Consider the following 72,089-nt stretch of genomic DNA (forward strand, 5'->3'; position numbering starts at 1 on the left):
TTCACTGAGTCAAAGAATTTAGTGTAGTTAATGAAGAAGAAGTAGATAGTTTTCTGGAATTCCTTTGCTTTTTCTATAATCCAATGGGTATTGACTCCTTGATCTCTGGTTCCTCTGCCTTTTCTAAACCCAGCTTGTCCATCTGGAAGTTCTCAGTTCACATACTGTTGAAGCCTATCTTGAAGGATTTTGAACATTACCTTACTAGCATGGGAAATGAGCACAATTGGGCAGTAGTTTGAACATCCTTTGGCATTGCCCTTCTTTGCAATTGGAATGAAAACTGACATTTTCCAGTCCTGTGACCATTGCTGAGTTTTCCAAATTTGTTGGCACATTGAGTGTAGCATTTTAACAGTGTCATCTTTTAGGATTTGAAATAGCTCAGCTGGAATTCCATCAGTTCCACTAACTTTGTTAGTCATAATGCTTCCTCAGGCCCACTTGACTTCACACTCCAGAATGTCTGGCTCTAGGTGAGTGACCACACCATTGTGGTTATCCAGGTCATTAAGAACTTTTTTATACAATTCTTCTATGTATTCTTGCCACCTCTTCTTAATCTCTTCTGTTTCTGTTAGGTAATTATGGTAAGTGAAATAAGTCAGACAGTGAAAGACATGGGATATAGGATTTCTCTTCTCTGTGGAATGTAATATATTAAACTCATACAAGCAGAATGTATTTTCTGACATATTACCAATTGTGAACATTGCAGAAAATCATTCCATGAATATTGTAGAACACCTAGGATTACTATTCAAGTGTATACTTTCTCTTGTAATATTTATGGATTTAAAATGCCCTATATTCATTTGCTATGAGAATGTAACACGATCTAATAAGAAACCAAGTGATAGAAGTTTAACAGAACATAAACAGAAAACTAAACCACAGAAACACACACACACACACACACACACACACACACACACAAAGTAGCATGACTTTGGCTTCTTTCAAGATTCTTTGACTGTCACTTAGGTTAGCTTAAGGGGATATGCAGATATAGTATTTTAGTGATTTTTAGTAACTTTTTTGGATGATATCTCTTTCCCTAAACTAGTAACATTTATCTTTTTTCAAGTATATTCTTTCTTTTAATATCAAATTCTCTCATCAGTAGAGTTGGTTGGTGATTTTCTTAAGTGGTAAAATGGAAAGTAACTAAAGTAGGCCTGCACAGCTTTCAGCCAGCCAAGATTACTACCACAAAAACAATATGTGACATCTCAATTTGTGATGGATACCTCTTTTGCAGAATGCAATAGGAGCCCTAAGATGTAAATATTCTGACAGAGGCATGGTAATCAAGTGGGAAAGGAGGACATTAAGGCTGTATATTGTCACCCTGCTTATTTAACTTATATGCAGAGTAAATTAAGTGAAATGCCAGGCTGAATGAAGCACAAGCTGGATTCAAGATTGCCAGGAGAAGTATCAATAATCTCAGATACGCAGATGACACTACTCTTTTGGCAGAAACCGAAGAGAAACTAAAGAGCTTCTTGATGAAAGTGAAAGAGGAGAGTAAGAAAGCTGGCTTAAAGGCCAACATTCAGAAAAGTAAGACCATGGCATCTGGTCTCATCACTTCATGGCAAATAGATGGGGAAACAATGGAAACAGTGACAAACTTTATTTTCCTGGGCTACAAAATCACTGAAGATGGTGACTGAAGTCATGAAATTAAAAGACACTTGTTCCTTGGAAGAAAAGCTGTGACAAACCTAGATAGCATATTAAAAGGCAGAGACATTAAAAATACCAACATATGGAGGCTGAAAAACACGCTGCTGAATAACCAACAAATCACAGAAGAAATCAAAAAAGAAATAAAAATACGCATAGAAATGAATGAAAATTAAAACACAACAGCCCAAAACCTGTGGGACACTATAAAAGCAGTGCTAAGGGGAAAGTTCATAGCAATACAAGCATACGTCAAGAAACAAGAACAAAGTCTAATAAATAACCTAACTCTACACCTAAAGCAACTAGAAAAGGAAGAATTGGAGAACCCCAGAGTTAGTAGAAGGAAAGAAATCTTAAAAATTAGGGCAGAAGTAAATGCAAAAGAAACAAAAGAGACCATAGCAAAAATCAACAAAGCCAAAAGCTGGTTCTTTGAAAGGATAAATAAAATTGACAAACCATTAGCCAGACTCATCAAGAAGCAAAGAGAGAAAAATCAAATCAATAAAATTAGAAATGAAAATGGAGAGATCACAACAGACAACACAGAAATACAAAGGATCATAAGAGACTACTATCAGCAGTTGTATGCCAATAAAATGGACAACATGGAAGAAATGGACAAATTCTTAGAAAAGTACAATTTTCCAAAACTGAACCAGGAAGAAATAGAAAATCTTAACAGACCCATCACAAGCACAGAAATTGAAACTGTAATCAGAAATCTTCCAGCAAACAAAAGCCCAGGTCCAGACGGCTTCACAGCTGAATTCTACCAAAAATTTCGAGAAGAGCTAACACCTATCCTCCTCAAACTCTTCCAGAAAATTGCAGAGGAAGGTAAACTGCCAAACTCATTCTATGAGGCCACCATCACCCTAATACCAAAGATATTACAAAAGACAAAGATACTACAAAAAAAGAAAACTACAGGCCAATATCACTGATGAACATAGATGCAAAAATCCTCAACAAAATTCTAGCAATCAGAATCCAACAACACATTAAAAAGATCATACACCATGACCAAGTGGGCTTTATCCCAGGGATGCAAGGATTCTTCAATATCCACAAATCAATCAATGTAATTCACCACATTAACAAATTGAAAAATAAAAGCCATATGATTATCTCAATAGATGCAGAGAAGGCCTTTGACAAAATTCAACATCCATTTATGATAAAAACTCTCCAGAAAGCAGGAATAGAAGGAACATACCTCAATATAATAAAAGCTATATATGACAAACCCACAGCAAACATTATCCTCAATGGTGAAAAATTGAAAGCATTTCCCCTAAAGTCAGGAACAAGACAAGGGTGCCCACTTTCACTGTTCCTATTCAACATAGTTCTGGAAATTTTGGCCACAGCAATCAGAGCAGAAAAAAAAAATAAAAGGAATCCAAATTGGAAAGGAAGAAGTAAAACTTTCACTGTTTGCAGATGACATGATCCTCTACATAGAAAACCCTAAAGACTCCACCAGAAAATTACTAGAGCTCATCAATGAATATAGTAAAGTTGCAGGATATAAAATCAACACACAGAAATCACTTGCATTCCTATACACTAATAATGAGAAAGTAAAAAAAGAAATTAAGGAAACAATTCCATTCACCATTGCAACGAAAAGAATAAAATACTTAGGAATATATCTACCTAAAGAAACTAAAGACCTATATATAGAAAACTATAAAACACTGATGAAAGAAATCAAAGAGGACACTAATAGATGGAGAAATATACCATGTTCATGGATCAGAAGAATCAATATAGTGAAAATGAGTATACTACCCAAAGCAATTTACAAATTCAATGCAATCCCCATCAAGCTACCAGCCACATTTTTCACAGAACTAGAACAAATAATTTCAAGATTTGTATGGAAATACAAGAAACCTCAAATAGCCAAAGCAATCCTGAGAAAGAAGAATGGAACTGGAGGAATCAACTTGCCAGACTTCAGGCTCTACTACAAAGCCACAGTCATCAAAACAGTATGGTACTGGCACAAAGACAGAAATATACATCAAAGGAACAAAATAGAAAGCCCAGAGATAAATCCACACACATATGGACACCTTATCTTTGACAAAGGAGGCAAGAATATACAATGGAGTAAAGACAATCTCTTTCACAAGTGGTGCTGGGAAAACTGGTCAACCACTTGTAAAAGAATGAAACTAGATCACTTTCTAACACCACACACAAAAATAAACTCAAAATGGATTAAAGATCTAAATGTAAGATCAGAAACTATAAAACTCCTAGAGGAGAACATAGGCAAAACACTCTCAGACATAAATCACAGCAGGATCCTCTATGATCCACCTCCCAGAATTCTGGAAATAAAAGCAAAAATAAACAAATGGGATCTAATTAAAATTAAAAGCTTCTGCACAACAAAGGAAACTATAAGCAAGGTGAAAAGACAGCCTTCTGAATGGGAGAAAATAATAGCAAATGAAGCAACTGACAAACAACTAATCTCAAAAATATGCAAGCAACTTATGCAGCTCAATTCCAGAAAAATAAACGACCCAATCAAAAAATGGGCCAAAGAACTAAATAGACACTTCTCCAAAGAAGACATACGGATGGCTAACAAACACATGAAAAGATGCTCAACATCACTCATTATTAGAGAAATGCAAATCAAAACCACAATGAGGTACCACTTCACACCAGTCAGAATGGCTGCGATCCAAAAATCTGCAAGCAATAAATGCTGGAGAGGGTGTGGAGAAAAGGGAACCCTCCTACACTGTTGGTGGGAATGCAAACTAGTACAGCCACTATGGAGAACAGTGTGGAGATTCCTTTAAAAATTGCAAATAGAACTACCGTATGACCCAGCAATCCCACCGCTGGGCATACACACCAAGGAAACCAGAATTGAAAGAGACACATGTACCCCAATGTTCATCGCAGCACTATTTATAATAGCCAGGACATGGAAACAACCTAGATGTCCATCAGCAGATGAATGGATAAGAAAGCTGTGGTACATATACACAATGGAGTATTACTCAGCCATTAAAAAATTCATTTGAATCAGTTCTGATGAGATGGATGAAACTGGAGCCGATTATAGAGTGAAGTAAGCCAGAAGGAAAAACACCAATACAGTATACTAACACATATATATGGGATTTAGGAAGATGGCAATGACGACCCTGTATGCAAGACAGGAAAAAGACACAGATGTGTATAACGGACTTTTGGACTCAGAGGGAGAGGGAGAGGGTGGGATGATTTGGGAGAATGGCACTCTAACATGTATACTATCATGTAAGAATTGAATCACCAGTCTATGTCTGACGCAGGATACAGCATGCTTGGGGCTGGTGCATGGGGATGACCCAGAGAGATGTTATGGGGAGGGAGGTGGGAGGGGGGTTCATGTTTGGGAACGCATGTAAGAATTAAAGATTTTAAAATTAAAAAAATTTTAAAAAAAAGAGAGAGAGAAAAAAAAAAAAGAAAGCATTTCCCCTAAAGTCAGGAACAAGACAAGGGTGCCCACTTTCACTGTTCCTATTCAACATAGTTCTGGAAATTTTGGCCACAGCAATCAGAGCAGAAAAAAAAATAAAAGGAATCCAAATTGGAAAGGAAGAAGTAAAACTTTCACTGTTTGCAGATGACATGATCCTCTACATAGAAAACCCTAACGACTCCACCAGAAAATTACTAGAGCTAATCAATGAATATAGTAAAGTTGCAGGATATAAAATCAACACACAGAAATCACTTGCATTCCTATACACTAATAATGAGAAAGTAAAAGAAGAAATTAAGGAAACAATTCCATTCACCATTGCAACGAAAAGAATAAAATACTTAGGGATATGTCTACCTAAAGAAACTAAAGACCTATATATAGAAAACTATAAAACACTGATGAAAGAAATCAAAGAGGACACTAATAGATGGAGAAATATACCATGTTCATGGATCGGAAGAATCAATATAGTGAAAACGAGTATACTACCCAAAGCAATTTACAAATTCAATGCAATCCCCATCAAGCTACCAGCCACATTTTTCACAGAACTAGAACAAATAATTTCAAGATTTGTATGGAAATACAAGAAACCTCGAATAGCCAAAGCAATCTTGAGAAAGAAGAATGGAACTGGAGGAATCAACTTGCCAGACTTCAGGCTCTACTACAAAGCCACAGTCATCAAAACAGTATGGTACTGGCACAAAGACAGAAATATACATCAATGGAACAAAATAGAAAGCCCAGAGATAAATCCACACACATATGGACACCTTATCTTTGACAAAGGAGGCAAGAATATACAATGGAGTAAAGACAATCTCTTTCACAAGTGGTGCTGGGAAAACTGGTCAACCACTTGTAAAAGAATGAAACTAGATCACTTTCTAACACCACACACAAAAATAAACTCAAAATGGATTAAAGATCTAAATGTAAGACCAGAAACTATAAAACTCCTAGAGGAGAACATAGCCAAAACACTCTCAGACATAAATCACAGCAGGATCCTCTATGATCCACCTCCCAGAATTCTGGAAATAAAAGCAAAAATAAACAAATGGGATCTAATTAAAATTAAAAGCTTCTGCACAACAAAGGAAACTATAAGCAAGGTGAAAAGACAGCCTTCTGAATGGGAGAAAATAATAGCAAATGAAGCAACTGACAAACAACTAATCTCAAAAATATGCAAGCAACTTATGCAGCTCAATTCCAGAAAAATAAACGACCCAATCAAAAAATGGGCCAAAGAACTAAATAGACATTTCTCCAAAGAAGACATACGGATGGCTAACAAACATATGAAAAGATGCTCAACATCACTCATTATCAGAGAAATGCAAATCAAAATCACAATGAGGTACCACTTCACACCAGTCAGAATGTCTGCGATCCAAAAATCTGCAAGCAATAAACGCTGGAGAGGGTGTGGAGAAAAGAGAACCCTCCTACACTGTTGGTGGGAATGCAAACTAGTACAGCCACTTTGGAGAACAGTGTGGAGATTCCCTAAAAAATTGCAAATAGAACTACCTTATGACCCAGCAATCCCACTTCCGGGCATACACACCGAGGAAATGTCGCAGCACTGTTTATAATAGCCAGGACATGGAAACAACCTAGATGTCCATCAGCAGACGAATGGATACGAAAGCGGTGGTACATATACACAATGGAGTATTACTCAGCCATTAAAAAGAATACATTTGAATCAGTTCTGATGAGATGGATGAAACTGGAGCTGATTATACAGAGTGAAGTAAGCCAGAAAGAAAAACACCAATACAGTATACTAACACACATATATGGAATTTAGAAAGATGGCAATGACGACCTTGTATGCAAGACAGCAAAAAAGACACAGATGTGTATAACGGACTTTTGGACTCTGAGGGAGAGGGAGAGGGTGGGATGATTTGGGAGAATGGCATTGTAACCTGTATACTACCATATAAGAATCGAATCGCCAGTCTATGTCTGATGCAGGATACAGCATGCTTGGGGCTGGTGCACGGTGATGACCCAGAGAGATGTTATGGAGAGGGAGGTGGGAGGGGGGTTCATGTTTGGGAACGCATATACACCTGTGCTGGATTCATGTCAATGTATGGCAAAACCAATACAGTATTGTAAAGTAAAATACAGTAAAAATAAAAATAAAGAATATAGCCATCATAAGTGAAAGAAGAAGCTACTCTACCAAGGGCTTGAGGGGTTTAAAGGGATCACCTGAGCATTTAGGGCAAAGATATATTTAAAGATCATGTTGAAAAAATGTAAGATCAACACAAGATGCGACATAGAAGAGTGATTCTGAGCATCCCACCCCAGAGCAAAGTCCATGCATATGATGTAGATACACCATGTGAAGATTATTGGAAATAATGGGGGAAAGGCATTATTGCTTGTTACTACAGCAGAGTCTTCATACCTTCTACCCTTTGACCTCTGATCTCTTCTGGATCTTCAGCATTTGTCCATGAGCAGTTAGGACCCAAATTATAAAGGTCACTTTTAAAGGAAAATTCTGACTTACATCAGTAGTTCTCCATCTTGGCCGCACACTAGAACCACCTGAGTGCTTTGAAAAATACTCATATTTAGGCCACAACCAAGTACAGTTAAAGTATCTGGTGGTGAAACCCAAAGTCAGTATTTTTAATCTTCCCAGATATTTTTGATAAAAGCCTAGTTTGAGAAGCAGTGACATGCCTCCTCATCCATAAATGCATGTGTGGATTTAAAACATAGATACAGAATTTACTATGGAAACGATGTAACAGCTGTGCAAAACTCATAAATTTTCAATATATTGAAAGGGAAGTATTCATTCTTCAAGGATGTTTGTGCCACCAAAGATAAATTATAGAATCTCCATAGATATAAAGAAATTCAGGTAAGAAGTGATTATGACACACAAAGGATCCTCTTTCTCCCGCTGTCATGTTAAACCCGAAACAGAAACAATATTCAGGTGGAAAGCAAAGATGACAGGAAGGTCATAAGAGTTGCAAAACTGATGACATAAGAAAGGTAGAATTTTAAATCTCCAGGTTTTGTTTTGCTGCATTTTCTAGCCTACACTCAAATGGGTGGCCAGGTCCTAAGCTGAGATTGTTCTGCTGAGGAACCTCCACATAGCCTTTTTGATGTCTTTGTTCCTCAGACTATAGATGAAGGGGTTCAGCATGGGGGTGACCACAGTGTAAACCACTGAGGCTGCTACATCCTTCCTTGGAGGAAGGGAGATGGCTGAGCTGAGATATACCCCCAGGGCTGTTCCATAAAACAAGCATACCAGTGCCAGGTGAGAGCCACAGGTGGCAAAGGCTTTATACATCTCACTTGATGAGGGGACTCTCAGAATGGAGACAAGAATTTTATAGTAAGAGAAAAAGATTCCTCAGCTAGGGGGAAAACCAGAGATGGCAATGATAATATAGCTGACTACATTATTCATGAAAGTATCAGAACAGCCAAGGTTGAGCAGCTGAGAAGAGTCACAGAAGAAACTAGAAATTTCTATATCCTCGAAGCAGGTAAGTTGTAACACAGTCACATTATACATCTGGGAATCCAAAAGGCTAACAAAAAACGACACCAAAATGAAGATGCAACAGGTACGTGGGCTCATGATGATTGTATAGTGCAGTGGGTGACAGATGGCCACAAACCTGTCATAAGCCATCACAGGCAGAAGCATACTATCCATACACCCAAAAAGGATAAAAATAGACATCTGTGTCAGGCAGCCTTCATAGGAGATGACTCTGCTGTGAGTTTTGATGTCCACAATCATCTTGGGAACAGTGGTGGAGAAGAAACTGATGTCAGCCGAAGACAGGTTGGAGAGAAAGAAGTACATGGGAGTGTGGAGGTGAGGGTCGGAGGTGACGGCCAGAATGATGAGCAGGTTCCCCAGCATGGTGACCAGGTACATGGACAGAAACAGGACACAGAGCAAAGGCTGCAGTTCTGCATCATCTGAGAGGCCCAGGAGGAAGAATTCTGAGACACTTGTTAGATTTCCAGTTCTATGTAGCTTGGACACCTCTGGAAAAACAAAGAGGTCTGGAAACAAAGGAAACAAGTAAATGGGCTTTGAGAGCTGTGCCCATATTTTGGATTCAAGCAATTCATTTTAAGATTATACATCCCAGTATCTTCAGCAATATTTCTCAGTGTGGCAAATTCTACCTACCTAGAAATGTTTTCTCCTTGGTTTCTATGTTATCCATCTCTGCCTATACACTCTTACTTTATAAAACTTCATAGAAAAGTGAAAGGGAACCAGAATATTAGAGCTAAAACATCCATAATCTCAGCTAAATATAACCAACTTCTTTAGATATAATGTAGAAGGAGAAATTCCCTTCCCCTCTAATAAAATATAAAATTTGATTTAAAGTAATTAAGACATATATAGTTATATAAATCTTAATTCAATCAAAAACAATTCTAGATATTTTCCTCATTTTCAATATTGACAAATCTATGAAATGCAGAACTAGGTCCTCTTGATTCTTAATTAAAATGAATGTTCATAATGATAACACATTTTATATGATATTCAGAGTTTTATCATTCTTTGTTTTCTGCCTTCCCTTCTTCATGAAGTAAGTCATTACTCAAACATTAGAGTGGTCTTTTAAAAATTTTTAGTATATTCTTCATATCTTTGACTTTAGTGGAATTCAAATTTTGGTCAGTATGGTTTAATTAAACACAGGATCATAATGCATTGATGACTACAAAGGTGGTATTACTGTACAGAACAATGTTAATGATTAAATGGTAATAGAATTTAAGAAACTCTCTTGAAATTTTGATTCATGATGATGTATGCCAAAAACTGTCCCAACACTGTAATCATCCTCCAATTAAATTAAATTATTTTTTTGAATAGACATAATATTTTCCAGATCATTCCATGTTGTCACAAATGGCAGGATTTCCTTGTTTTTCTGGCTGAGTAATATCCCATTATTTATATAAACACACAATATTTTTTACCTATTCAACAGTCAATAAACACATTTTCACTATTTAAAATAATATGATGATAACAAGGGAATGCAAATATCTGTTAGAAGTTCTGAAGTGGATTGCTAGATCCTATGGTAGTTCTATTTCAATTAGTTGCAGCTTTTAATTTTTTTAAGGAACCTCCATTCTGTTTTCTGTAATGGCTGTATCATTATTCCTTCCCACCAACAGAGTATAAGTGTTTCTGTAACAGTGAGCAGGGAGCAGGGAGTCTCTGCCAGGACTGACAGGGAAGTGAGTGACATGATGGTTTGGGGTGGCACGGCATTGCCCACATACCTAGCATTTGGAATCAGTCTGTCCAAAATGACTGACTTCAAACATGATTTTATTGTTCTTTAATTTGTGATCTGGTTGCTGTTGTTTAGCCCCTAAGTTGTGTCTGACTCTTTGTGACACCAAGAACTGTAGCCCACTAGGCTCCTCTGTCCATGGGATTTCCCAGGCAAGAACACTGGGGTGGGTTGCCATTTCCTTCTGCAGGGGATTTTTATGACCCAGGGATCGAACTTGAGTCTCCTCCATTGGCAGGCAGATTCTTCACCACTTGAGCCACCAGGGAAGTCCCAAGAACTGGTACATGTTACATAAAGTGTTTCACTTATTTCCTCATTAAAATAATAGTAGTGTTATGTACATATAATTGGGGGAAATTACGCACATGTAATCAAGCAGGAAATACAAAATGTATACTTCAGAGCCTGACACTTAAGAGGCCTTCAATAACAGGATAGGATGGTATGGTTCATGTCATCCTCGTCATGCACGTTCTCATCCTCATCACTGATCCCATAATGAACTGAAGTGTTAGAAGGAAGGGGAACAGAGGATGAGATGTTTGGATGGCATCATTGACTCAACAGACATGAGTTTGAGCAAACTCCAGGAGATGATGAAGGACAGGGAAGCCTGGCACGCTGCAGTCCACAGGGTTGCAAAGAGTCAGACACAACTGAGTGACCAAACCACAAATGAACAAGAGGAAAGTTTACAGAGGCACATTTGCTTCTCTATTGGGAGGGATACCAGCCAGAGCCAGGCCAGTGAGGGTGAAATGAGAACTCTGAATGAAAGTCCTCACATCTCAACCAAAACTAAGAATATGATCTTTAAAGCACTCTATTCCAAACCCATGTAGATTGCTCCCAACACCTCTTCACCATCCCTGTCTCCATAGCACTTACTAGGTTGGCTGTATCTCTGCTGGAACATGACCAAGGAGCACAGACTCACTGCCTCGCTTCTGCCTGGTGTGTGATGAAGTCTCAGGGTCCCTCCTCAGGATGGACAGCTAAACAGACTCAGGCTGGACATTCTGATGTAGGTTCCTACAAAGGATGGAGACATAGGTGTGGATTCACAATGTTAGAACAGGCAAAATAATGAGCTTGGAGGCACTGGCCAATTATTTACAATGGTATGACCTTAGAGGTCAAGGCCCAAAACTCATCATTAGCCACTTGGTCCATGTTGTCCTCAACTCTGGGGACTTGTTAATATTAAAAGAACAGGAAAAGGAGAAGAGTGAATGTCCTGGGAAGGGTCTGGGTCCCTTTTCATCTCAGGAGGAAATTACACGTACTCTTGCTTCTTACTTACAAGTTGCAGATCTTAACATAACATCAGACCTTTTTTTCTCAATTTACCACTCAATGTGTGATTTTGATATGTTGAAATCCATTGTATCAATGATGAAATCTTTGCATCATGAGGTCTAGACCAACGATGTGATACACTATACATTTTCAGAGTTTTCCATTTTTCACAGGACCAGAAAAGATCAGTTTTCATTCCAACTGCAAAGAAGGGCAATGCCAAAGATTGTCCAAACCACTGTACAATTGTGCTCACTTCACACACTAGTAAAGTAATGCTCAAAATCCTTCAAGCTAAACGTCAACACTATGTGAACCAAGAATTTCCAGATGGATAAGCTGGACTTAGAAAAGGCAGAGGAACCAGAGATCAAGTAGTCATAGAAAAAGCAAGGGAATTCCAGACACTATCTACTTCTTCTTCACTGAGTATGCTAGAGTCGTTGACTATGTGGATCACAACAAACTGAAAAATTCTGAAAGAGATGGGAATACCAGACCACCTTTCCTTCCTCCTGAGAAATCTGTATGCAGGTCAAGAAGTAACAGAACTGGACATAGGGAAAATGACTGGTTCCAAATTGGGAAAGGAGTACATCAGAGCTATATATTGTCACCCTGCTTATTTAATTTATATGAAATGCCAGGCTGGATAAAGCACAAGCTGGAATCAAGATTGCAGGGAGGATTATCAATAACCTCAGATATGCAGATGACAGTGCCTTATGGCAGAAAGCAAAGAGGAACTAAAGAGCCTCTTGATGAAAGTGAAAGAGGAGAGTGAAAAAGCTGGCTTAAACTCAACATTCAAAAAACGAAGATCATGGCTTCCAGTCCCATCACTTCATGGCAAATAGATGGGGAAAGAATGGAAATAGTGAGAGACTTTATTTTCTTGGGCTCCAAAATCACTGCAGATGGTGACTGCAGCCATGAAATTTAAAGATGCTTGCTCTTTGGAAGAAGAACTTTGACAAACCTAGACATCATATTAAAAAGTAGAGACATAATTTGCTGACAAATGTCCATCTAGTCAAAGCTACGGTTTGACTTCCAGTAGTCCTGTATGGATGTGAAAGTTGGAATATAAAGAAAGCTGAGCACTGAAGAATTGATGCTTTGGAACTGTGGTGTTGGAGAAGACTCTTGAGAGTCCCTTGGACAGCAAGGATATCAAGCAAGTCAATGCTAATAGAAATCAGTCCTGAATATTCTTTGGAAGGACTAATGCTGAAGCTGAAGCTCCAATACTTTGGCCACCTGATGTGAAAAACTGACTCATTGAAAAAGACCCTGAGGCTGGGAAAGATTGAAGGCAGGAGAAGAAGGGGACAACAGAGGATGAGATGATTGGATGGCATCACTGACTCGATCAACATAAGTTTGAGCAAGCTCTGGGAATTTGTGATGGACAGGGAAGCCTGGCGTGCTGTAGTCCAAGGCATTGCAGAGTGAGACACAACTGAGCAACTGAACTAAACTAAACTGAAACTGGGAGTTGGTTTAAAAGATATTGAAAGGCTAACAGGCAAAAAATAACAAAACCGTAAGAAAAGTTATGACCAACCTAGATAGCATATTCAAAAGCAGAGACATTACTTTGCCAACAAAGGTCTGTCTAGTCAAGGCTATGGTTTTTCCTGTGGTCATGTATGGATGTGAGAGTTGGACTGTGAAGAAAGCTGAGCACTGAAGAATTGATGCTTTTGAACTGTGGTGTTGGAGAAGACTCTTGAGAGTCCCTTGGACTGCAAGGAGATCCAAACAGTCCATCCTAAAGGAGATCAGTCCTGGGTGTTGAAAGGACTGATGCTAAAGCTGAGACTCCAACACTTTGGCCACCTCATGCGAAGAGCTGACTTATTGGAAAAGACTCTGATGCTGGGAGGGATTGGGGGTGCGAGGAGAAGGGGATGACAGAGGATGAGATGGCTGGATGGCATCACCAACTCAATGGACATGGGTTTGGGTGAACTCCGGGAGTTGGTGATGGACAGGGAGGCCTGGCATGCTGCAATTCATGGGGTCACAAAGAGTCGGACTCGACTGAGCGACTGAGCTGAACTGAACTGAACATAGCACTTTTGAGTGAAGAAAGATGTTACTCCACCAAGGGCTTGAGGAGTATAAAAGGAACAGCTGATCATTTAGGGCAAAGAAAATTTACTGACCACTACTGAATGTATGTAAGATAAAAAACAGAGCAATCATTTCAAGAGCCATACCCCAAAGCAACGTATAGAAGGTATACTGTATATAATGCATACAATGTACACTGACCACTATTGAATATATGTAAGCTAGAAAATGGAACAAATATTTCAAGAGCCACACCCCAAAGCAATGTATATAAGTGTGAGTTTGGAGTAGAGACAATATATTTATAGGCTACATATAGGCTACAGAGACCAAATTCTATGGTATAGAGAGGCTATATGTGAAGAATCATTATCAGCAATAATGGGGAAAACACACTGCCTGTTGGGCTTCTCAGTAGTAAAGAAACTGCCTTCCAATTCAAGATATATGGGTTCCATCCTTGAGTCAGGAAGACTCCCTGGAGAAGGAAATGGCAACTCCAGTATTTTTGCCTGGAAAATATCATGGACAGAGGAGCCTGGCAGACTACGGTCCATGGGGTCGCTAAAGAGTCAGAAGCAACTTACTAACTGAGTATACACACAGGTACATTGCCTGTTACTACAGCAGGCTCTTCATACTTTCCCCCATGAGCTCAGATCTCTTTAGAATCTGGGACATTTGTCCATGAGCAGTTAGGACATATGACATAAAGGTCACATTTGACTGAACGATCTGACTTAGATCAGAAGTTCCAACCTTGGCCACATGCTAGAACCAGACTAAGTGTGTTTAAAAATACTCATGCTAGGACTTTCCTGGTGGTCTAGTGGATTAGAGTCCACCTTTCAATGTAGGAGGCAGGAGTTCAATCCCTGGTCTGGGACTTAAGACCCCACAAGCTGCATAGTATGACCAAAAATAAAAATAAGTAATTTTTTATAATCTTCAGTTCAGGACACCCTAAGTCTAACATTGTGAAGGAATTATCCTCCTTTAAAATAAGTAAATAAATTTAAAAATAAATAAATAAGAATAAAATAAATAAACTCTTTGGCAGTGAGACTCAGTTGTCAGTTTATTTTTTAGTTTATTTTATTGTAGTATAGTTGATTCACAATGTTGCAAAACAGTGAGTATTTTTAAGCCTCCCAGATGATTTTGGGAAAAGCCAAGGCTGAGAAGCAGTGACATGTATCCTCACACATAGACTGCATGTGTGCATGCGTACGTGCTCAGTCACTTCAGTCATGTCCAAATCTGCAACCCCATGGACCATGGCCCACCAGGCTCCTCCATCCATGGGATTCTCTGGGCAAGAATATTGGAGTGCGTTGCCATTTCTTTCTCCAGTGATAAAGTATGAAGTGAGTGAAGTGAGGGAAGTGAAGTTGCTCAGTTGTGTCCGACTCTTTGTGGCCCCCTGGACTGCAGCCCACCAGGCTCCCCTGTCCATGGGATTTTCCAGGCAAGAGTACTGGAGTGGGTTGCCATTGCCTTCTCCACATAGACTGCATACACAGATTTAAAACATAGTAATCAGCTGGAAAATAAACAACAGCTTCCCCAAAAATATACTATCTAAATCTGTAAAAATGGAGTTGTTCATCTTTCTAGCATGTGGGCCACCACAATAAATGAGAGACTCCTCCTTAGATACAATAAGATTCAGTCTCGCAGTATTTTTCACATCTATAGAATCCCAGAAGACCTTCCCAGCCCCATCAAAAACATATCTAAAGAAGCAATATTCAGGTATAAAACAAGGAGAGGTAAGTAGGCCCTAAGGGCTACAAATGATGTCATCAGAAAGATAGAATTTTCAGATCCAGATATTAATTTTGCTACATTTTCCAACCCACACTCCAAATGGAGGTTAGACTGCTTTGTTGAGGAATCTGCACAAGGCCCTTTTGATGTCTCGGTTCCTCAGGCTGTAGATGAAGGGGTTCAGCATGGGGGTGACCACAGTGTACATAACTGAGGCCAGTGAATCCTTCCTGGGAGACTGTGAGATGGCTGAGCTGAGGTACACACCAAGGCCTGTTCCATAATATAAGCAAACAACTGTCAGGTGAGAGCCACAGGTGGAGAATGCTTTATACCTCCCACCTGATGATGGGACTCTCAAAATGGAGGAAAGAATTTTGTAATAAGAGAAAAAGATCCCTGAGAAAAGGACAAAAGCAAAAATGGCACCAGTAAAATACAGGATTATATTATTGGTGAAAGTGTCAGAACAGGCAAGCTTAAGGAGCAGAGAAGGGTCACAGAAGTAATTGGAAATTTCTACATCTTTGAAGCAGGTAAGTTGTAGCACAATCAAATTGTGTACCTGGGAGTCCATAAGGCTACCAAAAAAAGACACCAAAACTAAAGAGAAACAGAGGTGTGGGTTCATGATGACCAGGTAGTGCAGTGGGTGACAGATGGCCACAAACCTGTCATAGGACATCATAGACAGAAGCATACCATCCATACATCCAAAAAGTATAAAAGAAGACATCTGTGTCAGGCAGCCCCCATAGGAGATGACTCTGCTATGAGTTAGGATGTTCACAATCATCTTGGGGACTGTGGTGGAGACAAAACCAATGTCAGCCAAGGAGAGGTTGGAGAGGAAGAAGTACATGGGGGTGTGGAGGTGGGAGTCAGAGGTGATGGCCAGGATGATGAGCAGGTTCCCCAACACGGTGACCAGGTACATGGACAGAAACAGGACACAGAGCAAAGGCTGCAGTTCTGGATCATCTGACAGGCCCAGGAGGAAGAATTCTGAGACACTGGTTAGATTCTGTGTTAGATTCTGTGGTTGTATGTACCTTGGACACCTTTGAAAAACAAACAAGATTTGGAAGAAAGAAAACAAGTAAATAACACATAGTATTGTGTCCATATTTTGGATTCAAGCAATTCATTTCTAAGATCTTACACCCTAGTTCCTTCAGCAATATTTCTCAGTGTGACAAATACTATCTGCTTAGAATTCTTTCTTCTTTGGTTTCTGTGTTATTCACATCTGTCTATGCACTCTTACTTTATAAAACTTCACTGAAAAGTAAAAGAAATAAGAATGTCAGAGGTAATATATCCATGACCTCAGTTAAATACAGCCTACTTCTTTAGAGATGATAAGAGATTCCCTTATAGAATAAGAGATTCCCTTCCCCGTCTAAGAAAATATATAATAATTCAAATATAAAAAATTTAAGTCATTTATATAAATCTTATTTTCTCAAATACAATTCTAGATATTTCTCTCACTTTTCTATTTACAAATCTCTATGAAATTCAAGACTATGTCACCTGGATTCTAAATCAAAGATGAATGTTCATAATCGGAAACATTTTGTTTGATCTTCAGAGTTTTATTCATCCTTTGTTTTTCTGTCTTTCTTCCTTCATGAAATAGAGATTACTCAAATATCAGAGCTGTCTTTTAGAAGTCATTTAGTATATATCTTTGACTTTGATGGACTTCAAATTTTAATCAACTTTGTTTAATTAAGAGTACGAGATCTAATGTGTTGGTGACTACAAAGATAGTGTTCATGTGCACAGTATTGTCAATGACTGAATGAAAATGAAATTTAAGTAACCCTCTTGAGATTTTTTATCTTATACAGGATTATTTGTTTCGAACCATCTCAGTAAAATGTCTGAAGTATGAGACTACTTTACATTGCTTGGACTCTGTCTGTCCTGTACTGACAGGATAATACTACTTCATTGTTTTTCTTTTTTTCAGTTTATTGACATGATTGACAAAATGGCATAAATTTGGGTTGTGTGAGATGAAACTGTTTAAAGATATACAAAAGGACGATTTAAATACATATACATATGGGGAATGATTACCACAGTCAAGTTAATTAACATATCCATCACCTCACACAGTTTCTTTGCATGTGTGTATGTGTATTAACAGGTAAGCCAAAGTCTCTTGGCAAATCTCAACAACACAGTGCAGAATTATTAGCCATAATCACTAGGCTGTACATTAGATACACAGAACTTACTCATTTTATAACTGAAAGTTTGTACCCTTTGACCAACATCTCCCCACTTTCTCCACCACCAATCCTCACAACTACAGTTAAAACTATGTTTCTAAGAGCTTGATATTCTTCACTTCCACACATAAGTGAGATCATACAGTATTTGACTGTCTATGTCTGGTGTATATATTTTAATATGCATAATATTCTTCAGGTCCATCCATGTTGTCACAAATGGCAAGATTTCCTTATTTTATGGCTGAATAATAGCCCATCATTTATATATACACAGCACATTTTCTTTATCTATTCATCTGTCAGCAGACACATATCCATATTACATTATTTAAAATAATATCTCAAGGACAAGGGAATGCACATATCTCTTAAAGGCTTTGAGTTCGTTTTGTTAGCATGTACTCTGAAGTGCAGTTGCTAGGTCCTGTGGTAGTTCTATTTCAGTTCACTGCAGTTTTTTCTTTTTTAGGGCACCTCCATTCTGTTTTTCTAGTGTCTATAAATATTCATTCCCACCAACCAAGTACAAAGATTCACTTACCTCTGTATCCTCACCAACATTTGTTGCTTTTTTTATATAATAGCCATCCTAACAGATTTAAGATGATATTTAATTTACATCTGGACTTGCATGTCTTCATATTAACTGATGTTGAGTGCCTTTTACCTGGTGATCTTGTTCTCCTGATCATAAACTCTCTTATTTATAGTTGAGGAGTTTCAGGGGAGGTTTCACAGTCAGGTCAGAACTCAACCTTCTTATCGTGACATAACAAATTTCCATGTCAATCCTTCCTGATACAGGGATTGCAATTCTTACACTTTTGCCTTTAAAAGGTAATTCTGGTTCATTATTTTGGCATTCAAACTATAATTTAATTGTGTAAAAGATCAAAATGGAATAATGAAAACACATCTGGGCAGTTTCCTTATCCATGAAATTATTATAGTAATTGAAACTACCTAAAGAAAAATCATTAATGTTTTAGACCAGTAGTTTTCAGGTCCAGTTGATCTAGTTTTTTATGTGCATATTTTAAAAATACTCAGTTACCCCAGCCTCAGTCTAGAACTGGTTCCAGGATGTCTACATGTGAATTTCTTGGTCTTCCTTCTGTGAAGCTGGGCTTGATAAACACCACCTTAGGATACTGCACAACACTGAGAAGAAGGTCCATGACTATTATATCTATTAATACTATCATGAATACTTCACCTGCTTTGAAAATATGGACATTAATAATATTTGCTTCAGATGTCATATTTTACAAAAATTTAAAACATTGAAGTTTTTGTGGCATCTCAGTTCAATCCCGTTCTTCTCCATGCACATCCCTAAAAGCAACATGTGTTGTGAAGTTGATGGGTTTGTTTCCTTTTAATGTTTCCATAATGTCAGTATTCGTTTATGTATCCAAAACCAGCTTTCATAAATTCTTCTCTAAACAGAATACTATCCATATTGCCCCTGAAATGCACTTCTTTACAAGACATTTTGGTTCCATCTCTCTGCGAAATACATACAACTACTTTATTTTCCTGACACACATTTTTGCATAAGGAGAGACAACATTTCATCAGTTCATAAATGTACTTTTATAGAAAGCAATATAAATTTAACAAATTTAAAATATATCTTTGACATATATTAAAGGCAATAATACATACTTTAATATAGTTTATATATTAAATGAATATTTAATTTATACTATATGTATTATATTTTTATTCATATCAGTTTCTGCTTACAACAATCCTATGAAAATTCTTGTACCTCTCTCTATATCAAACAAATGAAGATTTGTATGTAATATGTGAGTGGTAATTAGTCATTCAAGTTCTAACAATTGATTATAATCAGTTTCACTAATTAATATTAGTAATTGCTAATATTTGTTTCAATGAAAAAATAATTTTTGACAACTACACCATCTTTTAATAAGGTATCTTTTGAAAAGAACTTTGAAGTCTGTCTTGTGATAATTTCACATTAGCTGCACATTTTCATCTTATATAGGAAACCTTCTCAACCTTAGATTTCAAAACTGGACAGCAAAATGCATGGCTAATCATTGAAAACCCTAAAATCCCCCATGTTAGGGTCATTATGGCCTCTGTAAACTGCTGCGTCACTTTCATAATTCACAGATACACCCCCTGAACCAAAAGAAGCTGAGACCATTTATCTTCCCTGTCACTTCTGGGACCCAAGTAGATTTGAAAATAAACTCTTACTAGGTACAGTGGAGGTAACTGAGAATTTGTGTAAGAATGAGCAGACCAGGGTTTGAGTCCTGGGTCTTTCCACTCTGTAAGTGGAAAGAGTATGTGCAAATCTCTCCACCTCTCTGTGTTTTTGTTCCTTCCTGGAAATTCAGTCCAATATTTGCCTCTACAGTGTATATCACACCTAAAGGGAAGTTTGGAACTTAATAAACAATCAATCACTTGTGTAAAGAATTTCAATCATTATTGGGAGATCATACTCATTAATAAAATAAACTCCCCCTAGTTTAATGACCTTTCATGGGTTCTAAGGCAAAGAGATCAAAGCCTTTCCTGTCTCAGAGCTGAAGCAAAGAAAACATGAAATCCTAAAATATGTCTTGGCCCATGCATCAAGATGTGCATGTCCTCTTCTTTTCTGACTCTTTTTTCCCCCATATTCATGAAAATTTCTTCAATGACTTCTCAGAGATTGAATGCTGTAGAAGCTATTGAATAGAAAATGATAGGTCCCAAAGAAAGTCCCATGATATAGGAAAAAACAAGCAATACTTTAACTTGTCTCTGGTCCTATGGAACTTTCTGAAAAGGATGAAAACACTAGCGTGAATGGTCCACTGTGTGGAAGCTATATTGCCCACACATTGTTTCTGTGAAAAATGAAAGAGTTTATTCAACACTAAAATGGGTTTTTCATCCTTGTTGCCTCTACTGTGCTACCAAGATATAGGCTCTGAGGAATCAGAAATAAATAAACCTCAGTCATTTCTCTTCATTATGAAGAACGTACTTGTTCCAACAAAAATCACAATAAACTAAACAATAAAATAAGCAAAAATCTCCTGTCAGGGATGTGAGGAAACCGTAGCATCAGATGAAGAGATGACAGGAGAATTAGCCTTATCATTATTAGTAACAAAATATCAAAAATGTATTTTTCCCTCTCTTCATCCATCATATAGTTATTGCACAGAGGGCTACCATTATTTGTTTAGTCCTAATTCAATGGGTTTGTATCAATGAGGAATCAAGTCTGTTGACAATCCTAAGTCTTACAGATTCTAAGAAATTTCCCTATAACACACTAAGAATTAGTGGAGAATAAAAGATTCAAAATAAAGTTTTTTCTTCTCTGAGTCTCATACCCCAAATTTCACTGTTTTCAGACTTTCTGAAAGTTTTCAGCAAAAATACAGAGATATAGCAACATATACATCTGGAGTATATTATTTTAAACTGTTTTCATTTACCTGAGTAGGAATGGACCACAAGACTCTGATTTTGTATCTGCTTTCATGACTGAATCAACTGATCATCAGTGCAGAGGAGAAAGTGGGCAGAGGAAGTGAAATCCAGAAGCAATGTCAACAGAGAGATCTACCCTATAGTATCGGGTGGCAATCATTTCTCTGGTCTTTGCCTGTGATCTCATATGTTCTTCCTAAAGCTGACACAGCTAGCTACCTACTGCTCTCCACTGTGCCCTCCAGAAAACTGGAGGAAGGGCACAGTGAGCAGGCAATCTCTGCCAGGACTGAGAGGGAAGTGGCACGATAGTTTGGGGTGGCAGAGGGACTTCCCTACCTTGCATCTGCAGTCAGTCTGTCTAAAATCACTGGCTTCAAACTTGGCTTTAACATTGTCTAAGTCATGATCTAGTTGCTGTTGTTTAGTCCTTAAGTTGCATCTGACTCTTTGAGACCCCATGAATTGTAGCCTACCAGTCTCCTCTGTCCATGGGATTTCCCAGGCAAGAATACTGGAGTGGATTGCCATTTCTTTCTCTAGGGAATCTTCTTGACCCATGATTCGAACCCACATCTCCTGCATTGGCAGGCAGGTTCTTTACCACTAAGCTACCAGGAAAGTCCCTTGAACTGATACATGTTACATAAAATATTTCACTTCTCTCTTCTTATTAAAATAATAGTAATGTGTGTACATATAATTGGGGAGAAATTATGCAGATGTACTCAAGCAATAAATATAAAACAATTCCAAACCCATGTAGATTGCTCCCAAACTCCCTTCATCATTACTATCTCCCACAACACTTACTGGGCTGGGCTGCATCTCTGCTGGAACATGACCAAGGAGCACAGACTCACTGCCTCTCTCCTGCCTCTCCCTTTTCAGGACGGACAGGAAGACAGACACAGGCTGGACATTCTGATGTACGTTCCTACAAAGGATAGAGACAGAGGTGTGGATTCACAACATGAGAACAGGCAAACCAAAGAGCTGGAGGCACTGACCAATTATTTACAATGATATGACCTTAGGGCTCAATGCATAAAGCTCATCATTAGCTAGTTAGTCTATATTATTCCAATCTCTGGGGACTTGTTAATATTAATAGAACAGGAAAAGGAGAAAAGTGAATGTCCTAGGATGAGTCTGGGTCCCTCTTCTCCTCAGGAGGAAATTCCCTGTACTCTTGCTCCTTAATTCCAAGTCACAGGATCTTAACATTAAAGTCCAATTTTTTCTCATTTTGCCACTCAGTGTGTGGTTTTGAGGGCTGAAAATCCATGTATCAATCATGAAATCTATGCAGCATGAGGTCCATGCCAAGGATGTGTATGTACACTTTTCATTTTCAGAGTTAATAATTGTTTCTAAGGATAACTTGTTTTCATTTCCTTACTTTAGCTCACACTTGATGGGAGGAAACACACAATGGAATGAAAACCAAGAGTTGAGATCTGTGAGAGCATCTCAGATCCTGCCTACCACACAGGCCTCATGCTCTATAAAGACTGTGTGCTTCAAGCCATTCAAGGCTAGATCCTGCCCATCTGCTTTGTAATATGTCCCCAGATTCACTGCACCAACATGATCTCAACAAAAACTCCCTGGAAACAAACTAGAAACAGGTAGACTTTCCTCTCTACTGGGTACTGCAGACCCCACTGTACAGCTCAGGTCATGCAGTTTCAAGTAGACCCCTGGTTTGTGATACACAGGAGAGCCCCTCCATCAGCATCAAAGCAGGTGTGGAGCCACAGTATTAGAACTGGCAAACTAATGAGCTAGAGGCACTGGCCAATTATTTACAATGATATGACCTTAGGGTTCAGTGCCCGAAGCTCATCATGAGCCAGTTGGTCCATGTTGTCCCAATCTCTGGAGATTTGTTAATATTAATGGAACATGAAAAGGAGAAAAGTGAATGTCCTGGGAAGCATCTGGGTCCCTTTTCTCCTCAGGAGAAAATTTTCCTATATTCTTGCTTATTACTTCTCACTTGCAGGATCTTAACACAAAATTCAGACTTTCCCCCTCAATTTAGCCATGCAATGTGTTACTTTGATATCTATGAATCGATAGTATCAATCATGAAATCTACAAAGCATTAGGTCTATACTATGGATATGACATACTTTCCATTTTCACAGTCTCTAAGGATAGCTTCTCTTTTTTTGGCCAATTTTACTGAAACTTCACATGGGGTTAGACATGATTTAGCAACTAAATCACCAAACCAATGAATTTTGAATTCTAAGGTTTTTTTTCTTTATTGTCATTGGTGTATTAGAAAACTATTGATCTTTACTTATAATTTAATAACTGATACTTTAATTAAATATTTCAGTACATCTCCCAGAAGGTCACAATCAAGGTGTCAGCCAGGGTTCTAGGCATCTCAAGGCTAGATCAGCAAGTGTCCACTTTCAAGCACATTCATGAGGCTGTTGATAAGATTCACCTGTTCACACAATATTATCCAGAGAATTCCTTCAGTTCCTTGACACATGGCCTCCTGGTGGGGCAGGTGGGTTTTATCAATGTAAGCCATCAAGAATACCAGAGAGAGGCACCAGGAAAATAGCCAGATTATTGTACTCTGTTCCCTATTACTTCCCAACATTTCTTCCTCATTCTTATTGTTGTCAGTGGGTCTCTATGTATATCTCACACTCAGTGGCAGGGAAACACACAGGGATAGGAAAACCAGGAGTTTGGATCCATGAGAGGATCTCAGTGCCCACCACACAGAAACCTCACTGTCTATGAGAGGAAGACACTGGGTTTGGGGACATTAAAAATAATTCATCCACGCAAAATGTATTACTATGCATGTGGGCTATGCATGTGTGCTAAGTCACTTCAGTTGTCTGACTCTTTTTGACCCTTTGAACTGTAGCCCTCTAGGCTCCTCTGTCCATGAGATTCCCCAGGCAAGAGTCCTGAAGAGGGTTGCCACGCTCTCCTTCACAGGATCTTCCCAACCCAGGGATTGAACCCAAGTGCCCCTCATTGCAGGTAGATTCTTTACCAGCTGAGCTACCCGGGAAGCCCTGAGTATCCTTGAAGTGAAGTGAAGTAAAATTCACTCAGTCATGTCCAACTCTTTGTGACCCCACGAACTATAAAATTCATGGAATTCTCCAGGCCAGAATACTGGAGTGGGTAGCCTTTCCCTTCTCCAGGGGATCTTCCCAACCCGGGATCCAACCCAGGTCTCCTGCATTGCAGGCAGATTCTTTACCAGCTGAGCCACAAGGGAAGCCCAAATGGCGACTGAGTAGAGTTGATTATAGAGAGATGAGGGGAGTATTGGGGCTCTATAAAATATGTGGGCAGCGGTAAAATTGTTAAACTGAAGTAACAACATTGTGGGGAGAAGGAATCAGACATTAGAGTCAGTGCTAAGGATGAGTGTAGAATACACGATGTATATGAAAGATAGATGTTGGTCTTTATGTATTAAATTAGCGATTTGCTTTGCACTCGCCTTGGCTTTCCTTACATGATGACTATCTGTAAATAAAACAAGAATCTTCTCACTTTCAGTGTTTGATGTGTCACTGAGAAATTTCTGTCCTCACTTTTTATCCCTTTACTATGTGCAGAAATAGTCAAACCCCACTCTTTGTCCTGTGAGTCTTAATCTTGCAGTAACCAGTAGAGAAAAATAGATTCTATTGAATGTCCTGATAATAAACACAAACCATATTTTTACAATTTTAAAGCAAACCATATATATTTTCTCTCTTTTGCAAGTCTTCTTAGAGATGTCTATAGAAGTTTCAAGACAGCAGAAAAATACTGGATGTATAATTGTTACATTGACTTTACTCTTCCTTATGAGGTAGTGGGTAATTTGTTCAATGCTATACAAAGTAGTTCAGTTCAGTTCAGTTGCTCAGTCGTGTCCAACTCTTTGCGACCCCATGAATCGCAGCACGCCAGGCCTCCTGGTCCATCACCAACTCCCAGAGTTCACTCAGATTCACGTTCATCGAGTCAGTGATGCCATCCAGCCATCTCATCCTCTGTCGTCCCCTTCTCCTCCTGCCCCCAGTCCCTCCCAGCATCAAAGTCTTTTCCAATGAGTCAGCTCTTCGCATGAGGTGGCCAAAGTACTGGAGTTTCAGCTTTAGCATCATTCCTTCCAAAGAAATCCCAGGGTTGATCTCCTTCAGAATGGACTGGTTGGATCTCCTTGCAGTCCAAGGGACTCTCAAGAGTCTTCTCCAACACCACAGTTCAAAAGCATCAATTTTTCGGCACTCAGCCTTCTTCACAGTCCAACTCTCACATCCATACATGACTACTGGAGAAAACATAGCCTTGACTAGACGGACCTTAGTTGGCAAAGCAATGTCTCTGCTTTTCAATATGCTATCTAGGTTGGTCATAACTTTTCGAGCTGTGCCTAATTTCTGCCCTTGCTGTGCTACACTAGAGTACAAATAGACAAATTTAAGTTTCTATCCTCAACCTAATGAGAACCTGCTGCATAGCACAGGGAACTCTACTCAATGCTCTGAGGAGACCTAAATGGGAAAGACATCCAAAATAGAAGGGATATATGCAAACATATAACTGATTCACTCTGCTGTACAGCAGAAGCTAACACAACATTGTAAAGCAAATATACTCCAATAAAAATTAATTTACAAAAATCTTCGAGTGCTTTAAGCTCCGTGTGGTTAGCAAAGAAAAATTAGAATGAATGAGAATTTTTTAAAAAACAATTTTAAAACAGGTTGTTTTGCTGAGGAACCTCCACATGGCCCTTTTGCTATCTTGGTTCCTCAGGTTGTAGATGAAGGAGTTCAGCATGGGGGTGACCACAGTGCACACCACCGAGGCCACAATTCTTCCTGGGAGATTGTGAGATGGCTGAGCTGAGGTAGACACCAAGGCCTGTTTCATAAAATAAGTAAACAAATGCCAGGTGAGAGCCACAGGTCAAGAAAGCTTTATACCTCCCACCTGATGAGGGGACCCTTAGAAGAGAGGAAACAATTTTATAATAAGAGAAAAAGAAAAATAAATAAATAAATGAGAGGAAAAGATCCCCAATATAGGGAGAAAATGAGAGATGGCACCAACAAAAATACATGACTATGTTATTGGTGAAAAGGTCAGAACAGGCAAGGTTGAGGAGATGAGAAGGGTCGCAGAAGAAATGAGAGATGTCCACATCTTTGAAGTAGGTGAGTTTTATCACCATGGAACTGTGCATCTGGGAAACCAAGAGACTGATGAAAAGTGACACCAAAACCAATGAGCCACGGAGACATGGGTTCATAATGTCCAAGTAATGCAGAGGGTGACAGATGGCTACAAACTGGTCATAGGCCATCACAGTCAGGAGGAGACCATCCAAACACCCAAAAAGCATAAAAAAGGACATTTGTGTCAGGCAGCCTGCATAAGAGATGACCCTGCTATGAGTCTGAATGTCCAGGATCATTTTCAAGATTGTGGTGGAGGTGAAATCGATGTCAGCCAAGGATGGGTTGGAGAGGAAGAAGTACATTGGAGTGTGTAGGTGGGGGTCAAAGGTGACAGCCAGGATGATGAGTAGATTCCCCAGCACGGTGACCAGGTATGTGGACAGGAACAGGATAAAGAGCAAAGGCTGCAGTTCTGGATCATCTGAGAGTTCCATGAAAAGGAATTCTGAGTCATTTGTTAGATTCTGTGGCTCCATATAGCTTTGACACCTTTTGAAAAAGAAGAGAAGATTGAAAGAAAGGAAACAAGTAAATGGCCATGCAGCACTATGTCCACATTTTGGATTCAAGCAATGCACAAACAAAATGTTTACACTTGGTTTAAAAGTCTGTTCTTTATGTCTGTGTCTGCTTTGCTGCCCTTCTTGTAGGAGTGTTGGTACCATCTTTCTAAATTCCATATATATTCATTAATATACAGTACTTGTCTTTCTCTTTCTTTCACTGTGTATAATAGGCTCTGGGTTCATTCACATAAATAGAATTGACCCAAATATGTTCCATTTTAAAACTGAGTATTGAGGTAACATGTCCTGGTAACTCAGCAATATTTCTGAGTGTCTCAAATCCAGTTTTTTTTTTTCATTGTAACTGTTTTTTCGATGGTTTCTGTGTTATTCACCTCTTTCATTACACTGGCTTGAAGAATGTTAGGAAAGCAAGGAACTTTTATGATAACAATGTATGACCACAGCAATAAACTTCTCTGGTGGCTCAGATGGTAAAAAAAAAAAAAAAAAAATCCACCTGCAATGTGGGAGACCCAGGTTCAATTCCTGGATCAGGAAGACCCCATGGAGAAGAACATGACAACCTACTCCAGTATTCTTGCCTGGAGAATCCTCAAAAACAGATGAGCCTGATGGGCTGCAGTCTGTTGCAGGAAGGGGGACGCCTTCCAGGGCCCAAAAGTGGGCTCTTGTCTAACATTCAGAAATTAATTATCCAACGAGACACATTTACTGACAAAGCAAGAGATTTTATTGGGAAGTGGCACCCGGGCAGAGAGCAGTAGGGTAGGGAACCCAGGAGAATTACTCTGCCACATGGCTCGCAGTCTTGGGTCTTATGGTGAATGGATAAGTTTCTGGATTGTCTTTGGTCATTCATTCTGAGTCCTTCCTGGTGGCGCACGCATTGCTCAGACAAGATGGATGCCAGTGAGAAGTATTCTGGGAGGTGATTGGACACGTGGTGTCACCTTTTGACCTTTCCCAAACTCTTCCAGTTGCTGGTGGCTTATTAGTTCCATGTTCTTTACCAGGACCTCCTGTTGTAAAACAACTCATGCAAATGGTTACTATGTTGTCTGGCCAAGGTGGGCAGTTTCAGTCCGTGTGCTTCCCCTAACAGTTCATGGAGTCACAAAGAGTCAGACACGACTGAGACTAAGCACAGGTACTCTTAATGAAATATATTGAATAAGAAATAGACTTCTCCCTCTGAAATGAAAATATCTCTTGACATATCAATGAACTATAAATGGCACAGACATCAGCAATTTCTCGCCCCCAAATGTGGATGAGGGCTCCCCAAACTGCAGTACACCACCAACACCCCACAGTGATTGCTGAGGAGCTGGGAGGGGTTCTGTGCTGTGTTTAGTCGCTCAGTCTTGTCCGACTCTGCAACCCCAAGGATGGTAATTCGCCAGGCTTCTCTGCCCATGAGATTTCACAGGTAAGAATACTGGAGTGCGAGGGCAGGGAAATGCAAGAATCAGCCTTCTGCCATATTGCCACTCCTTAAGGGGAACAAAGAAACAAGATTTGGTCCCAGAGGGCTAAGGTGCATATGAAAGGAATGAATTCACTGATCCTGGAGGCTTGCATCTTCCCATAGATAGAATGCTAAATTCCTTAATTTGCTGTCTGATCTTTGATGTTCAGACTGCCTGCTCCCTTTGTTGCAGACTTGTATATAGCCTGCAAACTTGTATTTAGCCTTTCCATCACAATAAACTGTGGAAAATTCTGAAAGAGATGGGAACACCAGACCACCTGATCTGCCTCTTGAGAAATCTGTATGCAGGTCAGGAAGCAAAAGTTAGAACTGGACATGGAACAACAGACTGGTTCCAAATAGGAAAAGGAGTATGCCAAGGCTGTATATTGTCACCGCACTTATTTAACTTATGTGCATACTTCATGGCAAATAGATGGGGAAACAGTGGAAACAGTGGCTGACTTTATTTTTCTGGGTTCCAAAATTAACTGCAGATGGTGACTGCAGCCATGAAATTAAAAGACACTTACTCCTTGGAAGGAAAGTTGTGACCAACCTAGACAGCATATTAAAAAGCAGAGACATTCCTTTGCCAACAGAGATCCATCTAGTTAAGGCTATGGTTTTCCAGTGGTCATGTATGGATGTGACAGTGAGACTATAAAGAAAGCTGAGCGCTGAAGAATTGATGCTTTTGAACTGTGGTGTTGGAGAAGATGCTTGAGAGTCCCTTGGACTGCAAGGAGATCCAACCAGTCCATCCTAAAGGAGATCAGTCCTGGGTGTTCATTGGAAGAACTGATGTTGAAGCTGAAACCCCAATACTTTGGCCACCTGATGTGAAGAGCTGACTTATTTGAAAACACCCTGATCCTGGGAAAGGTTGAGGGCAGGAGGAGAAGGGGACGAGATGAGGATGAGACGGTTGGTGGCATAACCGACTCAATGGACATGAGTTTGGGTGGACTCTGGGAGTTGCTGATGGACAAGGAGGTCTGACGTGCTGTGGTTCTTGGGGTTACAAAGAGTCAGACACAACTGAGCGACTGAACTGAACTGAATTTGCCTCCTTGGAGCAGTTTTCTCAAGTTCCTGGGATGCTGTCTCCCAAGCTCAAATTCCTAAACATTCCCACCAAATAAAATAACTCTGCTTTCGGGTTGTGACTATATTTTTTAGTTTACAGCACAAACAAGTGCTATTTTAGCTTGTCTTTTGTTCTATGGGATACCCCATAGGCATGGACTGGAAAGCACAAGTGCATGCAAGCCATGTTGACTAGTCTCTGTTTCTGTGAACCAAAGAAAGGTCTGTTCAATATTTACCATATTAGGGGTTTTTTTTTGGGGGGGGGGGGCATTATTGTTGAAGGAAAGCTACATGGCTCAAAACAGCCTGGAGTTAAAACTCCCCTCCGAATAGGATGGGAAGACCACTTTCTTCCTCACAAATTCCTCAAAAGAACATTTCAACGCTGAGCAAACTCCACAAAACAACTTCTGTAGGCTGGCAGAGGACATCAGGCAACCAGAAAAGCAGACCATTGTCTTCAAAAACAGGTAGGAAAAAATATAAAAGATGAAAAAGGAAACAAAGGAGGTGGGGAGGGAGCTCCGTCCTGGGAAGGGAAGCCCGTCCCAGGAAGAGAATTTTAAGAAGAGAGGTTTCCAAACACCAGGAAACACTCTCCCTGCCAAGTCTGTGGCGAGCCTTGGAAACACAGAGGGCAACATAACAGGAAGGGAAAAATAAATAAATAATTAAAACCAACAGATTACAAGCCCAACAGTAACTCCCCCAGCGGAAAAGCAGCACAGACGCCTGCATCCGCCATTGGGAAGTGGGGGCAGGGCAGGGGCGCGCGGGAAGTGCGGGAGGCGTGGGCTGCAGTGCTTTGTAAGAACCCGGCAGGAACGCCCCACACGCAACCAGAATGATCTAACTTGGGCTAGCAAACCAGACTGTGGGATAGCTACCACGTGAAAAGCTCAAACATAAGACACCGCCAGGACCAAGCACAGAACAAAGGATGGAACGGAATAAGCCGGCTGCAGACCATCCCCCACCGGGGACAGGCAGCCAGAGCTGTAAGGACTGGAAAGGGGCAATTGCAGACCCGGAGAGACTTTACTTACCTAACTGCCAACAGGCTTCTTTGCTAAGACTTCTGGGGGTGCTGGACAGTCACCATCTGCCTCACAAGAGGCGCCAGCGGTCCACCCAGAAAACTGAGCAGCAGAGGCAGAAAAGGCAACAAGTCGCAGCAATCGCGCTCGCCAAACTCCTGAGCTACTCGGACTGGGAAGGGCACAAAATGCAGTCCCAACCGAATCTGTGTCTCTGAGGGCTACTTGAGCGCAGAACCTGAGCGGCTTAGACAGGGGAAGTGCACACAGCCTAGGGCCGGCCTCACACGGTTCCCAGCTGAGCATCCTAGAGCCGGAGCGGTTTGTATGCGGCGAGAAGGGACAGGTCCAGCGGGGCTGAGACACTGTGTGCACACGACAGCGCTATTTGTTTGCAGCATCCCCCCTCCCCACAGCGCGACTGAACTAGTGAGCCTAAAAAACCAGCATAAAGAAGAAATTAAACAGAGGGAACCGCCTTGGAAGTGACCCCACACTGCCCACAACATCAGAGAAGGGCCAGTCATATTTTTACTATTTTTAAAATCATTCCTTTTTTTTTTCTAACTTTTTTTTAATAGTTAAGTCTTCTATTTCTCCTCTAATTTTTATTTCTATAACCTATTATTACTATTCAAAAAAAAGACATTTTTTTTAAGGCAAACACCATATATAGTCTTTGGGTGGTTATTGTTTGTTTTTTTTTTTTAATAATTCTTGTGGCTTTTTTTTTCTTTTCTTTTTTTTTTCTTTTTTCCTTTTTCCTTCTGCTTCTTTTCTTTAATATTGTATTTTTGCAAATCCAACCTCTACTCTAGATTTTTAATCTTTGCTCTTTGGTTTTTGTTGTTAATTTTGTACATTTAAAAACCCAAACTTCACTACCCAAGTTTACCTGAGAGCGAGATTACTGGCTTGACCACTCTCTCCTCCTTTGGACTCTCCTTTTTCTCCACCAGGTGGCCTCTGTCTCTTTTCTCCCCCATCTCTCCTCTATCCAACTCTGTGAATCTCTGTGTGTTCCAGATGGTGGAGAACAACTAAGGAACTGGTTACTGGCAGGATTTGTCTCTCTCCTTCTCATTCCTCTCTCTTATCCTCCTAGCCACCTCTGTCTACTTCCTCCCTCTCCTCGTCCCTGTATAACTCCGTAAAAACCTCTGAGTGGTCCAGACTATGGAACGCACATAAGGAAGTGACTACTGGCTAGCTTGCTCTCTCCTCTTTTGATCTCACCGCATCTCATTCCAGTCACCTGTAACTACCCCCTCCCTCTTCTCTTCTCCTTGTAACTCAGTGAACCTCTCTGAGTGTCCCTCAATGTGGAGAAACTTTTCATCTTTAACCTAGATGTTTTATCATCGGTGCTGTATAGATAGAGAAGTCTAGAGGCTACTGTAAAAATAAAACTGAAAACCAGAAGCAGGAGGCTTAAGTCCAAAGCCTGAAAACATCAGAGAACGCCTGAATTCAGGGAACATTAAGCAATAGGAGCTCATCAAATGCCTCCATATCTACACTGAAACCAAGCTCCACCCAAGGACCAACAAGTTCCAAAACAAGACATACCACACAAATTCTCCAGCAACAAAGGAACACACCTCTGAGCTTCAATATACAGCCAGCTCAAAGTTATCCCAAAACCTTTGACGGCTCATAACCCATTACTGGTCACTCCACTGCACTCCAGAGAGAAGAAACCCAGCTCCACCCACCAGAACTCCAACACAAGCCTCCCTAACCAGGAAACCTAGACAAGCCACTGATACAACCCCACCCACAGTGAGGAAGCTCCATAATAAAGAGAACTCCACAAATTACCAGAATATTAAAAGGCCACCCCAAACGTAGCAATATAACCAAGATGAAGAGACAGAGGAATACTCAGCAGGTAAAGGAACAGGAGAGTTGCCCACCAAACCAAACAAAAGAGGAAGAGGTAGGGAATCTACCTGAGAAAGAATTCCGAATATTGATAGTGAAAATGATCCAAAATCTTGAAATAAAAATGGAATCACAGATAAATGGCCTAGAGACAAGGATTGAGAAGATGCAAGAAAGGTTTAACAAGGACCTAGAAGAAATAAAAAAGAGTCAATATATAATGAATAATGCAATAAATGAGATCAGAAACACTCTGGAGGCAATAAATAGCAGAATAACGGAGGCAGAAGGTAGGATTAGTGAAACAGAAGATAGAATGGTAGAAATAAACGAATCAGAGAGGAAATAAGAAAAACGAATTAAAAGAAATGAGGACAATCTCAGAGACCTCCAGGACAATATGAAACGCTCCAACATTCGAATTATAGGAGTCCCAGAAGAAGAAGACAAAAAGAAAGGCCATGAGAAAATCCTTGAGGAGATAATAGTTGAAAACTTCCCTAAAATGGAGAAGGAAATAATCACCCAAGTCCAAGAAACACAGAGAGTTCCAAATAGGATAAACCCAAGGCAAAACACCCCAAGACACATATTAATCAAATTAACAAAGATCAAACACAAAGAACAAATATTAAAAGCAGCAAGGGAAAAACAACAAATAACACACAAGGGGATTCCCATAAGGATAACAGCTGATCTTTCAATAGAAACTCTTCATGCCAGGAGGGAACGGCAAGACATACTTAAAGTGATGAAAGAAAATAACCTACAGCCCAGATTACTGTACCCAGCAAGGATCTCATTCAAATATGAAGGAGAAATCAAAAGCTTTACAAACAAGCAAAAGCCGAGAGAATTCAGCACCACCAAACCAGCTCCCCAACAAATTCTAAAGGATATTCTCTAGACAGGAAACACGAAAAGGGTGTATAAACCCGAACCCAAAACAATAAAGTAAATGGTAACGGGATCATACTTATCAATAATTACCTTAAACATAAATGGGTTGAATGCCCCAACCAAAAGGCAAAGACTGGCCGAATGGATAAAAAAACACGACCCCTCTATGTGCTGCTTACAAGAGACCCACCTCAAAACAAGGGACACATACAGACTGAAAGTGAAGGGCTGGAAAAAGATATACCATGCAAATAGAGACCAAAAGAAAGCAGGAGTGGCAATTCTCATATCCGATAAAATAGACTTTAAAACAAAGGCTGTGAAAAGAGACAAAGAAGGCCACTACATAATGATCAAAGGATCAATCCAAGAAGAAGATATAACAATTATAAATATATATGCACCCAATATAGGAGCACCGCAATATGTAAGACAAATGCTAACAAGTACGAAAGGGGAAATCAACAATAACACAATAATAGTGGGAGACTTTAATACCCCACTCACACCTATGGACAGATCAACTAAACAGAAAATTAACAAAGAAACACAAACTTTATTTTTTTTTTAATTTTTTTTTTTTAGTTTTTTATTTTTTAAATTTTAAAATCTTTAATTCTTACATGCATTCCCAAACATGAACCCCCCTCCCACCTCCCTCCCCATAACATCTTTCTGGGTCATCCCCATGCACCAGCCCCAAGCATGCTGCATCCTGCGTCAGACATAGACTGGCGATTCAATTCACATGATAGTATACATGTTAGAATGTCATTCTCCCAAATCATCCCACCCTCTCCCTCTCCCTCTGAGTCCAAAAGTCCGTTATACACATCTGTGTCTCTTTCCCTGTCTTGCATACAGGGTCGTCATTGCCATCTTCCTAAATTCCATATATATGTGTTAGTATACTGTATTGGTGTTTTTCTTTCTGGCTTACTTCACTCTGTATAATCGGCTCCAGTTTCATCCATCTCATCAGAACTGATTCAAATGAATTCTTTTTAACGGCTGAGTAATATTCCATTGTGTATATGTACCACAGCTTTCTTATCCATTCATCTGCTGATGGACATCTAGGTTGTTTCCATGTCCTGGCTATTATAAACAGTGCTGCGATGAACATTGGGGTACATGTGTCTCTTTCAATTCTGGTTTCCTCGGTGTGTATGCCCAGAAGTGGGATTGCTGGGTCATAAGGTAGTTCTATTTGCAATTTTTTAAGGAATCTCCACACTGTTCTCCATAGTGGCTGTACTAGTTTGCATTCCCACCAACAGTGTAGGAGGGTTCCCTTTTCTCCACACCCTCTCCAGCATTTATTGCTTGCAGATTTTTGGATCGCAGCCATTCTGACTGGTGTGAAGTGGTACCTCATTGGAAACACAAACTTTAAATGATACATTAGACCAGTTAGACCTAATTGATATCTATAGGACATTTCACCCCAAAACAATGAATTTCACCTTTTTCTCAAGTGCTCATGGAATATTCTCCAGGATAGATCACATCCTGGGCCATAAATCTAAACTTGATAAATTCAAAAAAATCAAAATCATTCCAAGCATCTGTTCTGACCATAATGCATTAAGATTAGATCTCAACTACAGGAGAAAAACTATTAAAAATTCCAACATATGGAGGTTGAACAACACACTTCTGGATAACCAACAAATCACAGAAGAAATCAAAACAGAAATCAAAATATGCATAGAAACTAATGAAAGTGAAAAGACAACAACCCAAAACCTGTGGGACACTATAAAAGCAGTGCTAAGAGGAAAGTTCATAGCAATACAGGCATACCTCAAGAAACAAGAACAAAGTCTAATAAATAACCTAACTCTACACCTAAAGCAACTAGAAAAGGAAGAATTGGAGAACCCCAGAGTTAGTAGAAGGAAAGAAATCTTAAAAATTAGGGCAGAAGTAAATGCAAAAGAAACAAAAGAGACCATAGCAAAAATCAACAAAGCCAAAAGCTGGTTCTTTGAAAGGATAAATAAAATTGACAAACCATTAGCCAGACTCATCAAGAACAAAAGGAGAAAAGTCAAATCAATAAAATTAGAAATGAAAATGGAGAGATCACAACAGACAACACAGAAATACAAAGGATCATAAGAGAATACTATCAGCAGTTATATGCCAATAAAATGGACAACATGGAAGAAATGGACAAATTCTTAGAAAAGTACAATTTTTCAAAACTGAACCAGGAAGAAATAGAAAATCTTAACAAACCCATCACAAGCACGGAAATTGAAACTGTAATCAGAAATCTTCCAGCAAACAAAAGCCCAGGTCCAGACGGCTTCACAGCTGAATTCTACCAAAAATTTCGAGAAGAGCTAATACCTATCCTACTCAAACTCTTCCAGAAAATTGCAGAGGAAGGTAAACTGCCAAACTCATTCTATGAGGCCACCATCACCCTAATACCAAAACCTGACAAAGATACTACAAAAAAAGAAAACTACAGGCCAATATCACTGATGAACATAGATGCAAAAATCCTCAACAAAATTCTAGCAATCAGAATCCAACAACACATTAAAAAGACCATACACCATGACCAAGTGGGCTTTATCCCAGGGATGCAAGGATTCTTCAATATCCGCAAATCAATCAATGTAATTCACCACATTAACAAATTGAAAAATAAAAGCCATATGATTACCTCAGTAGATGCAGAGAAGGCCTTTGACAAAATTCAACATCCATTTATGATAAAAAATCTCCAGAAAGCAGGAATAGAAGGAGCATACCTCAACATAATAAAAGCTATATATGACAAACCCACAGCAAACATTATCCTCAATGGTGAAAAATTGAAAGCATTTCCCCTAAAGTCAGGAACAAGACAAGGGTGCCCACTTTCACCGCTACTATTAAACATAGTTCTGGAAGTTTTGGCCACAGCAGTCAGAGCAGAAAAAGAAATAAAAGGAATCCAAATTGGAAAGGAAGAAGTAAAACTTTCACTGTTTGCAGATGACATGATCCTCTACATAGAGAACCCTAAGGACTCCACCAGAAAATTACTAGAGCTCATCAATGAATATAGTAAAGTTGCAGGATATAAAATCAACACACAGAAATCCCTTGCATTCCTATACACTAATAATAAGAAAGTAGAAAAAGAAATTAAGGAAAAAATTCCATTCACCATTGCAATGAAAAGAATAAAATACTTAGGAATATATCTACCTAAAGAAACTAAAGACCTATATATAGAAAACTATAAAACACTGATGAAAGAAATCAAAGAGGACACTAATAGATGGAGAAATATACCATGTTCATGGATCAGAAGAATCAATATAGTGAAAATGAGTATACCACCCAAAGCAATTTACAAATTCAATGCAACCCCCATCAAGCTACCAGCCATATTTTTCACAGAACTAGAACAAATAATTTCAAGATTTGTATGGAAATACAAAAAACCTCGAATAGCCAAAGCAATCTTGAGAAAGAAGAATGGAACTAGAGGAATCAACTTGCCTGACTTCAGGCTCTACTACAAAGCCACAGTCATCAAGACAGTATGGTGCTGACACAAAGACAGAAATATAGATCAATGGAACAAAATAGAAAGCCCAGAGACCAATCCACACACATATGGACACCTTATCTTTGACAAAGGAGGCAAGAATATACAATGGAGTAAAGACAATCTCTTTAACAAGTGGCGCTGGGAAAACTGGTCAACCACTTGTAAAAGAATGAAACTAGATCACTTTCTAACACCGCACACAAAAACAAACTCAAAATGGATTAAAGATCTAAATGTAAGACCAGAAACTATAAAACTCCTAGAGGAGAATATAGGCAAAACACTCTCCGACATAAACACAACAGGATCCTCTATGATCCACCTCCCAGAATACTGGAAATAAAAGCAAAAATAAACAAATGGGATCTAATTAAAATTAAAAGCTTCTGCACAACAAAGGGAAATATAAGCAAGGTGAAAAGACAGCCTTCTGAATGGGAGAAAATAATAGCAAATGAAGCAACTGACAAACAACTAATCTCAAAAATATACAAGCAACTTATGCAGCTCAATTCCAGAAAAATAAACGACCCAATCAAAAAATGGGTCAAAGAACTAAATAGACATTTCTCCAAAGAAGACATACGGATGGCTAACAAACACATGAAAAGATGCTCAACATCACTCATTATTAGAGAAATGCAAATCAAAACCACAATGAGGTACCACTTCACACCAGTCAGAATGTCTGCGATCCAAAAATCTGCAAGCAATAAATGCTGGAGAGGGTGTGGAGAAAAGGGAACCCTCCTACACTGTTGGTGGGAATGCAAACTAGTACAGCCACTATGGAGAACAGTGTGGAGATTCCGTACAAAATTGCAAATAGAACTACCTTATGACCCAGCAATCCCACTGCTGGGCATACACACCGAGGAAACCAGAATTGAAAGAGACACATGTACGCCAATGTTCATCACAGCACTGTTTATAATAGCCAGGACATGGAAACAACCTAGATGTCCATCAGCAGATGAATGGATAAGAAAGCTGTGGTACATATACACAATGGAGTATTATTCAGCCATTAAAAAGAATACACTTGAATCAGTTCTGATGAGATGGATGAAACTGGAGCCGATTATACAGAGTGAAGTAAGCCAGGAAGAAAAACACCAATACAGTATACTAACACATATATATGGAATTTAGAAAGATGGCAATGATGACCCTGTATGCAAGACAGCAAAAGAGACACAGATGTGTAGAGCGGACTTTTGGACTCAGAGGGAGAGGGAGAGGGTGGGATGATTTGGGAGAATGGCATTGAAACATGTACACTATCATGTAAGATTCGAATCGCCAGTCTACGTCCGACGCAGGATACAGCACGCTTGGGGCTGGTGCACGGTGATGACCCAGAGAGATGTTATGGGGAGGGAGGTGGGAGGGGGGTTCATGTTTGGGAATGCATGTACACCTGTGGTGGATTCATGTCAATGTATGGCAAAACCAATACAGTATTGTAAAGTAAAGTAAAGTAAAAATAAATTTTTTTTAAAAGACATTCCAGCAAACATTCCGAAAAAAAAAAAAAAAAACTCCCCTCCGTATCCTACCCACCATTCTATACAAGTTCTATAAAGAACTTTCTCCCCCGAAGAAAGGAATGGACAATAAGATTATGTTCAGCTCCCAGAGGATCCCAGTCTCCAACCGAACTCAAGAATTCCTTTCCCCAGTTGTTTAAAGGTAACTAATCAAAAATAATCACAGGGAAAAACAGACCCCCTCAAAACGATGTATCTCTGCATATATATGTTTTCTATATATACCTACTCTTTTCTCCATTTAGTGCAGCAGCCCACTAATCTGACTGCTGCCCCTTCTCGCCTCATTAGAGGTGATCTGTTCCTATAAAGTGTTGGTGTTGTTTTTCTTTTCTGGAATCTAGCCTTCTCTAACTCCCTTACCTTACAATTGTTGCCTACATTGTGCCAAAGACTAAACTCTGGATAATCAGAAATAAATGTGACTCAGTCATTTCCTCCAAGTACTCATTATCCACTTACATAGGGATGAAACTTAAATGTTTCAGGAATTCCCTGGCTGTCCAGTGACTAAGACAACATGCTTTAACTGCCAAGGGCCCTTGTTTGATCCTTGGCCAGGGAACTAGGATCCCACAAGACATGCGGCACAACCAAAAAAGAAAAAAGAAAAACTAACATGATTTGTCAGGTATCCATTAAAAACCAAACTGTCAGGTCACAGAATGTTTCAGTCTAATCATATGAACCTTAAATTTTGCCCTTATTGTAAGCACCCATCGCATAGTTAAATCATATAGGTAGTATTCTTTATTTAGTTCTTATTCAGTAGAATGGTATTGTAATCAGGAAGAGTTAATTTTGAATTCACACGGGATCTGATCTGTGACTTTAACCCTTATCTTGCTGCTTCTGAGTTATATGTACATAATGGCCTGCCTCAGGGAGATAACCTGACCCAACCCACCTGTGAAGGACTGTGACATATTCTTAAATTCTTTGTGTGGCAAAGGGCATGGGGCCCTTCCTCTACTGCTTACAGGAGTGGCCCAGAAATTCACATTTGGGAAGGCCAGAGTCACAGATAGATGTGACATATTTGTTGGTTGATATGACAAGAGATATTCCATTTCATACCATCCATGAAATGACTTGTAAGGAAGTTAAATTAACACTTCCCCCTGCCTGAGGCTTGCCATTCTAGGAGACATTTGCAAGGATTGAATAGTCTTTTTACTTTGTTTCTTCACCACCACCACCACCCCCCTCCACTATCTCTGATCCATTAAAAAACCTGGTTTTGAGGTCCCAGCTTTTGAGGCACTAGACCGCCATCTTCTCTGTCAGCTGGCTCATGAATGAAGTCCCCTCCTTGTCCCAACACCTTGTCTAGGTTTTATAGGCCTATCGTGTGGTGAGCAGCTTTCTTCACAGTCCAACTCTCACATCCATACATGACCACTGGAAAAACCATAGCCTTGACTAGACGGACCTTTGTTGGCAAAGTAATGTCTCTGCTTTTTAATATTCTATCTAGATCGGTCATAACTTTCCTTCCAAGGAATAAGTGTCTTTTAATTTCATTGCTGCAATCACCATCTGCAGTGATTTTGGAGCCCAAAAAAAAGTCTGATACTGTTTCCCCATCTATTTCCCATGAAGTGATGGGACCAGATGCTATGCTCTTAGTTTTCTGAATATTGAGCTTTAAGCCAACTTTTTCACTCTCCACTTTCACTTTCATCAAGAGGCTTTTTAGTTCCTCTTCACTTTCTGCCATAAGGGTGATGTCATCTGCATATCTGAGGTTATTGATATTTCTCCTGGCACTCTTGATTCCAGCTTGTGTTTCTTCCAGCCCAGCGTTTCTCATGATATACACTGCATATAAGTTAAATAAGCAAGGTGACAATATTCAACCTTGACGTACTCCTTTTCCTATTTGGAACCAGTCTGTTTTTCCATGTCCAGTTCTACCAGTCCATCCTAAAGACGATCAGTCCTGGGTGTTCATTGGAAGGACTGATACTAAAGCTGAAACTTCAATACTTTGGCTACCTCATGTGAAGAGCTGACTCATTGGAAAAGACCCTAATGCTGGGAGGGATTGGGGGCAGGAGGAGAAGGGGACGACAGAGGATGAGATGGCTGGATGGCATCACCAACTTGATGCACGTGAGTTTGGATGAACTCCAGGAGTTGGGAGTTGGTGATGGACAGGGAGGCCTGGAATGCTGCAATTCATGGGGTCGCAAAGAGTTGGACACGACTGAGTGACTGAACTGAACTGAACTGAACTGAACTGTGGTGAGCAGAGCAGGCTTGGACTTGGGAACAGTTATCAACCAGGAATCAACTCAGATAACAATATGGAGGTTCAGAGGTACTAAGCTCTTGCTCCATTTTTCTAGACAGCAAGTAGAGTAGATAGGATTTTAAATTATATTGTGCACAACTCAGCAACAAAGCAACAATAGGGAATCTTTAATAAAGGTTCATGATACCAAGTCTATAGCTTGTTGGTCAGTCACTTAGTCATGTCCAGCTCTTTTCAACCCCTTGGACTGCAGCATGCCTGGCTACCCTGTCCTTCACTATCTCCCAGAGCTTTCTCAAACTCATTTCCATTATTCAGTGAAGCCATCCAACCATCTCATCCTCTGTCACCCCCTTCTTCTTTTGTCTTCAATCCTTCCCAGCATCAGGGTCTTTTCCACGGAGTTGGCTCTTCACATCAGATGGCCAAAGTATTGGAGCTTAAGCTTCAGCATCAGTCCTTCCAATGAATATTCAGGGTTGATTCCCTTTAGGGTTGACTGGTTTGATCTCCTTGCTGTCCAAGGGACTCTCAAGAGGCTTCTACAGTACTGAAGTTCAAAATATGTGTAGCTGACATCATTCACCTGCTCATTTTCATCATCACCTTCATGATCACTGATCACTTTGAAATACTTAAGGGACAGTTGTTTGTTTTTATGTTGTTTTTTTTTTAATTTTGGCCATGCCATACAGCTTAGGGGAAACTATGAGCAGGGATTGAACCTATGCCCCTGCAGCAGAAATATGGATTCTAACCACTGGGCCCACAAGGGAATTTCCCTAAGGGGTGGTTTACAGGGACTCATTTCCTGCTCCAGTGAGATAGATGCCAATGGGCACTAGAGTCCATGTGGGAGGAAAACAGAAATCTAAATAAGAGTCCCAGAATCCCCACCAGAACCAATAGCATAAACTCCATGGGCCTCTGAGCTGACTGCCGATGGTGCCCTACCATCTTCTACTCCAACTGTGCTTCTTATCCTGATGATCAAGACACAGTCCTCCCCCAGTCCCTCCTGTATCCAGTATCTCCAATGGCACTCACTGTACTGCACCTCCTTTATGCTGGCTCATGACAAAGGACTAACAATCCACTTCCCTTCCCATTCTTGGTAAGTGATGAAGGTTTAGCCTTCATTCTCTGGACTGGCAGAAAGACAGAGTTAGGCCTGAACCCCCTGATGCATACAATGACTCTGGGAATAGAAGACACACATACAAATGCAACTGTACAAGGACTTGCAAACTGAAAGCTTGAACAGCACAGGCTGATTATTTGAATTTGTGTGGGCTTGAAGATTTGTTGCACAGAGCTCCTAATTAGCCAAATTGGTCCATGTTATCTCAGTCTCTGAGGATTTGTTGACGTTAATTGTACTGGATTATAAGAAAAGTAAATGCTCTTTGTAGGGACTAAGGATTTCCACTTCTTAGTAGAAATTTTGCCTGCACGTCTCCTTCTGACTTTCAGGTTTCATACACCTTAATGAAAACTTCAGACTTACTACATGTGTATGTATTAGTTTCAGGTATAGTGCAAAGTGATTCAGTTATATACACATATGTATGAATATTATATATATATATACCCTTTTTCAGGTTCTTTTCCATTATACGTTATTACAAGATATTGAATATAGTTCCCTGTGCTATATACAATAGGTCCTTGGATGTTTATTTAATATATAGTAGTGTGCACATGTAAATTTCAAAGTGCTAATTTATCTCTCCACCCCCACTGCTGTTATTCCCTTTGATAACCATAAGTTTGTTTTCTATGTTTATGATTCTATTTCTGTTTTGTAAATAAGTTTACTTGCATCATTTTTTGAGATTCTACATTAAGTGATATCATATGATATTTGTTTTTCTCTGTCTGACTAACTTCACTCAGTATGATTCTCTCTAGGTCCATCCATGTTCCTGCAAATGGCATCATTTTTTTTTTCCTTTTACTTATCCTTTCATCCATTAATAGACACTTGGGTTGCCTCATGTTTTGGCTATTGTGAATGATGCTGCTACGAACATAGATGTACAAAGATCACTTCAGGACACTGCTTTCAACTTGTTTGGATATTTACCCAGAAGTGGACTTGCTGGATTATACAGTAATTCTGTGTTTAAGTAACTGAGGAACTACTATACTGCTTTCCACAGTAGCTACACTATTTTACATGGTCACCAACAGTACACAAGGGTTCTAATTTCTCCACATCCTTGCTAACATGTTATTTCCTGTTCTTGTTTTTTTGTTGTTTGTGGTTTTTTTTTTTTTTTTTGTGGTGGTGGGGGATAGTAGCCATCCTAATGGGTGTGAGGTGGTATCTCATTGTGGTTTTGATCTGCATTTCCCTAATGGTTAGTGAAGTTGAACATCTTTTCACAAGCTTATTGATGGGAATGTTTATTACAAACTTTTAAATGTTAAATTTATACCCATCGATATTAAGCTTGCCTTACATATCCTTAAAGCTCATCTCAACTTTCTTTGTAATAATTTTTCCCTTCCACTAAGCAAATATTTTTAACCCAAAACAGGCTCAGGATGAGATGAATTAGGTATTCTTCTATCATCTCATGCTGAGTTTACAAATGCATTCACAGGCTTAAAATTTTTTTTACTCGTTGGTAACATATGGCACCCCACTCCAGTACTCTTGCCTGGAAAATCCCATGGACGGAGGAGCCTGGTAGGCTGCAGTCCATGGGGTCGCTAAGAGTCAGACACGACTGAGTGACTTCACTTTCACTTTTCACTTTCATGCATTGGAGAAGGAAATGGCCACCCACTCCAGTGTTCTTGCCCGGAGAGTCCCACAAATGGCATCATTTCATTCTTCTTTATGGCTGAGCAATATTCCCTTGAGTATACCACATCGTCTTTATCCATTCATCTGTCAACAGACACTTAAGTTGCTTCCATGTCTTGGTTTTGTAAATAGTGCTGCTAAGAACATTGTATCTATGTATGTAACTTTTTGAATTAAAGTTATCCCTGGATATTTTCCCAGGAGTGGGATTGTAGAATTATACAGCAAATTTATTTTTAGTTTTCTAAGGAACATTCATACTGTTCTCAGTATGGCTGCACCAACTTATATTTCCACAGACTTACTTTTTAAAATAACATACATTACTTAAATTGAAGAAGGAAATGGCAACCCGCTACAGTATTCTTGCCTGGAGAGTCCGCATGGACAGAGGAACCTGGCGGGCTACAGTCCCTGGGGTCGCAAAGAGTTGGACATGACTGATGCAACTTAACACATCACTTAAATGGGAAGAGAATCTTAAAAAAGGATATATGTATCTGTATAACTAATTCATTCTAGAATTAGTTCTAGAATTCATTCATTCATTTCACACTAGAAACTAACACAACATTGTAAAGCAGCCATACTTCAACAGCAATTAATTAACGTACTTCAAAATATCTTTTAAGTAGGCATTCAAGAAAAACCTGGAGTAACAGGCAAATTTGGCCTTGGAATGCGGAATGAAGCAGGGCAAAGACTAATCGCGTTTTGCCAAGAAAATGCACTGGTCATAGCAAACACCCTCTTCCAACAACACAAGAGAAGACTCTACACATGGACATCACCAGATGGTCAACACCGAAATCAGATTGATTATATTCTTTGCAAACAAAGATGGAGAAGCTCTATACAGTCAACAAAAACAAGACCAGGAGCTGACTGTGGCTCAGACCATGAACTCCTTATTACCAAATTCAGACTTAAATTGAAGAAAGTAGGCAAAACCACTAGACCATTCAGGTATGACCTAATCAAATCCCTTAGGATTATACAGTGGATGTGAGAAATAGATTTAAGGGACTAGATCTGATAGATAGAGTGCCTGATGAACTATGGAATGAGGATCGTGACATTGTACAGGAGACAGGGATCAAGACCATCCCCATGGAAAAGAAATGCAAAAAAGCAAAATGGCTGTCTGGGGAGGTCTTACAAATAGCTGTGAAAAGAAGAGAGGTGAAAAACAAAGGAGACAAGGAAAGATAAAAGCATCTGAATGCAGACTTCCAGAGAATAGCAAGAAGAGATAAGAAAGCCTTCCTCAGCGACCAATGCAAAGAAATAGAGGAAAACAACAGAATGGGAAAGACTAGAGATCTCCTCAAGAAAATTAGAGATACCAAGGGAACATTTCATGCAAAGGTGGGCTTGATAAAGGACAGAAATGGTATGGACCTAAAGCAGAAGTTATTAAGAAGAGGTGGCAAGAATACACAGAAGAACTGTACAAAAAATTTTCATGACCCAGATAATCATGATGATGTGATCACTCATCTAGAGCCAGACATCCTGGAATGTGAAGTCAAGTGGGCCTTAGAAAGCATCACTATGAACAAAGCTAGTGGAGGTGATGGAATTCCAGTGGAGCTATTTCAAATCCTGAAAGAAGATGCTGTGAAAGTGCTGCACTCAATATGCCAGCAAATTTGGAAAACTCAGCAGTGGCCACAAGACTGGAAAAGGTCGGTTTTCACTCCAATCCCAAAGAAAGGCAATGCCAAAGAATGCTCAAACTACCGCACAATTGCACTCATCTCACACGCTAGTAAAGTAATGCTCAAAATTCTCCAAGCGAGGCTTCAGAAATACATGAACTGTGAACTTCCTGATGTTCAGGCTGGTTTTAGTAAAGGCAGAGCAACCAGAGATCAAATTGCCAACATCCACTGGATCATGGAAAAAGCAAGAGAGTTCCAGAAAAGCATCTATTTCTGCTTTATTGACTATGCCAAAGCCTTTGACTGTCTGGATCACAATAAACTGTGGAAGATTCTGAAAGAGATGGGAATGCCAGACCACCTGACCTGCCTCTTGAGAAACCTATATGCAGGTCAGGAAGCAACAGTTAGAACTGGACATGGAACAACAGACTGGTTTCAAATAAGAAAAGGAGTACGTCAAGGCTGTATATTGTCACCCTGCTTATTTAACTTCTATGCAGAGTACATCATGAGAAACGCTGGACTGGAAGAAACACAAGCTGGAATCAAGATTGCCGGGAGAAATATCAATAACCTCAGATATGCAGATGACACCACCCTCATGGCAGAAAGTGAAGAGGAACTAAAAAGCCTCTTGATGAAAGTGAAAGAGGAGAGTGAAAAAGTTGGCTTAAAGCTCAACATTCAGAAAACGAAGATCATAGCATCCGGTCCCATCACTTCATGGGAAATAGATGGGGAAACAATGGAAACAGTGTCAGACTTTCTTTTGGGGGGCTCCAAAATCACTGCAGATGGTGATTGCAGCCATGAAATTAAAAGACACTTACTCCTTGGAAGGAAAGTTATGACCAACCTAGATAGCATATTCAAAAGCAGAGACATTACTTTGTTGACTAAGGTCCGTCTAGTCAAGGCTACGGTTTTTCCAGTGGTCATGTATGGATGTGAGAGTTGGACTGTGAAGTAGGCAGAGCGCCAAAGAATTGATGGTTTTGAACTGTGGTGTTGTAGAAGACTCTTGAGAGTCCCTTGGACTGCAAGGAGATCCAACCAGTCCATTCTAAAGGAGATCAGTCCTGGGTGTTCTTTGGAAGGAATGATGCTAAAGCTGAAACTCCAGTACTTTAGCTACCTCATGCAAAGAGTTGACTCACTGGAAAAGACTCTGATGCTGGGAGGTATTGGGGGCAGGAGGAAAAAGTGACGACAGAAGATGAGATGGCTGGATGGCATGACTGACTCAATGGACGTGAGTCTGAGTGAACTCCGAGATGGTGATGCACAGGGAGGCCTGGTGTGCTGCAATTCATGATGTCGCAAAGAGTCTGACATGACTGAGCAACTGAACTGAACTGATCTGAAGACAATGAAAATAAAAATTTACACTCAGAGACAAAAATTAACTGAGAAAATGGAAAGTGCATCACATTTTTGGTATAGAAGGCATAATGCAGCATAGATTTCATGATTAATAAAATGGATTTACAAATATCAAAATCACACATCGCATGATTAAACTGAGGAAAAGAAGTCTGAATTTTATATCATCATCCTACAACTTGGAAGTAGGAAGCAACAAATGCAAGTGAACAACTTCCTGAGAAGAGGAGAGATCTGGACCCTTCCCAGGACATTCTCTTTTCTCCTTTTCCTGTTGCATTAATACTAACGTGTCTCCAGAGACTGGGACAACATGGATCAACTGGTGAATGATGAGCTTTGGAGCATTGAGCCCTACGGTCATACCATTGTGAATAACTGGCAGTGCCTCCAGCTCACTAATTTTCCTGTTCTAATATTGTGAGTCCACTCCTATATCTCCATCCTTTGTAGGAACCCACATCAAAGGTCCAGCCTGAGTCTGTCTTCCTGACCATCCTGAGGAGGGACCCTGAGACTTCATCACACATCAGGCAGGAGACGGGCAGTGAGTCTGTGCTCCTTGGTCATGTTCTAGCAGAGATGCAGCCCAGCCCAGTAAGTAAGACAGGGATGGATGAAGGGAATGTTGAGAACATGAATTTTACCACTATAAGACAAACATAACAGTTGGGATAGACAGGTGGGAGGACACCAGTATACAAATTTCAGATTAGAGCCCTGTGGTCTTCATGATCTTTGCTCCAGTTGGGGTGTGAGAACTCTCATTCAGAGTCCTGCTTTCACCATCACTGGTTCTGATTCTGGCTGGCACCCTACCCACCCGAGCAGCCAATGGGTCTCTGTAACCTTCCCCTGAGCACTTCAACTCATTAAGAAAGCAGTCATGGGGAGACTGAGTAGGATGACATTAATCAAAGTATCAGGTACTGTTATTCAAGGCTTCCTAAGTGTCATACCTCTCTGTCAGGTATGTTTTTGTGTTTCTTGGATAGTTACATCTGCATCATCTCTTCCAAATTATAAGTGCACATATTCTTATTATTTTATTAAGAAGAAAGGACATTTTTTTTCACTGCCTGCCCTAGGCTCACCTCCAGGGATGTGCGAGTCTGGTGGGCTGCAGGCAAGGCAGCCAGGCATAGGTCCCAGGCGCAGCAGCTGCTGGAGGGCAGGTCCTGGCACCTGCCTGAAGCCTGGGCTGGCCTGCTCCCCCACTGGGTGCAGAGAAACATGGTGAATGCAGGGTGGAGGGGCTGCAACAGTTGAGGGGCGTGCTCCTCCACACGTCTTTCCAGCTCCTCAAGAAGCACATTTTATGTCACATGTATCACATCATGAGGTAGAAAATGTTAAAACCTTTTTGAAGCCAGTCACCCTGGGTAGACTGATTCCGGACACAGGCCACCCAGTGAGTCTTCCTGTTTTCACCCAGTCCTGTCACTTCCCTGTCAGCCCTGGTAGAGACTCCCTGCTCATTGTGCCCTTCCTCTTGGAGTTTTCTGGAGGACACAGAAGAGGGGAGTGGGCAGCACTTGCTGCATCAACATTAGGAGGAATGTCTGAGATCACAGGCAAAGGTCAAAGAAATAATTGGCACCTGAAATTTTCAGGGTAAATCTCTCTGTTGATGCTGTTCCTTGATTTCACTTCATCTATCCACTTTCTCCTCTGTATTTATAATCAACTGAATCAATCATGAAAAGAGACATAAATATCAGAGTCTTGGTTTCAGAAAACTGAAAACAATTCAAAATAATATACCCCAGGTGTGTCTATTGTTATACTTCTGTACTCCTGCTGAAAACTTTCAGTAAGTCTGAAAACAGTGAAATTTAAGGCACAGGACTCAGAGAAGAAAAAGGTAATTTTGAATCCTATAACTCTACCAATTCTTAGTGTGTTATGGGGAAATTTCTTAGCATCTATGAGATTTAGGATTATCAACTGGGTTGATTCTTCATTAATACAAACCCACTGAATTAGGACTTAAACAAATAGTTGTTGCCCTCTATACAATAGCTATGTGATGGATGCATAAAGAAAGTGCAAAATACCTTTTTGATATTTTGTTCCTAATAATGATTATGGTAAGTCTCACATCATCAGATTTAAACATTTGTTGATCTGATATTATGGTTTCCCCTCATCCCTGACAGGACATTTTATTTTTGTTTATACAAGTATATCCCTCAAATATGAACAGAACTGAGTGAGGGACATTTATTTCTGATTCCTGAGAGCCTATAACTTGATAGCACAGAAGTGGCCCCAAGAATTTTTTTTTAAAAACCCAGTTAAGTGTTGAATAAACCCTTCCAGTTTTCACAGAAACAAAGTGTGGGCAATATAGCTTTTGCATAGTGCACCATTCATGCCAGTGCTGTCATCCTTTTCAGAATATCCCAAAGGACTAGAGACAAAATAAAATAGAATTAGTTTTTATGTCATGGACTTTTTATGCAACCTATTATTTTCCATTTAATCTTCAGATTTCAATGATCAAAAAACCATTTCAGAAGTTTTTATAAGTATGGGGTGGGGGGAAGAGTCAGAAAATATTGGGACAGTACATTTTATTGCACTTGCAGAGATGTATTTTAAAATTTCCTATCATTCCATGCTCTGGTGCCCTGGGACAGAAAAGGCTTTGAACTCTTCTGTCATATAATCCATGCTGCTGCTGCTGCTGCTGTTCAGTTACTAAAGTGGTGTCCAGCTCTTTGCAACCCCATGGACGGTAGCCCATCAGGCTTCTCTGTCCATGAGATTTCTCAGGCAAGAATACTGGACTTGGTTGCCATTTCCTTCTCCATTGGACCTTCCCAACCGAGCAATGGAACCCACAACTCCTGCATTGGCAGGAGGATTCTTTACCACGGAAACACCTGGGAAACCCAATAGCCCTCTTCAGTTCAGTTCAGTTCAGTTCAGTCCAGTCGCTCAGTCGTGTCTGACTCTTTGCGACCCTATGAATTGCATCACTGACTCGATGGACATGAGTTTGAGTGAACTCCGGGATTTGGTGATGGACAGGGAGGCCTGGCATGCTGTGGTTCATGGGGTTGCAAAGAGTCAGACACGACTGAGTGACTGAACTGAACTGAGAGCTTTATCCTGTATGCCTGATGCACATTTTATGTTTACACCATGAGACCTTGAATAGGTCGAGATCAGGGACCAAATGTCATTTATCTCTATACTCAAATGCAACATAGTGAGGCTGAGCAGAGTTAAACACAGCTCTGCTTTGTATAACATTAAATAAATTATTCTCTATATTATAAGAAAAAGGGAAGACAATTTAACATTTATATATCCACTATTTGCCTTCTTTCCTGGAACCCTTGCTTCATATAGATATCTCTAAGAACTCCTGAAAGAGAAAAAAAGTATGACCTGCTTGGTTTTATTATCAAGACCTTCAATGGTGAGAGGGTAACAGGCAGGAAGGCCAGGGGTCTCCAAGAGAGGAAATAGCCTGCAAGTGTCAGACATTTTTATTTCTCTTAAGCAGCAGGAGGAAACAAACTAGTGATATTTTTTCCTTCTCTACACAAATTTAAAAGGAGGTTTATCTTAAAATACTGTGTTGCCATAATGACACCTGGTTTCACCTGAAGTTCAGTTCAGTTCAGTCGATCAGTCGTGTCTGACTCTGCGACCACATGAATCGCAGCATGCAAGGCCTCCCTGTTCATCACCATCTCCCGGAGTTCACTCAGACTTACGTCCATTGAGTCCGTGATGCCATCCAGCCATCTCATACACGGTCGTCCCCTTCTCCTCCTGCCCCCAATCCCTCCCAGCATCAGAGTTTTTTCCAACAAGTCAACTCTTCTCATGAGGTGGCCAAAGTACTGGAGCTTCAGCTTTAGCATCATTCCTTCCAAAGAAATCCCAGGGCTGATCTCCTTCAGAATGGACTGGTTGGATCCCCTTGCAGTCCAAGGGACTCTCAAGAGTCTTCTCCAACACCACAGTTCAAAAGCATCAATTCTTCGGCACGCAGCCTTCTTCACAGTCCAACTCTCATATCCATACGTGACCACAGGAAAAACCATAGCCTTGACTAGACGGACCTTAGTTGGCAAAGTAATGTCTCTGCTTTTGAATATGCTGTCTAGGTTGGTCGAAACTTTTCTTCCAAGGAGTAAACGTCTTTGAATTTCATGGCTGCAGTCACCATCTTCAGTGATTTTGGAGCCCAAAAAAATAAAGTCTGACACTGTTTCCACTCTTTCCCCATCTGCTTGCCATGAAGTGATGGGAAAGATGCCATGATCTTAGTTTTCTGAATGTTGGGCTTTAAGCCAACTTGTTCACTCTCCTCTTTCACTTTCATCAAGAGGCTTTTTAGTTCCTCTTCACTTTCTGCCATAAGGGTGGTGTCATCTGCATATCTGAGGTTATTGATATTTCTCCTGGCAATCTTGATTCCAGCTTGTGTTTCTTCCAGTCCAGCGTTTCTCATGATGTACTCTGCATAGAAGTTAAATAAGCAGGGTGACAATATACAGCCTTGACGCACTCCTTTTCCTATTTGGAACCAGTCTGTCGTTCCATGTCCAGTTCTAACTTCCTGACCTGCATACAGATTTCTCAGGAGGTAGGTCAGGTGGTCTGGTATTCCCATCTCTTTCAGAATTTTCCACAGTTTATTGTGATCCACACAGTCAAAGGCTTTGGCACAGTCAATAAAGCAGAAATAGATGTGTTTCTGGAACTCTCTGATTTTTCCATGATCCAGCAGATGTTGGCAATTTGATCTCTAGTTCCTCTGCCTTTTCTAAAACCAGCTTGAACATGAGGGAGTTCACGGTTCACGTATTGCTGAAGCCTGGCTTGGAGAATTTTGAGTATTATTTTACTAGCATGTGAGATGAGTGCCATTGTGCGGTAGTTTGAGTATTCTTTGGCATTGCCTTTCTTTGGGATTGGAATGAAAACTGACCTTTTCCAGTCCTGTGGCCACTGCTGAGTTTTCCAAATTTGCTGGCATATTGAGTGCAGCACTTTCACAGCATCAGCTTTCAGGATTTGAAACAGCTCAATTGGAATTCCATCACCTCCACTAGCTTTCTTCGTAGTGATGCTTTCTAAGGCCCACTTGACTTCACATTCCAAGATGTCTGGCTCTAGATTAGTGATCCCATCATCATCATTATCTGGGTCATGAAGCTCTTTTTTGTACAGTTCTTCCGTGTATTCTTGCCACCTCTTCTTAATATCTTCTGCTTCTGTTAGGTCCAGACCATTTCTGTCCTTTATCGAGCCCACCTTTGCATGAAATATTCCCTTGGTATCTCTAATTTTCTTGAAGAGATCTCTAGTCGTTCCCATTCTGTTCTTTTCCTCTATTTCTTTGCATTGATCGCTGAAGAAGGCTTTCTTATCTCTTCTTACTATTCTTTGGAACTCTGCATTTAGATGCCTATATCTTTCCTTGTCTCCTTTGTTTTTCACCTCTCTTCTTTTCACAGCTATTTGTAAGACCTCCCCAGACAGCCATTTTGCTTTTTTGCATTTCTTTTCCATGGGCATGGTCTTGATCCCTGTATCCTGCACAATGTCACGAACCTCATTACATTGTTCATCAGGCACTCTATCTATCAGATCAAGGCCCTTAAATCTATTTCTCACTTCCACTGTATAATCATAGGGGATTTGATTTAGGTCATACTTGAATGGTCTAGCGGTTTTGCCTACTTTCTTCAATTTAAGTCTGAATTTGGCAATAAGGAGTTCATGATCTGAGCCACAGTCAGCTCCTGGTCTTGTTTTTGTTGACTGTATAGAGCTTCTCCATCTTTAGCTGCATAGAATATAATCAATCTGATTTCGATGTTGACCATCTGGTGATGTCCATGTGTAGAGTCTTCTCTTGTGTTGTTGGAAGAGGGTGTTTGCTATGACCAGTGCATTTTCTTGGCAAAACTCTATGAGTCTTTGCCCTGCTTCATTCCGCATTCCAAGGCCAAATTTGCCAGTTACTCCAGGTGTTTGTTGACTTCCTACTTTTGCATTCCAGTCCCCTATAATGAAAAGGACATCTTTTGGGGGTGTTAGTTCTAAAAGGTCTTGTAGGTCTTCATAAAACCGTTCAGCTTCAGCTTCTTCAGCGTTACTGGTTGGGGCATACACTTGGATAACTGTGATATTGAATGGTTTGCCTTGGAAATGAACAGAGATCATTCTGTCGTTTTTTGTTTTTTTTTTAATAGTTTTTTATTTTTTAAATTTTAAAATCTTTAATTCTTACATGCGTTCCGAAACATGAACCCCCCTCCCACCTCCCTCCCCGCAACATCTCTCTGGGTCATCCCCATGTACCAGCCCCAAGGATGCTGCACCCTGCGTCAGACATAGACTGGCGATTCAATTCTTACATGATAGTATACATGTTAGAATGTCGTTTTTGAGATTGCATCCAAGTACTGCATTTCGGACTCTTTTGTTGACCATGATGGCTACTCCATTTCTTCTGAGGGATTCCTGCCCGCAGTAGTAGATATAATGGTCATCTGAGTTAAATTCACCCATTCCAGTCCATTTTAGTTCGCTGATTCCTAGAATGTCGACGTTCACCCTTGCCATCTCTAGTTTGACCACTTCCAATTTGCCTTGATTCAACTATTCTCAAACCTAGAGATAACCAATGCCTTTTTCTTATGGAAATGTTTATCTTAAGCTATGCTAATGTACTATGCATTTACCCCAAACTCTGTCTTCAAGTTGGTTCTGCCTCTTGGCTCAGAACCTACTTGACAAACCAGTATGTTATACTCAGATATTGTTCCCCTAATCTATGCCAATGAAACTATTTGTATGGTGATCTGTCCTTCTTCAAGATTCAAGTTAATCATTTTATGGCCCAGGATGAACCATTTGGTGCCAAGATTATCCCAAAATGCATCTTATCGGTGAGGAGCCTAGTGCCATTCTGAGTTTTAAGACATTCCTTTCTTTCATTAACAGACTGCTAGTGACTATATAACATCCAGCTGAAGACTAGCAGGGGGTACTCTTTCTGCCCCCTTCTGATGCCTGTCAGAAGCTTTCTCTATCTCCTTTATACTTTAATAAAACTTTATTACACAAAAGCTCTGAGTGATCAAGCCTCGTCTCTGGCCCCGGATTGAATTCTTCTCCTCCAGGGGCCAAGAGTCCTGGCGTCTTTGCGTGATTCAAAAACAACCTTTCAATGGGATATATTTTTCTCTAATGATCACTGCAAGGTTAAGACTCTTAGATTAAGATTGGGGGTTGAAAGTTCTACAAATAATAAAGGAAGAAAAAAGGGGAGTACAGAATTTCTCAAATGCACATAAAGATATTTATCATGTGTAGAGAAATTGGGAAAAGTAAAAGGAAAATCATTCATTTGACTATTAACTATATGAACATCAGTATCTATGTTTTTCAAGCACCATGTTCTCAGTACTCATCTTTACCAGTAACTCTAAGATTTTATTCCCTTTACTATGATATGACTTCAGTTTAATGTTATTTTTGCTACTGCCCACTATATTAAAGGGCTCCAATACTCACTTTCCTTCTATCTCTAATCAACTCTACTGACTTGCTATTTGGTCATGGATATTCATAATAGGGGGCTTCCCTGGTAGCTCAGCTGGTAACGAATCCACCTGCAATGCAGGAGACTCTGGTTTGATTCTTGGGTCAGGAAGATCCCCTGGAGGAGGACATGGCAACCCACTCCAGTATTCTTGCCTGGCGAATTCTCATGGACAGAGGAGCCTGGTGGGCTACAGTTCATGGGGTTGCAAAGAGCTGGACATGACAAAGTGGCTAAGAACAGCACAGCACTCATCATGGGAGGGGACACTGGGAACTGGGAAAACAACAAAATCTACATTCCATTTTTTGGTAGAAACATACCAACCTTGGGTTTTCATGTCTCAGTTCAGTTCAGTTCAGTTCAGTCGCTCAGTCGTGTCTGACTCTTTGCAACCCCATAAATTGCAGTATGCCAGGCCTCCCTGTCCATCAGCAACTCCCAGAGTTCACTCAACCTCATGTCTATCGAGTCAGTGATGCCATCCAGCCATCTCATCCTCTGTTATCCCCTTCTCCTCCTGCCCCCAATCCCTCCCAGCATCAAAGTCTTTTCCAATAAGTCAACTCTTTGCATGAGGTGGCCAAAGTACTGGAGTTTCAGCTTAAGCATCATTCCTTCCAAAGAAATCCCAGGATTGATCTCCTTTAGAATGGACTGGTTGGATCTCCTTGCAGTCCAAGGGACTCTCAAGAGTCTTCTCCAACACCACAGTTCAAAAGCATCAATTCTTCGGTGCTCTGCCTTCTTCACAGTCCCACTCTCACATCCACACATGGCTATTGGAAAAACCATAGCCTTGACTAGACAGACCAGCAAAGTAATGTCTCTGCTTTTGAATATACTATCTAGGTTGGTCATAACTTTTCTTCCAAGGAGTGTCTTTTAATTTCATGGCTGCAATCACCATCTGCAGTGATTTTGGAGCCCAAAAAAATAAAGTCTGACACTGTTTCCACTGTTTCCCCATCTATTTCCCATGAAGTGATGGGACCAGATGCCATGATCTTCGTTTTCTGAATGTTGAGCTTTAAGCCAACTTTTTCACTCTCCACTTTCACTTTCATCAAGAGGGTTTTTAGTTCCTCTTCACTTTCTGCCATAAGGGTGGTGTCATCTGCATATCTGAGCTTATTGATATTTCTCCCGGCAATCTTGATTCCAGCTTGTGTTTGTTCCAGTCCAGTGTTTCTCATGATGTGCTCTGCATAGAAGTTAAATAAGCAGGGTGACAATATACAGCCTTGACGTACTCCTTTTCCTATTTGGAACCAGTCTGTTGTTCCATGTCCAGTTCTAACTGTTGCTTCCTGACCTGCATACAGATTTCTCAAGAGGCAGGTCAGGTGGTCTGGTACTCCCATCTCTTGAAGAATTTTCCACAGTTGATTGTGATCCACACAGTCAAAGGCTTTGGCAGAATCAATAAAGTAGAAATAGATGTGTTTCTGGAACTCTCTGCTTTTTCCATGATCCAGCGGATGTTGGCAATTTGATCTCTGGTTCCTCTGCCTTTTCTAAAACCAGCTTGAACATGAGGGAGTTCACGGTTCATGTATTGCTGAAGCCTGGCTTGGAGAATTTTGAGCATTACTTTACTAGCATGTGAGATGAGTGCAATTCTGCAGTAGTTGGAGCATTCTTTGGCATTGCCTTTCTTTGGGATTGGAATGAAAACTGACCTTTTCCAGTCCTGAGTTTTCCAAATTTGCTGGCATATTGAGTGCAGCAGTTTCACAGCATCATCTTTCAGGATTTGAAATAGTTCAACTGGAATTCCATTACCTCCACTAGCTTTGTTCTTACAGACGCTTTCAAAGGCCTACTTGACTTCACATTCCAGGATGTCTCATGTCCTATAAATCCATCTTTGTCATTCATTCTAGAATCTTATTCCCCAAATCCTGTATGAAATCATCTCAGCCTAGTGATGCATTTTTGCTCTGAATTAATTAAATACTCCAGTACCCAGTCTCTCACTGTCATATCCACCTGTGCATGTCTACCATGTGCTCTCCCCTAAAAATACTCTCTGTCATTTATCCACACACTGGTGAATAGCATTCTTTCCTCCATATCCAATTTGGCTTGATTTACATTCAAATGTTCCTCATATCACTTAATGACAAACCAATTTCTGCATTCATCAGGAGAGAGCTCTCTGTTGGGAAGGCTGCATGGATGTGATTGAGAAGGTTTCATCACATCACTATTCACAATCATCCCACTTTATCCACTACACACACACAAGTGAACCAAAACCACATTTTTTAAAAACCTTTAAGAGATAAGACCACGAAGAAACATAAAGAAAATAGATTTTGGAGTAAGTGGATTCTGCTCTAGTTAGCATAAGTCAGAAATAGAGGAAACATTTGCTCAATTTGTCCATGGAATGGCTGCAGGTTGTCCTGATGTTGATGGAGGGGCTCTCCTAGCGTATCAGAAACCAGTCTACTTGAGACTGCATGACCACAGTAGTATAGATGGGTCTGCAGATGTACCCAATGGAGAGGAAGGTCTACCCATTTGTGAGACTATATCTGGGATATTTTATTAGATCATCGTGGTGAGATTAATTTAGGACTATGTTGGAAACAGATGAACAGGACCTGAGTCTTAGAGCACAATATCCTTATAAAGGATGAGGCTTGGCTGATAAGCAGTCTCTCAAATGTTTCCAATGGTCCCAAATCCTGGTTTTCATGCCCTTGCAAATTTCCCCCTCATTGACTATGAGGTGTACATAGTGGTGTGATTACAAGAGAGAGAATGTGGAAAAAATATTTGGAAGTCTCCTCAGGAATTGGAGTAAAAATATCTGAATTTCTTCTTGCTGCTTCTCTCTTTAGGTTGATAGAATCCAACTTCCATGTTGTGCACTGTTCCTTCAGGGGTCCACATACCAAGGAACCTTGAGAACTCTCTGAATAATATGCTGGGTACCTGTGAATGCTACCAACAGCCCTGTGAGTGAGCTTGAAAGTGATCCTCTACTCATAAAGATTTCAGAGGCCTGCAGCCCCAACCAATACCCTGACTGCAACCTTCTGAGAGGTGCTCTGAAATATTTCAAGAAAATGTCAATTATCAAATAATAAGCAAAAATCAAGAATTTCCCAATATGGCAATGTAATTCCATTAGAGAAAATTTTTAAAGTGAAGACTCATTCAAATTACAAAAGAAAAGCAATGCTGTTAAGCCTCCATGATATAAAAATGTCTTCCAAAGCAAAGCCAACGGCAACAAAAATAAGAAGTTATACTTAGAAAAAATATTAACTAAAAAAAAAAGAAAAAATATTACTGAGAAAATGGAAAGAGTATCACAGTCCTGATATAAAAGACAATATAGCATAGAGTTCATGATAAATAAAGTGAAGTTACAGATATCAAAATCATACATTGATTGTTAAATGAGAAAAAGTTTAAATTTTATGTTAACCTCTATAATTTGTAAATAAGAATCAAGAGCACAGGTGTACTTCATCCTGAGGAGAAGAGGGATCCAGACCATTCCCAGGACATTCACTTTTCTCCTTTTCCTATTCTGTTAATATTAACAAGTCTCCAGAGATTGGGACAACATGGAACAACTGGCTAATGATGAGCTTTGGGCATTAAGTTCTAAGGTCATACTGTTGTAAATAATTGGTCAGTGCCTCCAGTTCATTATTTTGCCAGTTCTTTTTTAAATATTTATTTATTTAAATTGGAGGATATTTACTTTACAATACTGTGGTAGTTTTTGCCATACATCGACATGAATCAGCCACAGGTGCACATGTGTCTCCCTTCCTGAGCCCCCTTCCCATTTCCCTCCCCAACCTATCTCTCTGGATTGTCCCAGAGCACTGGCTTTGGGTGTCCTGCTTCATGCATTGAACTTGCCCTGGTCATCTATTTTACATATGGTAATATACATGTTTCAATGCTATTCTCTCAAATCATCTTACCCTCGCATTCCCCCACATAGTCCGAAAGTTTATTATTTACATCTATGTCTCTTTTGCTGCCTTGCATGTAGGATTGTTACCATTTTTCCAAATTCCATATATATGCGTTAATACACTGTATTGATGTTTCTCTTTCTGACTTACCTCACTCTGAATAAAAGGCTCCAGTTTCATCCACCTCATTAGAACTGACTCAAATGCATTCCTTTTTATAGCTGAGTAATATTCCATTGTGTATATATACCACAGTATCCTTATCCATTCATCTGCCTATGGACATCTAGGTTGCATCCATGTCCTAACTATTGTGGTTCCATGTCTGTGTCCATCCTTTGTAGGAACCTGCATCAGAAGGTCCAGCCTGAGTCTGTCTTCCTGCCTGTCCTGAGGAGGGACCCTGAGACTTCATCACACACCAGGCAGGAAAGGGGCAGTGAGTCTTTGCTCCTTAGTCATATTCCAGCAGAGATGCAGCCCAACCCAGTAAGTACTGAGGGAGACAGTGATGGATGAAGGGAGTGTTGAAAAGGTATTTCCTCTTCAAGAAGAATAAACATAATAGTTGTTATAGAAAGATGCTGTTGTTGTTCAGTTGCTCAGTCATGTCTGACTCTTTACAAGCCCACATACTGCAGCACACCAGGCTTCCCTGTCCTTCACTGTCTCCTGGAGTCTGCTCAAACTCATGTCCATTGAGTCAGTGATGCCATCCAACCATCTCATCCTCTGTTGCCCCCTTATCTTCCTGCCCTCAGTCTTTCCTAGCATCAGGGCATCAATCTATTCAGGTTTGGAATAGAGCCCTTTGAAGTTTATGTTCACAGTTCTGGTTGGGGTGTGAGAACCTTCATTTAGAGTTCTGCTTCCACCCTCACTGGTTCTAGCTATGGCTAGCTGGCATCCCTCGTACCAGAGGAGCAGCAAGTGGGTCTCTGTAAACTTCCCCCTAAGCACTTGAGTTCATTACGAGAGAGGTATTGAGGATGAAGACAAGATGACATGAATCATAATATATACTGTTATGGAAGGCTTCCTAAGTGTCAGATTCTGAAGTATGTGTTTTCTCTCCTGTTTCATTTCATCGGAATAATCTCTTTCAAAATACAGGTGCACACATTATTATTAACTGGAGGAAAAAAGCACAGCATTCTATGTAACATGTGCAAGATCATGAGTTAGAAAATGTTAAAACCAAGTTTGAAATCAGTCAGTCTGGTCAGACTGACTACAGATACAGGGCACCTGGGCAGTCTTCCTATTTTCACCCATCATGTCACTTTCCGTCAGTCCTGGCAGAGATTCCCTGTTCAATGTGCCCCTCCCCTTTGTAGTTTTCTGGAGGATACAGTGGAGGTAGTAGGTAGCACTTGCTGCAACTACTGTAAGAAGAATATCTGTGATCACAGGCAAACGTCATAGAAACAATTGGCACCTGATGCTCCATGGTAGATCTCTCTGTTGACTCTGTTTCTGAATTTCACTTCACCTGTCCACTTGCTCCTCTGTACTTATAATCAATTGCCTCAATCATGAAAGCTGACACAAAATCAGAGTCGGGGTTTGAAAACTTTGAAAACTTTGAAAAAAATGAAAACTTTGAAAAAAAAATCTGATATGCCTCTGTGTTTAGACTGAGATGCCTCTGTTTAAAGTTGTGCCTCTGCTTGAAATTTTGACATTTAGGGCATGGGACTCAGAGAAGAGAAACTTAATTTTGAATCCTGTGTGCCACACACATTCTTAATATATTATGGGACAATTTCTCAGAATCTGTGAGACTTAAAATTTTCGACTGAGTTGATTCCTCATTGATACAAAACCGCTGAGTTAGAACTAAATGAATAATTGATGCCCTCTGTGCCATAACCCTGTGACAGATGCATTAAGAAAAAGGGCAAAATGCATTTTTACATTTGTTACTAATAATGATAATACTAACTCTCATGTTATCAGATTGAAATATCTGTCTATCTGATGTTATGGTTTCCCTACATCTCTGACAAGGCATATTATTTTTCTTTATATAAGAAGAGAAATGTCTGAGGCTCATTTATTTCTGATTCCTCAGAGCCTATACCTTGATGGCACAGAGGAGGCACAAGAAATAAAAAATCCCCAGTTAAGTGTTAAATAAACCCTTCCATTTTTCATAGAAACAAAGTATGGGCAATATGGTTTCCACACAATGACCATTTGTGCCAGTGTTTTCATCCTTTTCAGAATGTCCCATAGGACTCGAGACAAGATAAAATAGTGCTTGTTTCTGTCTATGTCATAGACTTTCTTTGGGACCTATTATTTTTCATTTAATAGCACCAGCAGCATTCAATCGTTGAAAAACCACTGCAGAAATTTTCATGAATAAGAGGAAAAGAGTTAGAAAAGAAGGCACATCTTAATGGATGGCTGAGACACATTTTAGTTATGCTATTCAGTTATGCTATGTTATTTATGCTCCAACTCGAGACAGAAAAGGCTTTGATCTCTCTGCCATATAGTCCATGAAAGGTCAGTAAACTGAGGGGATTTTATTAATACACATGCTATCCCAATACTGATTGAAATTCTTTATATTAATACAAATGACCAAGTATTGATTAGGTTCCAAATTTCCCTTAGGTGCTACATGTGTTCTGGAAGTCGGTATTAGACTCTTTTATTTCCAAGAAGGAACAGAAGCACAGAAAGTTTGGGAGATTTGCACACACTCCTCTGATAGGAAGTAAAAGACCCAGGACTCAATAATTAACATGCTTATTTCTTCTGCACCAGTTCTCTGTCACCTCCATACAGCTAAGAAATATTTCTTTTCAAACCTATTTTGGCCCCTGAGATAAAATTAAGGTAGAAGAATTGATTGATCCTTTTTTGTTCAGGGACTTCTCTGTGAATTATGGGACAGACGCAGCAGTTTACAGAGGCCATAATGGCCCTAACATGAAGGATTATAGGGTTTTCAATGACTCATCATGCACTTTGCCATCCAGTTTTGAGTGTAAAGTTGAAAAGATTACCTATACAAGGTGAAAATATCAAATGCAGCTATTAAGAAATTATCACAAGACAGACTTCAAGGATATTTTCAAAAGATAGGTTAATAAAAGAGAATGCAGTTGGCAGAAAATGATTTTTGCTTTGAAAAAATGTATGCAATTAATATTAGTAAAACTGATTATGCACCAACTATTAAAACTAGGAAGACTGTCACTCACATATGATATACAAAGAAGTATGATACAGAAAGAAGTATAGAATTTTCATAGGACTGTTGTAAGCAGAAACTGATGTAAATAAAAATATATTAAATATAAATTAAATGTTTATTTAATATATCAATAAAATGTATTAAATCATATATTTAAATATAAGATAAATTAAAGTTATATTGGAAATTTGTTAAATTTATAATAATGTATATAGTATAAGTTTATGAACTGAAGAAAATGGCTTTTTGTGTGTATCAGGAAGATGTTTGAAGTATTGTTTGTAGTTCACAAAGAGACTTAACCAAAACATTGTGGTAAGCAAGTTTATTTCAGGGGCAATATGGGTAGTATTCTGTTTAGAGAAGATTTTACAAAAGCTGGTTACAGATACATAAATGAATATTGACATTATGAAAGCATTTCCAAGGAAACATATCCATCAAGTTCATGATATTGGTTGCTTTTGGGGACATGTATGCTGAAGAATGGGATGGAGCTGAGATGCCAAGAAAAGTTAAATTTTATCTTTAATGTTTCAAATCTCTATGAAATATGAGATTTGAAGCAAATATTATTAAATGTATATACTTTAAAATAGGTAGGGATTATTGATGATAGCATTAACTGGTAATATTAATGAAGCTTTTACTAATGGTTGGGCAATGCTCTTTGGCAGTATTTATCAAGCCCAGCTTCACATTAAAGTGACCAATAAACTCACTTGCAGATCCTGAAATTGGTTCTAGGCTAAGGCTGGGGTAACCAAGTATTTTTTAAAAGACACATGTAAATTTGGAGAAAGAAATGGCAACCCACTCCAGTATCCTTGCTGAGAGAATCCCATGGACAGACAAGTCTGACGGGCTATAGTCCATGGGGTCTCAAAGGGTCACAGCCAACTTAGTGACTGAACAGCAATAAAAACAGCAACATGTAAATTATCAGCCAACTGGAACTGAAAACCACTTGTTTAAGCAATATGAATGATTTTTAAGACTTTTTAAAATAATCCTATTAGTGGTTGGTTTAGTTGCTAAGTTGTGTCCAACTCTTACAACCGCATGGACTAAAGCCTACAAGGCTCCTCTGTCCATGGGATTCTCCAGGCTAGAATACTGCAGTGGGTAGCTTTTCCCTTCTCCAGGGGATCTTCCCAACCCAGGGATCAAACCCAGGTGTTCCAGATTGCAGGCGGATCTTTACCAACTGAGCCACAAGAGAAGTCCAAGAATACTTGGGCTAGGAGGGATAGGAGTGGGTAGCCTATCCCTTCTCCAGTGGATCTTCCCCACCCAGAAACCGAACCAGGGTCTCGTGCATTACAGGCAGATTTTCTACCAACTGAGCTATGAGTCTGAGTGACCAGAGATAGTATAATAATCCTGTTAGGCAGATCCAATTATTATCACAATTTTAGAGATCAGGAAATGGCCCAGAGGTGTTTACATTATACTAATTAGAATTTTTTTCAGCTAAGTCAGAATGTGACCTGCTAAAATAATGAAGCTGAGTTACTTTCAGACAGCAGAAGTAAGAGAATTGTGATCCCTTTACCAGGAAGAGTTGACATGAAAATCTGTTAACTTGGCCTAAGAAGACTGGGTCCTGACCTGGCTGTGGGACCTTCCCTGGGGCTGAAGTCCTCTTCTGTAAATATGCAGGTTTATGATCAGGAGAACCAGACCATCAGGTATACGAAAAGGCACGCAACATCAGTTAATATTGGAAACGCAAGTCTAAAGCTAAATAAAAGTTCACCTCACATCTCTTTGGATGACTTTTTAAAGAAAAAACTTCAAAGAAAACAAATGTTGGTGAGAATGTGGAAGTGGGGGAACACTTGCCCCTGATCAGTGAGAATGAATATTGGTACAGTCATTACAGAAAATAGAATGGAGGTTCCTTAAAAGTTAAAACCTGAAACTAATTGAACTAGATCTACCATAGGCTGCAGCAACCCCACTTCAAGGTAGATGCCAAAGAAATAAAATTGGAACCTCAAACAGATAAATGCATTTCTTTTCAATGTGCTGTTATTTGAAATAGTGAAGATATATAGTCTATTGACCGATGAATAGGTTAAAAAAAAAAACCAGCTATTAATTCTGGTTATGTTCTTGAAGTCTGCTAACAGAGATCTTAACTGTTACTACACACACAAATAGAAACTCTATTTCTATTTGAGGTGACAGGCGTGTTAATTAACTTAACTGTGGTGATCATTCCCAAGGTCCCTGTGTATTAAATCATCACTTTGTATATCTTTAAAAAATCTTCATGTTGCACAACTCAAATATATGCAATTTTGCCAATCACTTCAGTAAACTGAAAAAAAGAAAATACAGTGAAGTTGTATTATCCTGCCAGCACAAAATAATGTCCAAAAATATTAACTGGTTTCTCACATCAGACATTTAACTGAGACAGTAGTGAAACAAATAATCCTATATAGAATGTAAAAATTTTAAGAAGGATTCTTAAATGTTGTTGTTGTTTAAAAATTGAGAGTGCTCTGTATACTAACACCACATTTGTAGTCACCAATGCTGTATGATCATGAGTGCTTAGTTAAACTATACTGATCAAAATTTGAAGCCCACCAAAGTCAAAAATGGGGCTTCCCAGGTGGCACTAGTGGTAAAAGAACCCGCCTGCCAATGCAGGAAACATAAGAGACATGGGTTCAATCCCTGGGTCAGGGAGATTGCCTGGAGGACTGCATGGCAACCCGCTCCAGTATTCTTGCCTGGAGAATCCTATGGACAGAGAAGCCTGGCGGGCTATAGTCCATAGGGTCACAGAGTCGGGCACAACAGAAGCGACTTAGCAAAGTCAAAGATATAAAGTCTATACTGAATGACTTTTTAAAAACAACTGTGGGACTTCCCTAGTGTTCCAGTGGCTAAGACTCTCCAATCTTAATAGAGGGCACACTGGTTTGATCTTTGCTCCAGGAACTAGATCCCACATGCCCCAACTAAAGCTTCCTTATCTGCAAGGGAGATGAAAGATCCTGCATGCCCACAACGAAGACCTGACATGTATAAGTAAATAAATAAATATAAATTTTAAAATAAGATAATCCTGATTTTTGAGTAATCAATTATTTCATGAAGTAAGAAAGACAGAAGGAACAAAGGATGATCTAAAACTCTGAATGTAATATAAAAGCGTGTTCTGGTTAGGAGCATTCATTTTTAATTTAGGATCCAGGTGATACTGTCCTGCATTACATAGAGATTTGTAAATATTCTAAATGAAGGAACTATCTAGAATTTTATCTGACTCTTTGTGACCCCATGGACTGTAGCATGCCAGGCTCCTCCATCCATGGGATTCTTCAGGCAAGAATACTGGAGTGGGTTGCCATTTCCCTCTCCAGGAGATCTTCCCAATCCAGGGGTCAAACCCGGGTCTCCCACATTGCAGGCAGACGCTTTACCATCTGAGCCACCAGGAAAGCTCATGAATAAAATAAGATATACAAAAATATGTCCTAATTTCTTTACATTGAATTATGTATTTTCTTAGAGGGAGAAGGAAATTTCTGATTCTGTATTATTTCTAAAGAAGTAGGCTGTATTTTACTGAGATCATGGATGTAATACCTCTAACATTCTTGTTCCCTTTCACTTTTATGTGGAGTTTTATAAAGTAAGAGTGTATAGATACAGGTGAATAACACAGAAACCAGTGAGGGAACAATTCTAAACAGAATTTATCACACTAAGAGATATTGCTGAAGGAAATGAGGTGTATAATCTTAGAAATGTATTGCTTGAATCCAAAATATGGACACAGTCTCAATGCCTGTTTACCTATTTTCTTTGTTTCCAGCCCTGTTTTCTTTTTCCAAAGGTGTCCGAGATACACAGAAGTGGAAGTCTAACAAGTGTCTCAGAATTCTTCCTCCTGGGACTCTCAGATGATGCAGAACTGCAGCCTTTGCTCTGTGTCCTCTTCCTGTCCATGTACCTGGTCACCGTGTTGGGGAACCTGCTCATCATATTAGCCGCCACCTCTGACCCCCGCCTCCACACCCCCATGTACTTCTTCCTCTCCAACCTGTCCTTGGTTGACATTGCTTTCATCTCCACCACAGTTCCCAAGATGATTGTGGACATCCAATCTGACAGCAGAGTCATCTCCTGTGAAGGATGCTTGACTCAGATGTCTATTTTCATCCTTTTTGCATGTATGGATTGTATGCTTCTTACTGTGATGGCCTATGACAGATTTGTGGCCATCTGTCACCCACTGCACTGCATGGTCATCATGAACCCATGCCTGTGTTGCTCCTTAGTTTTGGTGTCCTTTTGTATTAGCCTTTTGGACTCCCAGGTGCACAATGTGATTGTGTTACAAGTTACCTGTTTCCAGGATGTAGAAGTTTCTAGTTTCTTCTGTGATCCTTCTCAACTGCTCAACCTTGCTTGTTCTGACACTTTCACCAATAACATATTCAGCTATACTATCGGTGCCTTGACTGGTTTTCTCTCTATCTCAGGAATCATTTTCTCTTACTATAAAATTCTTGTCTCCATTCTGAGAGTCCCCTCATCAGGTGGGATGTACAAAGCCTTTGCCACCTGTGGTTCTCACCTGGCAGTTGTTTGCTTATTTTATGGAACAGCCCTGGATGTGTACCTCAGCTCAGCCATCTCACAATCTCCCAGGAAGGATGCAGCAGCCTCGGTGGTGTACACTGTGGTCACCCCCATGCTGAACCCCTTCATCTACAGCCTGAGGAACAGAGACATCCAAAGGGCCCTGTGGAGGTTCCTGGTAGCACAAACTCAACTTAGGACCTCGCAACCCATTTGAGGGTATACTAAAAAATGTAGCAAAACTAAACCTGGAGATCTAAAAATTCCACCTCTCTCATGACACCATTTTTATAGCTCTTATTGCCTTCATGCCTCTCCTTGCTTTCTACCTAAATATTATTTCTCTGTAGCTTATTCCCCTGCCAATGCAGGAGACACAAGAGACACAGGTTCAATCCATGGGTCCAGAAGATCCCTGGAGGAGGAAATGGCAACCCACTCCAGTATTCTTGCCTGGGAAATCCCATGGACAGAGGATCCTCGTGGCCTACAGTCCACAGGGTCGCAAAGAGTCAAACAAGACTGAGCATGCACACACACACACACACACACATGTTTTAACATGACAGTGGAGAGTTCTAAGATCTTTTTTTGTATCAAAATCACTCCTTGACAGAATCTCATTATATCTATGGAGATTCTATATTTTTATCTTTGGTAGCCCAAGAATCCTCAAAAGATGAATAATTCCCCTTTAATATACCAAAAATGTACAAGTTTTCCAAGCTCTTATATATTTTCAAGAGTAAATTCTATTTTCATATCTGCACTTGCTGTTATGTGAGCTGCAAGTCACTGCTCCTCAGCCTTGACTTCTATTGAAATCATCTGGGAAGTTTAAAATACTGACCACTGGGTCTCACTACCAGAGTTTCTGATTCAGCTGGACTTGGGTGTAGTCAAAGCACGAGGATTTTAAAAAGCTCTCAAGTGGTTCTAGTGATCCAACTACTGATCCAAGTTAAGTCTCTCTTTCAAAGGTGAACTTTATGACTTGGGTCTTAACATTCCTCATGGACAAATGCTGAAGATCCAAAAGAGATCAGCAGTCAAAGGGGGAAGATATGGAGACCCTGGTGTGGTAATAAGCAATGTGTTTTCCCCATTATAACCAATAAATTTCTCCACATAGCTTCTCTACATCGTACACCTGGCCTTTGCTTTAGGGTGGGGCATTTGAAATCACATTCCATCTTGTGGTCTATGTTCCATCTTGTATTCATCTTAACATATATTCAGCAGTGGCTTGCAAATGCCTTCACTCTAAAAGCTCAACGAGTCCCTTTATACCCCTCCAGCCCATGGTAGAGTAGCTTTGTCCTTCAGTTATGATCACTATGGTACCACTTTTTTCTTTCTTGTCTTTCAGTCCTTCAATAACATTTTAACCAACTCTTCATATTAAATATTCATCTGTAAACAGCTAATTGGTTTCTATTGCTTTTTTGACTGAACCTTTACTGAACCTTTACTGTAGCATGGGATATAAAAGTACATTGTATGATGCCTGCAGTTTCATGATTACAAAACATGCACAGGTAAGAAGGCTAATTATCCATAATATGTCTTAGTCATGGGTAGCCAACTGGAAAATAGGTGATGATATTATTTTTCCAATTACACGTGGCTCTAATGATGCCTAAAGATCATTAAATCACCCAAGTCATCACAACAAATGTATCTTCTTTCATTTTTTTAATATATATTTATTTATTTTAATTGGAGGCTAATTACTTTACAATATTGTATTGGTTTTGCCATACGTCAACATGAATCTGCCATGGGTTTACACGTGTTCCCCATCCTGAACCCCCTCCCACCTCCCTTCCCATCCCATCCCTCTGGGTCATCCCAGTGCACCAGCCCCAAGCACCCTGTATCATGCATCGAACCTGGACTGGAGATTTGTTTCACATATGATGATATACATGTTTCAATGTCATTCTCCCAAATCATCCCACCCTCTCCCTCTCCCTCTCCCTCTCCCACAGAGTCCAAAAGACTGTTCTATACATCTGTGTCTCTTTTGCTGTCTCGCATACAGGGTTATCGTTTCCATCTTTCTAAATTCCATATATATGCATTCAGTTCAGTTCAATTTAGTCACTCAGTTATGTCTGACTCTTTGCCACCCCATTAACTGCAGCACGCCAGGCCTCCCTGTCCATCACCAACTCCCAGAGTTCACTCAAACTCACATCCATCGAGTTGGTGATGCCATCCAGCCATCTCATCCTCTGTCATCCCCTTCTTCTCCTGCCCCCAATCCCTCCCAGCATCAGGGTCTTTTCCAATGAGTCAACTCTTTGCATGAGGTGGCCAAAGTACTGGAGTTTCAGCTTTAGCATCATTCCTTCCAAAGAACACCCAGGACTGATCTCCTTTAGAATGGACTGGTTGGATCTCCTTGCAATCCAAGGGACTCTCAAGAGTCTTCTCCAACACCGCAGTTCAAAAGCATCAGTTCCATGGCGCTCAGGTTTCTTCACAGTCCAACTCTCACATCCGTACATGACTACTGGAAAAACCATAGCCTTGACCAGACGGACCTTAGTCAGCAAAGTAATGTCTCTGCTTTTGAATATACTATCTAGGTTAATCATAACTTTCCTTCCAAGCAATAGTATACTGTATTGGTGTTTTTCTTTCTGGCTTACTTCACTCTGTATAATAGGGTCCAGTTTCACCCACCTCATTAGAACTGCCATATGACCCAGCAATCCTACTGCAGGGCATACACACTGAGGAAACCAGAATTGAAAGGGACTCATATACCCCCAATGTTCATCGCAGCACTGTTTATAATAGCCAGGATGTGGAAGCAACCTAGATGTCCATCAGCAGATGAATGGATAAGAAAGCTGTGGTACATATACACAATGGGATATTACTCAGCCATTAAAAAGAATACATTTGAATCAGTTCTTCTTTTATATTACTGTAGGATTGCAAAGGACCACATTGTCAGAAAGAGGAGTGTTTCCTTTGAGCAGTGGCATCCTGGTTAGGACTTCACCAAGCTTCCCAGTCTTCAGTCAGGATAACTCAGTTTTGGGGTTCCTTTTGTTTTCTACAAAATGAGCTTTTGAAACTCCTAAGAGATGTCACACATCATTTTTGTGGTAGTTATCTTGGTGTTCTGAAAGCTTTCCATGACTAAATTAATTTGCTTTACATTTTCCAACCAAGGATAAACTGCATTGATTGAAACATAAATAGTAAAGGAGGGAATCCATGTAACAGAAGATGAAATCGTATTATTCAGTGGGAAAAGATATAGTGCATTAAAATTACTAGTACTTTTAAAATATTACGTTAAATATATGTTCTAAAATATTGTATTTATTCTCCATTCATCTCAGCAAATGATAGGCAAGGAATAGTGGAAAAAGCCAAAGGAAGTTTGCTTTTCTGTGTATATGGTTTAATTTCAAGGCTGTTCTGTAAAATTTTCTACCTGTTATTTTCAGACTGCACCATCTTAAAAATTTCAAAAGATAAGTAAACATGTGAAGTTTTCAATTTGAGAATATTATAATGGAATATGCACATTTGATTATTAATCTTAAATTTCTACAACACTCATGAAATGCCTTTCCATGATGTATAACATTGGCAAAATAGGGTAAATAACCCATGTCCGAGGTCACAGGCGGCGGCCATGAGTGCCAGGCTGAGACAGCACAGGAATGGCCGAGAGGAGCTACTCACGTCTGAGGTCAGGGGCGGCTGCCCAGAGGAGCAACCCCACGTCCAAGGAGCGGTGGCTGCGTGGGCACAGGAGGGCCGAGAGGAGCCACTCCGTGTTCAAGGTCAGGAGGGGCGGTGGTGAGGAGATACCCCTCTTCCAAGGTAAGGAGCAGTGGCTGTGCTTGCTGGAGTAGCTATGAAGAGATACCCGTGTTCAAGGTAAGAGAAACCCAAGTAAGACAGTAAGTGTTGTGAGAGGGCATCAGAGGGCAGACACACTGAAACCATAATCACAGAAAACTAGTCAATCTAATCACACAGACCACAGCCTGGTCTAACTCAGTGAAACTAAGCCAAGCCCTGTGGGGCCACCCAAGACAGGCGGGCATGGTGGAGAGGTCTGACACAATGTGGTCCACTGCAGAAGGGAATGGCAAACCACTTCAGTATTCTTGCCTTGAGAACCCCATGAACAGTATGAAAATGCAAAATGATAGGATTTGGAAAGAGGAATTCCCCAGGTCAGTAGATGCCCAATATGCTACTGGGTATCAGTGGAGAAATAACTCCAGAAAGAATGAAAGAATGGAGCCAAAGCAAAAACAATACCCAGCTGTGGATGTGACTGGTGATAGAAGCAAGATCCGATGCTGTAAAGAGCAATATTGCATAGGAACCTGGAATGTCAGGTCCATGAATCGAGGCAAATTGGAAGTGGTCAAACAAGAGATGGCAAGAGTGAATATCAACATTCTAAGAATCAGCGAACTAAAATGGACTGGAATGGGTGAATTTAACTCAGATGACCATTATATCTACTACTGCGGGCAGGAATCCCTCAGAAGAAATGGAGTAGCCATCATGGTCAACAAAAGAGTCCAAAATGCAGTACTTGGATGCAATCTCAAAAGCGACAGAATGATCTCTGTTCATTTCCAAGGCAAACCATTCAATATCACACTAATCCAAGTCTATGCCCCAACCAGTAATGCTGAAGAAACTGAAGTTGAACAGTTCTATGAAGACGTACAAGACCTTCTAGAACTAAAACGCAAAAAAGATGTCCTTTTCATTATAGGGGACTGGAATGCAAAAGTAGGAAGTCAAGAAACACCTAGAGTAACAGGCAAATTTGGCCGCGGAATACGGAAGGAAGCAGGGCAAAGACTGATACAGTTTTGCCAAGAAAATGCACTGGTCATAGCAAACACCCTCTTCCAACAACACAAGAGAAGACTCTACGCATGGACATCACCAGATGGTCAACACCAAAATCAGATTAATTATATTATTTGCAGCCAAGGATGGAGAAGCTCTATACAGTAAGCAAAAACAAGACTGGGAGCTGACTGTGGCTCAGGTCATGAACTCCTTATTGCCAAATTCAGAATTAAATTGAAGAAAGTAGGGAAAACCACTAGACCATTCAGGTATGACCTAAATCAAATCCCTTATGATTATACAGTGGAAGTGAGAAATAGATTTAAGGGACTAGATCTGATAGATAGAGTGCCTGATGAACTAGGGACGGAGGTTCGTGACACTGTACAGGAGACAGGGATCAAGACCATCCCCATGGAAAAGAAATGCACAAAAGCAAAATGGCTGTCTGAGGAGGCCTTACAAATAGCTGTGAAAAGAAGAGAAGTGAAAAGCAAAGGAGACAAGGAAAGATATAAGCGTCTGAATGCAGAGTTCCAAAGAATAGCAAGAAGAGATAAGAAAGCCTTCCTCAGCGATCAGTGCAAAGAAATAGAGGACAACAACAGAATGGGAAAGACTAGAGATCTCTTCAAGAAAATTAGAGATACCAAGGGAACATTTCATGCAAAGATGGGCTCAATAAAGGACAGAAATGGTATGGACCTAACAGAAGCAGAAGATATGAAGAAGAGGTGGCAAGAATACACCGAAGAACTGTACAAAAAAGATCTTCACAACCCAGATCATCACGATGGTGTGATCACTCACCTAGAGCCAGACATCCTGGAATGTGAAGTCAAGTGGGCCTCAGACAGCATAACTATGAACAAAGCTAGTGGAGGTGATGGAATTCCAGTTGAGCTATTTCAAATCCTGAAAGATGATGCTGTGAAAGTGCTGCACTCAATATGCCAGCAAATTTGGAAAACTCAGCAGTGGCCACAGGACTGGAAAAGGTCAGTTTTCATTCCGATCCCAAAGAAAGGCAATGCCAAAGAATGCTCAAACTACCACACAATGGCACTCATCTCACATGCTAGTAAAGTAATGCTCAAAATT

General features: G+C 40.0%; 2 protein-coding genes and 2 pseudogenes across 2 annotated transcripts; 1 reads left to right on the forward strand and 3 right to left on the reverse strand.

Moving 5' to 3' along the window:
* Positions 1-8,282: 8,282 nt before the first annotated feature.
* Positions 8,283-11,724, reverse strand: LOC138440585 (olfactory receptor 7E178-like; annotated as a pseudogene).
* A 4,081-nt stretch (positions 11,725-15,805) lies between these two features.
* LOC138440586 (olfactory receptor 7E24-like) lies at positions 15,806-16,825 on the reverse strand. The gene has a single exon (XM_069590279.1). The coding sequence runs from the start codon at positions 16,823-16,825 to the stop codon at positions 15,806-15,808; it is 1,020 nt and encodes a 339-aa protein (XP_069446380.1).
* A 9,319-nt stretch (positions 16,826-26,144) lies between these two features.
* LOC138440587 (putative gustatory receptor clone PTE01) lies at positions 26,145-27,120 on the reverse strand. The gene is given in 2 exon segments (XM_069590280.1): positions 26,145-26,283; positions 26,285-27,120. Coding segments are annotated over 2 exon segments (975 nt in total).
* A 19,982-nt stretch (positions 27,121-47,102) lies between these two features.
* Positions 47,103-66,354, forward strand: LOC138440589 (olfactory receptor 7E24-like; annotated as a pseudogene).
* Positions 66,355-72,089: the final 5,735 nt, after the last annotated feature.

Source organism: Ovis canadensis, chromosome 5, assembly GCF_042477335.2.
Source record: "Ovis canadensis isolate MfBH-ARS-UI-01 breed Bighorn chromosome 5, ARS-UI_OviCan_v2, whole genome shotgun sequence".
Lineage (NCBI taxonomy): Eukaryota > Metazoa > Chordata > Mammalia > Artiodactyla > Bovidae > Ovis > Ovis canadensis.

What these genes read in the sequence shown, in the direction of transcription:
- LOC138440586 (XM_069590279.1), bottom strand. Translation starts at nt 16,825, where the DNA reads ATGGACACAATACTATGTGTTATTTACTTGTTTTCTTTCTTCCAAATC.